Genomic DNA, 72,089 nt, shown 5'->3' with positions numbered 1-72,089 from the left:
GAAGGATTTTATATCATAATATACTGGCAGCCAGCTGCTGCTGTGGTCCTGAATACTTCTTATGGAGCAAAAGACCAAGGTGGTGGCAGAGCCCTGAGACACGTTCCCAGACCAGCAAGGAAGCTGGCCATGGAGAAGAGAATTCAGATACCAAAAATGCCAGGGTACTTTAATGTTTAAGAGAGGTAATACATACAATCTCACTCACTGTGAGCAAAAAACAGGATTACATTCACTGTCTGCCATTGACTAAGCAGCAAGCTATGATTGGAGTGAGGGTCACCATATGTCCTTGCATATAAAGTGACTTGCAACCACAATGACTGATATGATAAACATCTTGTCTTCAAACTACTGTAAGGTTGTGTTGTAAAGAGATTTTCATTTATCAGCATTGATTTTAGTTGGGGCTGAGGAGATATATCTCATTTGTCCATATTTTTCAGATTTTCTTTCCCCATTTTTTCTTTACTGAGAAGACATTTAGTCCATGTGAAAGAAAGCTTTATATAAAAGTTGAGAGCATTTATCCAGTAACAAAGGGCATTGAAAAAAAAATATTTCCCAAAATTATTCATTTCCCAGCATTTTCTGTTTAATTACATGAAGGCTAAAAGCTGCACATGAACCAAATACAAATAAATTAAAAAATCAAGCTATATAAAAAGAAAAAGGAAAACCAAACCTGTAGGTGTGGAAAACTGGCTAGCTGCAGCGTGATTTATTTTCATTCTGCCACCCTTATTCACACTATGTCAAATTTTAGTTCAGAGTCCTGAAAATTGCCCAAGGCAGCTAAGTTTTCAGTGGAGGTCTGCCTGGAGCATTTTTCAGGATCACGGCCGGCCTCATCAGATGGTCCTACCAACATGAATTACACTAGTTCAAAGTACAATTCCAATACAAATTAATCACAGCACATACTCAAATATTTATCGAAACATTTCTTAACCTAGTGATTTCAGACTATAGAATTTTGAAATATGAAATAAATTAAATATTTTACCTTAGAAGCAGATTCCAGTCCTTTTTACTCTTCAAATGTAGGATTTAATATTGTTCCTAAGTGGAGACCATTCGTCTGCCAAGTGAATCTCACATAATGAGAGCGCTTCCTGCATTAGAAATGTATGGAAAGTTCTATCTCAGAATTCAATTACAAATATCAATACTTGCTATTCAGAGCAACAGCTCCAAAATGAAGCTCTTTAATTTCAGTTTATAATTGAAAGTGTAACCAAATTATTGTATATTCTGTTGCTTTTGGCACCACTGACAAATACAGGAACTAATCCTGTACCTGCTACTCACATTAACACTAATGCAAGTAATTCCATTCAAATTAAGAATGTGTAAATAAAGATTATTCACGTAAGCAAAAATTACAAGATAGGGTGGATAAATCCCCTGAAATTGAATGATACAATCCATTTAGTTTCTTTCTCTAAGGTATATGGTTTCACATGCCCAGTTGAAGCTAAAAGTACAACAGAGAATACAAGACCCTAAATAACAGATACTGCACAAAGTGCAGTCAGCAGCCCTGATATGAGTTGTTGAGCTTATGAAAAAAGCAGCACCCAAGACCTCCCTGCATCCCTCAGTTCATGATCTCCCACATGCTCCTAGAGTCCAGGAGGCTCTTGACTCGAGCATAGGGCTCAACCTTATGAACTGTTACTTAAGCAAGTATAGCCTACTGCTATGACCAGTCACATTAGAGGGAATGAGACAGAAACAAACATTTGCAGATACATAGAATTTTCCTCTCTGTTTTTCTGCCTCAGTTTTAGATCCTTACCTTACCACTACTCAGTTACATCACAGATAGCTTACCAAGAAATCGCATTATAACCAAGATAATAACATCAAAGAAGAATTTGAGTACGAAAAAGTTTAAAAAATCACATCAGCATTCTCCTTATAAATAGCTGAATAAAAATGCTATGGATAAAAACCAGTAAGACTTAGACTACAGTTTTCCAAGGTGCCTAGTACTTTCAAACATGTGCATGTTTAAAATCTTCTCATATACAGCTCCACAACCAGTACTGGACCATTCTAATCACACTTCTGCCACATAGCTGGGAATGTAAGGAGCACAGCTGAGCTGGTGAAGAGAGGAATTCACTTGTGTAGACCCAGAGCTTACTTCCCAGTCATTTTCCCATGATTTCCAGTCACCCCGAGCCATCAGTCATGCCTCGATCTGCCTCTGTGGCAGCTGCACTTCTCGCCAGCCCTTACTAACAGTCTAGTGTTACATGAAATTGTCAGTCCTTCAAATGGCAAGGTAAAGGCAATTAGTTTGTAAGGTTAAAAGTAGAGTTTGGTGGATTGATTCCCTAATCCATGCCATCACTCTCAGAAGGATAAGTATTTTTATACAATTTGTTTAAAAAATAAGCAAGCCATATCTAGATCAAGCACGTGTCTTCTGTGCAAGAGTAATAATCACATTTCACCAAAAATTGAATAAGTCTATCGTGTAAATGAAGGACTCCCTAAGCACACATTAGCAAGAGAGACCATAGCAATCTATCATTTCAATGATCCCTGAACAACAGGATCTCTAAGTAATTTTGATAGAACAGGGTATCATAACTTCATAGGAATTATTACAAGTTGCACAGGCAAAAATCTACAGAATAAAAGGGAACAAAATAGGTTGTAGGCTGTTGTATCAATTCACATACGATCAAGCATTGAAAGTAGCCTTGCTAAAATTGGTGAAAGGGTTCACTGGAATAAAAAGACACAGTGATGGTACAGGAGTGACTAAAGTGTCACGTATGAGATAACCATACTGAGAAAACCAAATGAAGATTTTGTTATTAAATGAAAATACAAATAAACAAAAAAGATTTCTTTTCACCTTTGAGAAAAAGCAAAACTAAGCACTGCACTCCTCATGGTATACAAAAACAGTATGCACATACGTATATTAGCTTGATGGGCCTCCCAGTCAACCTACCAGTCCTGCAAGTTAACTGTGTAAGAACAGAAAAGCCTGTTTGTTTGTTTTTACAGGAAGATAAGCCCAAGTTATTAATGCATGGCATATTCTGGTATAGGTGGACACAGGTGTATAGTCACAAGAAATTTGCCAATTAGGACAATGTTAGAAAACTTTACTAGCCTTCTCCTCGAGGAAGAATTCTGGGTTTAAGAAAATGTTTCTCTGTTTTATAGAACTCTCAAACAAGATACTTACAACGAAATACTTCAAAGACAGTGAGAGCAAATAGCAAAATATGGCACTCTCAGCCTCTCTGCAAAAGAACTAAGAAGTTGCTGCCTGTGGAAGTGAATGAGCAGGATTTCTCTGCCAACCCATACCTGTGAATAGTCAGAAAAGAAATAATTTCGAATAGTTCAGAAATGCTTGTCCATGGTAATTTATCCTTTCATGTCAACACTTCTTTTACTACTGACATTAGTGTATCTTGTCAACAGAAAGGTGTTTACATTTTGACAGTTTTGCATGGGTAAAAAAAACAACAGAAAGTTAAAAAGGATGAGCTGAAAGGAAGGAAAGTTAGTATGTCAATGCTCTAGCAAAAGGCCAGTTTTGTACTTACATTGTGCTGCCTAAATTTCAGCACCTTGTTGTTAAATAAATACTTCGTTTATATTTCCTCTCCTCTGCTCAGGGATGCCTCCATGTTAAATGAACAAAAGCAATTCAGATTGACACAGACCATTTCATCAGTACCTCATTGTGCTTGACAAAAGCTAGCAATTGAGCCTTCCTCTCCCTCCTGCTAAGTTCAGTGGGAGCTTTACCACAAAGTTCATGGGAGTTAGAGGTGTCTCAATTCCCAGCACTGTTGCGAGGTACAAGTACAGTTTACAACTGTAATGCATTACAGGAGACCTAGGCCACAAGATGGTGTTCTGAATGCACACTGGAAGCCAAAAACACCAGATCCCAACACACCCCGATAATGACTGATTTACCTAAATTGTAACACCTCTTTTCCACATTTTTTTGAAACTTTGATGTCCCTCAGTGTTATTATTCACCAACGTCAAACAACTTTTGTAAGTAAAGCAAACTAAAAAAGAAGAAAGGCTTATAACTTAGTAAAATACGATAATAATAAAAGAACATGATACATTGCATACAACAGTTGCCTCTACAGAAAGAGCTCTATGGAAACTTTACAGCATTTGTATTTACTAACCTGCTGTAACCCAGTGGGCTGTGTTTACTTTCCTGTGTTTGCCTTCCAATGCCCATGAAACTCTTCCCTCATGGACTGAAATTCTTCACTGAACACCTTTCCTCTCTGACTACCAATCATTATTTTCTCCAGCTGAAAAGGTCAGTAGCTGGTGTGAAAAGCTTTAGGGAACACCAGAAGCGTTTGAGACATCAAAGTTTCTTCTGTCTTCTTTCACCAATAAAGTGTTTAATTTTGGTGACTTCAGCAAAAGTGACTTCAGTCACTGTCAGTAGCTTCATTCATGTGCCACTAACACTGGAAGAGGTCTTCTCTTTTTTTACTTAAGAAATAGGTGTGTTTGCTAAAAAAGGCATATTGAGACAACCCAAAAATAACTGCCCACTTAGTGAAGAGTTTGGGCTAGCTACAAAATTTTAGCTTTGATGCTATTTGTAAAATAGCATTAGTGTTGGCAACCTACTTCTTGTACCTTCTATTATTTAAAACCAGGGCACTCAGCCAGGAATTTGCAGACATTTGAAGTAATATATTTGTCCCATACTTAACCCCTTCAGAGAATGCCCTCTCTGAGAATCTTTCCCCCACTCTCTCCCTGGGATTTCAGGTGGGAGATTTCAATAAATTAGTTGTCCTTTGATAACTTTTCTTCCATTAAGCTATCAAAACTTAAAATTCATTTTCCTAATTCAAGCAGTCCCCAGCACATTTACAAAATTTAAATCTAATAGGAATTAAAAAAAAAAAAAAAGGAAAAAAAAAGGCAAGTGCTATAGAACGCAAACCTGATAATGTAGTGACTTTATCCTGCTGAAGAGAGGATTACCTGGCACCAGGTCACAAGCTCAGTGCAGACACAAAAGTGACCACAGCAGTTAGGGTCAGACTCAAGAATTTAAGTCTTCACTGAAACACCTTCACTGAAAATCCAGCTGTGTTTGATTTCCAGATACAAGTTCTGCTCTCTGCTTCAGTGCAGTCAAATGCAAGTCAGCTTTGGTCCAAAAACCCCATATTGTCACAGGGTATATTAGCTCAGGAAAAAGGCAGCACTAAAACAGCTGTGGAGCTTTTGGACTAAAGTTGCCTTGTGTCTGTTAAAATCAGTCTACACAGGCAGAGAAGGCTTGACTCACTAGCTTATAGTTAAATAATGTTCTTTTCTGATAAGTTTGAAATCGATTTCACTGTACTAAAGCTACTTTTTGAAAACAATAGCAACAATATGATTATAGGACAATTTTGATTAATTAATTTTCAACTGCTGCAAACAGTTTCAAAAGCAGAGTCTTTCTCCCCAATAACTGCTAATTACAGCCATAACATCCTGGCTTTCCTTGTCTCAACTGAACATACACACTGTTTTTCTGACAATTCATGCAGCAATAGGCTGTACTATGTTCTTATCTAACTGCTTTTTTTTAAATATAAGAAAAATTTGTATTTAATTTTGTATACAGATTAAATATTTAAATTGATTACATTACCCCAATATACAGCTACATTTCAAAAATTTCATTAAACTGAGAAAATACCAATGCAGAAGCAAAGTCCTACTGTTTAACAGCTTCCCCCTTTTCTAGGGCTCTGAGGAATTGTCATCTTTTAAGTATAAGAAGCTTTCTTAAAACTTCTGTATACATACACTTTTTTGGACATTTTTCCACTCCTTCTTCTAGGTCTATTTTGAAAATCTCTGCATAAGCTCATTTCAATTTCTAAAAATATATATAATTATTCCCATAAGTTTGAAATCTTACACTTCTATATTTTAAAATATACGATTCCAGTTAATCATATAGCTGTGCAATATCAGCCTGTGATAGTAATAATATCCCTGTAAAATAAACAAGTAAAAATTTTTTGCTCTTTAGAGCTTGATGTATAATATTTAATACCCATTTTGTTCTAAAAGTGCATGAAATACATAAAAACATATAAATCTCGACAGAAAAACTGACCAGAGGTGCACGTTTTACTATGACAGTCAGGGCACATACTTAGTGGTATCAAGGAGATCTGTGGTAGAGTCAGCTGAATAAATGAAACATATTTCTAGAGCAGGAAGGGAGGCAGAAGCAGCAGCATTTGAGTTGTTGAGGAGGATCTCTTGTATGAAAAATACACAGGTTGGCATCAACCTGAAAGTATTTTCTTTCATTCTGAAGATTTGTATCCTCCTCCTTTTTCCAAATAAATGAAAAATGCCATGCCAAAGGAAAAAAAAAAAAAAGCAGAAACCTTTTTGGTTTTAATTTCTCAAAACAGAGCAATTCATCTTTAAAAAAAAAAAACCCCGTGGCCAAATACTCAATATCAGATATTTTGGCTTTTTTAAAAATTTGCTTCCCTTTTTTCCTGACAAAAAATGTTTGCCAATGTTGAGCAAAAGTTAGAAATGGTTTGAATTCTTTTTTAATCCTTTTTATGATGAGTACATTATGAACAGTAAAAAACATCATCCTACCCTTAGAGCTATCTTTTCCTCAACATCGAGCAAGATGTAGTAAATATTTACATCCTCATGCTTCAGTCTACTCCCCGGTATAATGATATGCTGCCATACCTACACTGTCTTTAGCTAAAGTCTGATTCATTAATGATTGTAAGGCACACTGAGAGGCTCACTTAAAAGCATAATATCAGAAACAGCTTTTGCGAAGAGCATCATAAATGAAGTGTTGTTATAATAAAATTCAACTTTTCTATAAGAAAAGGTACAATTACATTCACGTGTATTTCTTAAACACTAGAATGATATTGAAAGTTTTTAATCAAAAAATGCAATGCTATCCATGTTTAAGAACAGAAGAGATCATTCAGTAATGATTCTATTTTTCACATCTTATATTTGTGATCTGGAAGCCAAGTATAAGAATAGGCTTAAGCTGATCCTTACCAGACACCAGACAATGGAGGGTTAAAATCTGCATCTCTGCTTTGTTCCTGCTCTCCTATGCCAAGGTGCAACAAAGAGGCCTAGGTCCAGGTGATTCGATGTGCCATATGTGCTGCATTTCCTGCACACCCTAGGAGTTGAGAACAGCATTTCCAGGTTTACAGCTAGTCCGATTTTCTTGCTTTTTGTCAGTTTAAGCCTGCCCCCTCCTGTTGTTTATACATTTTATTTAATTTGTACCTTTCTTCTTTTATTTTTATACCAAGGACAATTAAAAACATAAAACAAAAAGGCATAGAAAGGGAAAACTGAAGTATTCCCTGAAAGACTTACAGCCAAATTCAGCCATTTGGAGAATCTGCTCACAGAAGCATGAAATTTTCACAGATGTCTGAGTAGTGCAAGGGTAGCATGACTGACATGTTCTGCTGCCCTTGCTATTCAGAATATTTTTGTGGGTGGCTCTGGTTGTGGGAGGGGCTTCTCTTTCACAGCATTTCAAAACACAAATCAGCATATCCACTTTCAAAAGGGGAAGACATACTAAAAATGCTGACCCATATGCTGAGCTTTAGTCTCCCTGAGTGGTCCTGCTGACTTTGAAGGGGCCATTCATATGTGAAAGGTACAGCATTGGGCATGGGCTCAGTTGTATGGTCAGATTTTAGGAGGTACGCCAGCTTTGCTGAGACACCTCAGACTGATTAACCGGTTCTGAGCTCTGCCTTGGAGGGGCAACAACGAACACAGGAGGGAGAGACACTGTGGGTCATGCTGCAGCTGTGCTCTACAGAGCTTCAACAGCAGTGCTGCTGGTATGGGAAGGAAAAGAACAGGCAAACAAGGCCATTCAGACTACAGTTTTGAGGCTATTATTATAGCTGCCATGCAGCATATCTTCTACTACAAGATCACCCTACATGAAAAGGGTAGTTCCTCACACACATTCTCCATGGAGCAAGCATATTCACTCAGGTTTGCAGAGGCAGTAAGATGGGAATCACTGGCAGTAATTGTCCTCCAGCCACCACTTCCCCTTGGGATTTGGCATGATGATGGTCTAAGCACTGCCAGAAACAACAGAACAATGAGATAAGTCCAACGTTACAGACTAATCACTTCTCAGATTAATTTGGAAACTAAAGTCTACTAAAGCAACCAGCACTGGTAAACATTTTGCATTTGTTACAAGTATTGTGAACCAGATTTCTCTCTCTCCAAGTAACTCTGTCCAAATTTCCCCAAAAAAAGACCAGAACATTTTTAAATAAATTCCATGCATAAGTCTATTTTTAGCAACCAAGTTATGTGTCTACAAGAACAGTGCTCAGGGTCAACAGTGCTAATCCAAAAAACACTGCTTGCAACAAAACAATATACTTTACATCACAATCCTATTCTATTTCCATATTCTGGTCAGTAAGACTGTTTTCAGAATGAAGACCACATTCAAGTAATTAAATAACTGAATCTCTTATTAAATACAAGGCCTGATTCTCATCTCACAGGAATTGATGGCAAAGTCGCTAGCTGAAGTTTGGAACTGATCACACTATTTGTATCTAACATATATAACATGCTACTTTTTTGGTTTTGGTGGTTTTTTGTTTGGGTTGGTTTTTTTTTTTGCCCCAGAGGAAAACGGTCTGGCAGCATACATCTGTTTCACAGTAAAAACAAGATACTAATATTACCCAGTAATTCAGGTGCTTCCCAGCCTTTGGGCAAACTTTGGTGAAGTGAGCAGACTCCCGGTTTTCGTAGTTGTTAATTCTGCCAGTTTCCTCTTGAGGAATTTACATGAGAATATGTTCATTTTCATGCAAGTTAGAGTCTGATGTTCGTGGGGTTTTTTTTCCAAACAGCTTTCCAGAGTAATAAATATCATCTGGTTGTAAAGCTACACCCTGCACTAGGAGTTAGGTGCTGAGGGTCTGTTTAGTAAAGAAAATATAGTAAACTAATATCATAATTGCACAAAATGGAATCCAGATACAATTCCAGCAGATTACATTGAATGCCGATCACTGGGGGGGGGATCTTTCAGATAGTGTATTAATAACTCACAACAACATTGGAAAAAATAATAAACTGTAAATTGCTTTTTGTACTGAACGCATTCACCACCAAAAGAGGAGGAAGAACTTTCCTATTATAGAAACTTACACTGGTGTAGGAAATATATCTTCTGGAATTCCAGCTGAAAAACAGAAAATGAATGATATTTTTTATTCCTCCCAGGAGACCTCTTTAAATTATCAAGGTAGAGACTCAGTAGGAAGCTATTTAACATATGAGTTTTATTGATCATATCTGCCTTTGGAGTGAAATTATTGTCCTCAGCTGCCTCAATTTCAGCCACTCCCAGCTCTCCTTTTGCCACTTACCAACCATTCTTTTAAAGTATCAGCACAGGTCAAAAGATGAACACGGGCTTACATACACTACTCCCACAATTCCAGTTCAGAACAGGCTAAGCAAATGCAACATTTGTACTGCCAGGGCATTGGAACAGGGCCTTTGTGTAAATGAAATGCAAGTCTTCAAGTTATGGCCTAGGGAAGACTTAAACAGTGATGACACTTTTGAGTTACCCTCCATGTGTATCCTCAAACCATTGACTGAACTCCCCATGTCTTGTCTCAGCACACACAGGATTCTGAGTTAACCCTGGAGCTGGCTGCCTGAGAAGACAGTTGTTTCAAGCTCTTAGTCAAGAATTTGGAAGTGACTGACCCAGTGACTGATCCTGAGAACCAAAGGTTCACTCTTTCATTTGAATGGAAGAAATTGCTTCTTAAAACCAGGACTACAGATAAGCTAAAAGTCTCTCTCAAAGGAAAAAAAAAAGAGAGTAGTGTTCTCCCTAAAACATGAGAGTGCACACAATAGCAAAAAAAAAAAAAAGTGAAAGATTGTGTGTGAGATATTCTGAGATACACGGAGTTAATATTCGACAAGAAATTCTATCACTTTCAGAGATGATCTACATAGTTCAGAGTATAATGTAATATGCTTCTCTTAAAGGAAGTTGTCAGTGTCTGATGAGTTTTTATTACAATTGCTCACTATAAAACGCACTATTTAATTACTAGCATGAAAGTGATTCTAGCATAAAGGAAGAAGGCGAAATGAGACCTCTCCACCTTTTCAACAGTTAATGCACTTGTGCACGTAAAAATACAATGCTTTTTCATATGTATTTTTAATGATGCATTGCATTTTCTTAGATCTATGGGATGTAATTTCTCTGTTGATGTCCTTAGATATGATGCAATATCTAAAGCAACATATGACCACAATATATAATTTAAATAAATCTAAATTTCTTAAAATATTGGTCAAGAAAAGATTAGTGATTTTGTGCCCAACTTGACAGTCCATTAAATGGCACATGGCTAAGTGCTCAGCTTCTAAACCATGCTATCTTTCCTAAGACATTTCATGTTGAACTTCTAAGATAAGACAACCATTTCCAAAATGTTGAATTAACAGTTCTGCAATGCTGTGTGTAATCTGGAACTTGGCATTTTTTTAACCAGCCAACCAGATTTCAAAACATCCATTCTTGAAGATTATACAGATCCTGTAATAAAGTAATTGTCAAAATAAACGAAGATTGAACATAATGACAGAAAACATCAATATTTTTAACAGTGAACACCAGGTTTTCAACAGCACAGAGCGCAAGTCAGTTTCTGACAAACAGAGTTTTTTGGTGCATCTTTTGGTGCATCTTAGAATCTACAAACTGTAAGTGTACATGGCCATTCAATATTTATATGCACTATCAAAGAAACAACTGAACATAACGTGGATTTTCCTTACCCTGACTGACAGTTCTTGAACCAGGACAACCATATCCATTGGGAAAGCAGTATTATTTGGAAAGAGGCCAGATGAGACAGATGGCAGAGAAAAGGGGATCAGTGAAATGTTCAGTGTTGGAAAGTTGCAGTAGCAATGTAACATTTGAAAAGACAAAGAAATTGGTTGGTCTCTTCAGCTCTGATATTACTAAAAACAAAGACAGGTATGGCATAAACAAAATACATTTTTCTAAATTAAACCAAATAAATATAAACACTTGTGTTTTTGAGAAAAATATCTGAAATATTAGTGAAACAAGGTATCATAATGTACACCTTCTCTTCATCTATAATCCAAAATATTTTCCTGTGTTTTCCAAATGAGTATACACTGTATAAAAAAAGTCATGCCTCTGCTTCTTAATTTTTAAGATAAATTTTTGAAACTAGAATAATTTGATTCTTATTATTTTAAGATCTGTATGACTGTCTGTAATTTCCAACTTTTTAACTATGATAAAAACATGACAGATTCTGTTCAGGTGTGTGATCAATAGGCTACGCAGTTCAAGTCACTGCTTTTTATTTGATGTAGTGCTGCTCACAAAAACCTGAGATAAACTGACACCGTCTGTTTTCATGTTTCATGCACTGAGTTTATGGATGCCCAGTGAAACCCTAAAGTAAAGATTTAACCAGATCTAAGCAAGCTACCAAACAATGATTCAAGCAGATCTGTTTCTGTTGCCAACAACACAAAATGTTGATGTGTCTCCATCATCCAGCCACTTTTACTCTCCACCCGAGTGACTCCAAGAGACGGATACATTTGGGAATGAAGCTCTGACTCATAGAACTGCATCCATAGTGCTCAGGGAGATAGGTGGCAGTTAATAATGCAACAAGCATCTGCTGAGACTTCGGGGGGAATCCTGGCAAACTACAGTGAAACCAGTTATCTTTTGCAGACCCTCTGAACTGTTCAGGGGAAATATTTTAGACAGGCACACTATCAGGGCTCCTGCAAGCATTTTCATGTTAAACCCAAGTCATGTATATGTACATACTATCTGTATTGGCTCCTATCCAGCTCAAACACATGGGCAATATGGATCCCACTGCGCCAGTCATCACACTATACAATTATTTTCGTTTGTGCTGCCACAAATAAAGAATTAAAGATAAAAGTGGTACCTCTGGATGAAATCTAGCTTTTGTTGTTAAGATTATTTCCTTGCCCAGTGACATAAAAGTGATCAGCATGCCATCATGTGGATAAAACAATTAAAAAGTTTATCAGAACTAACTCTGTCATCCTGGACAGCAAAATTACTGCTGCAAGGAGCCATCAGCACATTTGTTTTCATTATAACCAAATGCACCATCCTCATCAAAATGATAATTTGACAGGGTTTTTTTTGTTCAACTCATGACAATTTATCCCTGTCAGTGTTTATTATTTTACTGTCATGAAAGCTCCTATGCAGACTGCCAGTTCATTATCTATACATGAGTTTCAAGCAGTATTTTGCTTGATCAGAAATGTCAAGCAACTTATCATTTTGCATTTGCCAAGATTATTTTGTAACAGGTCACTGTTTTTTTTTCTTAGAAAGAAATCTGTACCGAATCTTTCTTAAGATATTGGATAGCCAATGCATCTACTGGATTAGTATAGTTTCCTTGGTGTACAGTGCCATAGTTTCAATGGAATGTATCTTGGAACAAAAATTCTGGCTAGTTGTAATGAAAATAACTATCAATTCTTAACCATATTTTCTATTAAACACTTTTATAAACTCCGAGATGTCAGTTCTTTTGTCCACTTACAAGAATATAAAGCCAGAAAAAGCCTGGGTTTAATATTCTTTTATCTTTTCTGCCTGAAATTTTTCTGAGGTACACCAGCCCCTGACTCACTCAGCCTCAACAGTCAGCAACACTCTTCTTGATGCCCCGTTCTTTCTTGACTTGAGGTTTAACATTTTCTTTTACTTCTCATATCTGCTTGCCTTTGCAGGGGCTCTATGGAGAAATCCCTAATTGTGCCCTCCAGCTTGCCAGCTCTCTGTCAGGTATTCTGTTTCCTTGTGCTTCCCTGTCTGCATCTGAAGTCTCTAATCTTACACCTACACTGTAACTTTTTCAGGCCTCTGTCCTTGGTTAGTCTTCCCAACCCGCCACTCCCCCCATACATTACCTCTTTTGACTTCAAACACAAATCCCTCTGGTGCACACATGCCAGCACAAACTACCTCAGTTCCTGAACACCTGTATCTTTCTGTACATACATTCTCATCCACTCTCTGGCAGCTCACTCTGGAACATTAGCTGAAATGGAGCTGTTACTCTCCCCACCCTTCTCTCTCTCCAAGTAAACATTGCACAAGGTCTCCTGTCATAGCCACAGTGGATAACACTGCCATCCTGCCCATTGCTCAAACACCTAATCCAGACATCATCTTCAACTTAGACCTCTATAGGTCCTCTCTACTACCTATATACAACTATTACAGAGCCTTGCTGCTTAGTGCGCGAGGCAAAGTTTTCCCACCCATCCATATAGATAAAAGTCTTCTCCAAGCTCTCATCATCTCACATCTTGGTTATTCCATTATTGTTTCTTCCAATCCTGCCAAATGCCACATTGTTAGATTGTCAGATAAGAACTACACTTTATCCTACACTGCCCTTCACACTTGGGAGGAGCTTTTCCGAAATAGCTGTTCAGGATCCTGTTATCTTCAAATCCTTCCTTCAAACTCTTCTACCACCATGCCAATTAAATGCTGAGATAACTGCTGTGTTATGCTCCCAGACCCACACTGTCATTAGGTCCTTCTGCTTCCCACCTGCTGTCATCTCTCATTTTACACCTACATTGCAAGGTCTTTGGGCTAGGAACAGCCTCTTGGGTTTGTATAGTGCCACCCAGAGCAAAGCCCACTTTATGACTAGGACTTTTGGAGAACACAGGCCAGTACTGCAAACCACAGCAAAGCATCACTGTGGTAAGAGCAGCTGTCTCTGTCAGCATAGCTTTCCTTACTGCAGAAGGGAGAGAAACCCCAGCAGATCTTTCTTCCCACACTTGCCTGCTTGCAGTTTCTATTAACAAAACAGTGTCTGCTTGACTTAGAGGCAGTCTTCTCTCCAAGGAATACATCAGTGTCTCACACTTTGAAGCCTGACTAGCAGTCAACCAGCCCTCCTTCCCTCATCCAAGAAAGAATAAGATAAAGCTTTAAGAGATACAGCAAAAAAAAACAGTGTCAAAACAAGAAAGGCCAGATCCAGAACCTATTATATTTAAAGGAAATGCTAAATTTACGTTAATGGGCTTTGACAAAAGTCTGCTGTTATAAAGAAAAACAGGCTTTTGCTGAAATTGGTCAAGTCATCACAGTAAGAGGCAGAGGTCTCTTCCAGTCCCACCACTGAGTTATTCAGCCATTCCCAGCCACCTGCTGGCAGTTCATACTCCCTTTCCGGGCTGCCTTCCTGTAAAACTAACATATTCCAGCTGTTCTGTGGTCCCAGGCCTTAACCCTTGCCTCCCCTTACTAAGTACTTACTGTCTTCCTCTGTGTCTTCCTTTTTCCAAAGCAACTTTGTGTCACGCTCTTTATGCAACTCTATGATGAGGCCTAAGAGAAAGGTGAACCGTTTAGATTGCAGAGTAAAACAAACAATCAACCAATCAAGACCCAAATCGTGACCTTCATCCTTTGAATTCAAGCATGGGAATTCTGGAGGGGTGAACAAGATAAAAATAATGATCTGTTCTGGATCTGAATATTTTGCAACCACTTGGTATTTAATTCTAATGAGAACAAAAAAAATAAATAATAAACAGGTCTTTAGCATTGCCATTTCAAATCTATATCTTAGGAAACAAAATTAGTCCTTCCCACCCAAGTTTTATATGTATACTCTATATATACTTTTCATATATATATGTATATACACTTCCTTATTCTAGTTCTAGAGGAAAATTGCTGCCTTGGTATATTTATAATATGATATTATAGCAGACACAGCTTTAGTACTGTTGCCATGTGTTACTGGTCATCATGAGAACAAAGTCAAGGAAAAAACCCTACAGTTTCTTTATGAAAAGCAAAAAAAGTCTTATTTTGATTTCACTAAACTAAACAAAGAGTATTATAAAAATTTCATATGTGTCTTGCCATCTACTTCTGTTCCCAGACACTGTGGTTTATACTGATAATCAGATACAGCACACAGAATGAGTACTTACTCTTCAGCTCCATTCATGGTTCCCACCTGTTAGGGGAAGGGTAAGTAAGCTCTTGCTGCCATTAATTCTTCAAGAAGATTGCTTTACAATATACATTTTCACATCCTCAGGTGCTGCGTGTGGCCAGCCATCGTAAATGTTTCAGTTGGAAAGAACATCATGTAGAGTCTGTCAATAAGTCAAACGCAGGGAAATAACTGAGGTTCTAAAATGTGAATCTGGGAGATGGCGGGGGGAGAATACTTACACTTCTGAAAGAAACCTCTCAGCAATGAGAAGTCTACAATGACTGTACAGAGACCAAGATAACATGGTAGCATACATTTAAACACCCACTTGCATTCCAGCTGTTCGCATATGAAGAGTCAATTTCTATTTTGTATGTTCTGTCTGTTTTGTGACAGGACATACACAGTTCATATTACAAAGTCATTAGCTGGTATACCTTATTGCAGGACTAATGTACTCTGTCAAATTCCTACACATGGAAGCACTTGGGACTGAAAGTAAAATATCCATGAGTGAGAACATTGACTTGCACCTTATTGGAGGTATTTACATATGGCAGGCCAGCTGTTAAAAGCAGAAAGCTGATTCAGTGTTCTCCATAAAGACTTAAGGCAGTTTGAGAAACGGCCTCAGTTATTAGGAACAACAAGATTTTGGTGATCATCAAACATACTAACAGGAGGCTAAAGAGCACCTGGGCCTACATCTGAACTTTCATGTAGTTCAGAGTCCTATCAATAAAGGAGAAAGAATTGGAATAGCATTTTTTACTATAGAGAAATAGAGTAACAAATAAAATTCATTCCAATTTTGAATTTTTTACTTGTATACAGTGATACATATCTACATTCTCAATCTTTAAAAACAGTTTTTAAATTCTATATTACTTTGGATTGAGAGCAGCCCTGAGGAGAAGGACTTGGGGGCGATGGTTGACAAGAAGCTCAACATGAGCCGGCAATGTGCACGTGCAGCCCAGAAAGCCAACCGCATCCTAGGCTGCATCAAAAGAAGCTGACCAGTCTTTAAAAACATAGTGATTGCTATTACAGGTTGCTAAGTAAGGTGTTTAGAAGTATTTAAAAGACCTGATCTCTGGGCTAGCTGGCATTTTTCTGAAGATATTTTCTAATTTTTTTCTTATTCAGATGGTTTCAAATGGTGATTTGGGCAGCTGGAACCTGGGGGCATACTTGCTTCATTACATACATTATTTTGTCAGCTGGAGCTGATTTTTTGTTAATATACAGATGGACACAGAAAACCTTCAAAGACCTTACAAATATATTTTGTTTTAAATGTAAATACCACCCTGGTATCATTATTAGCCAAGCTAGATTGTTTCTCTTAGCATGCTACGCCTTATATGCCAATAATCTCAGGGCTTTATTTTGCCTGACATAAATTTTCATTAAGCCTGAGGAGGGTTCTTTCAGTCTTTCCTGACTGATTCAGGTTTAATTGGCCTCTAAGGATAGTAAGCTGCTTGAGGCTTCTTTCAGAATCTGTGTTCCTCTTCTTCTTTGCCAAGTATTTGTTTTTATTTCATCTAGCAATTTGTTTCTATCTGCTCCTTTTCCCCATTTTTCCCTGCCAGAGACAAAGCTGCTACGTTTTTTCCCTCATTATATTTTATAAGTATCAGTGTTCTCAGAAGAAACACTGTTTTTCAGGTAGCTCCACCTTTTCTTTCAAAGTCTATTCTGATATGTCCTAAAAAAGGTTTAGTCAGAAGATTTTTGCTATTTGTCTCCACTCCAGTCTAACTGAATCTCCACAATAGATGTGTGGGCTGACCATGCCATTTAACCTCTTTCCAGCAAGGCCAAACCAAGTGTAAGGAAGTCAGAATATAATTGAATCTAAGATAGTGACAGCGTGAAGGGGAAAAAAAAAAAAAAAAAAAAAAGAAAACCCAAAAAACCCTCTTATATAAGGAATTCAAAATTATACAGAAAAGTACTTTCCTTTCAACTTTCTTTCTCTTTCTTAATAATTGTATAGAATTCTTGCAGCTTTTTTTTCCTTCTTTCTATCAGGGAAGACTAGGATTTTTATATGATTTCCTTTAAACTGAATTAAAAGTTTTGCTATCATCGTGCATTTTCCTGATTTTTAATTCTCTTCTGTGTGGGTACAGAAGCCTCCATTTCAGCAATATATTATTTCCATAAGTAGTACTGAATCTATTATTTGCTTGCCATACCTGTAATTGTGCTTTCAGGGTTTCAGAAATAGCCCCATTCTGCAACAGTAGTTAGCAGATTTCCAAGTTGGCAGCACACAGTTTGCTTTTTCGGACTGCCTTTGTAGCCAGTACTCCTCTGTTCCTCTATGCAGCTTTATTTATTTAACAAATTTCCAACCATAAAGTTTTGTGGCAGTCAAAGCCATCTCTCTTTTCATAGATGATCACAACGTTCAAATTAATGGCCTTTTCATATGGCTGAGTACTTGGAGAGCCAGGCTTAGCCTGAGATAGATTCTGATCTCTCACAGATGATACTTGGGTTTTCAGTAGTGTAAACTACAAATTTTGAACAATGACATTCTCAAATATGCTCTCATATTCATGTCATATTCTGAGGTTCAAGAGCCTTTAAAAATTGAAGGGACAACTATTCCAGAATTTGGTGATGTTCTGGATAGTGACAGCAGGAATTGTATCAAGAGTCATCTAGCAAAAGTCAGTAATTTACTGTACAACATTTTTTACGTCGAAGAACTAAAAATGGCACAGAAAGGCTAAAAATGTATACTTTGTACTTTCTATAACAGGGAGAGAGGAGAGAGGAAAGACTTCAGAGAGATAAAAAGAATGTGAGAGAAATAATAGGGAGGGAATAGAGAAACAAAATGTTGCGACAGAGAGATGACGGATAGAAGCAGTCTGCTTCTGACCCAAACGTGGCGGATGCTTCCCATTAAAGCAGCTGTCTTAAGTTAACACCTTGAATGAAATTCTGCATCCACTGAACATCAAGGGAAACAAGACTCCATCGCAATCTTTGAGATAAAACCAAATAACGGGATAGATGTTTAAGACTGCCATTAGAACACTTTCTGTAGTCTCTCTTGAAATGAAAAGAATGAGAGAGAAGAGCATGGAAGTAAATAGCTAAACAGTTTCATGCAAGTATTTATGCTTACCTGGTTGAAGAGAAGCAGGAAAGCGTGTTCTCCTAGCTCAGATGCTTGCTTGTAACTAGTCTTGGACCCTTTCACTACCTTTCTCTTCCTCAGAACGTGCAGAATTTTCATGCTCCAAGAAATAGAAATCTAAGATAACAAGCAATAATATTTCTTTGCCTTAATAAGTTTACATATACAAAGGATATATATCAAAGGATACAATATCTCTTTTATAAACAGTGAAGCCCCACATTACCCAATAAGCATCAAATACTGTACCTGTATCTCAGCCTGTTTTTGAAGTCTTGGAGTTGCAGGACCACGTTTTACTTGTCTGCTATGCACAAATCTTCTGCACTCAGTAAATTGACTGATCACGAACTGTACTGCCAAACATAGAAAATAAACAAGAAAAGAGTAGAAAACTTTTGGCTTCTGTGCTTTTTCCAGTTATTGCTATTTCAAGTGTTCCTTAGATTAAGCACAGTTTAAAATATACTCAAACAGAAATGTCATTTTAAATTGCAGGGATCACTAATATGTACTCAACAGTGCACTTGAAAAACAAATCACATTTTGCATGTACACACCAGTCTTTAAACATTCAGGTTGCAAACCGTTTATATTTGACATGTCAAATGTGTGGGGGTTTTGGTGCTGTTTTTTTTTTAAATTTACATAAATTTATTAATTTTTTAAAAAATGTTGTAATCTTTTACAGCTGTTTACACACTTTGGTCCTGAAATCTGTAATCTTCTTACAGTATCTGGTACTGAATTTCAAAACTAGCCTATTTCTAAAGTATGAAAAAAGTCATGAACATTGGGAGAAAGTTTATAGCCCTTAGTCAAAATAATAGATGTGTTTCACTTGACTCATTTTTTTGTAGCCTAACACTGAACCGAGCTTTACTGTGGCAATCCCTCACTTTTGTCATAAAAGTAGATGCGAGCCTTACCAAAACAAAAGCATAACACTTGTTTGTAAGCAATAAATTATTTATGAATTTGTATATTTAATTATATTTTTTAAATAAAAGTGAGAATGAGGGTATTTCTCTAATTGGGTAGGCTTTATTGTATGAAATTATATAGATGGGCTAATAAAATCTCGCATACATTTTAAAACCTATGTGATGACTGGACAACGTGCATTCACAAATAGCTCTTTTACCTTATTTTTAACATTCACAGATGTAAAGTTCCCTCGCAGTGACACCAGGCCACAGATAGGAAACATCGGTTGCTTTTGTTCGAAGAGGCAGGAGGAGAAAAGGGGCTTCTAAGAAATTTGGAGAGCTGAAGAAGAGGCACGTGTCAGGTGAGGCTGAAAACGAAGGCAGCGAGAGGATTAATGCTGGGAGGTGACAGTTCACCTCCCTTACTCTGCTGCTGAAGTCGGAGCTTATCCGTGATTGCTCTGTATTGCCATTCACTAGTGTTTGGTATCGTAAATGTACTGAGATGGAAAACTGTAAAATATACCAGATCTCCCAATCCTCCCACATTTGAAATATTTTCTCATAGCTATTCCTTCCTCTGAGGACTGCTAAGACTTCCAGGGAAGCTAGAAAACACCTCCTGCTCCAAATCTCAGATGAGAAAACACATAAAAAAGCTAATTAGCATAAGTGAAAATAGTACTATTTTAATTCTTCAGGTAAATACTGATTGGGGGAGTCATTTATTTTAAGGAAATGGAAGAGAAGCCCCAAAAAGACATAAAGTATTGATATAATCCTTTAAAGTGTGTTATTTACAGAAAAGACTTGAATAGCTCCTTTGGAAGCATTTCAAGCTGTTAAATAATTATGTATTTAGGACACATTACGTTTAGTAAAAACATCTACAAACATACATGGAAAAATTACGACTAAATCCTGTTATCTCAGATGGCAGCTTTGGCACAAATCACCCCAGACGGAATTATGGATTTAAGCCAAGAACACAAGGCACTGGCCTGCATATGACACCCCCTCACAAGCACAGTGACCCTCCTCACCGGCATGGCAGCACGCTCACCAAACGCCACTTAAAAATGAAGCCCAACACTGACCAAACGTCCCTTAAAAACGAAGCCCAATGCCACATGCTCACACCCTTGGCCCACACCCCCGTCAGGCCCACGCCACCCTCAGCCCCACACGCCACTCGTGCCGCCTCATAACGGTGAAGGTGCGGGGGGGAACTTGGGGCCGTAATTCCCGCCCTACCTCCAGGCTGTGGATCCCCCACTGCAAGCAGGACCCGGGCCAGCCCTTTGGTCTCCAAATTAAATAATGTTACTTGATCTGCGCTCTGTGTGTGTGTGTGTGTGCGCACGCCTGTGGAGGCGGGCGCAGCGGAGTCGTGGCCGGGGAGCTGCAGGGCTGTGAGGGTGCGTGGAGGTCTGTGGGTCCTCCGCTGGCACGAGCGTCCCCACAGGGCCTGGGCCTGTGCTGCCATCACAGGCCGGCTGCAGCCTTCTTGTACAGCAAGAGTGGCGTAGACGAGCTCTAACCGCATCAGGCAAACAAAATAACCTTTATTTCAGACAATAAATAAAGCCAACATGAAAAAGAGTCATGGAGGTGAAGAGGCAAACAAGCTTGATTTTGCTAGAGGACCAAGCCTCCCCCTCTACTTAATTTCCAGTCCAGTTCTTAAACCATGGTATCCCCGTATTTAAAATTAATTCAGCCAAGACACTGCTAAAGCAGCAGTCCACGGTTCAATCTTCAATGCATATCTATTTTTCTCCACCATAAATTGCCTTCAATAGTGCATATTGCCAGATAGAAGCTTTAGCAGTCCTCAAGCAATAATGCCTATCTGTGGCAAACCTCAGCCTAGCACGTGTTCTCTTGCTGGTTTTACGGTATCTGGTGACCTGGCAGAATTACCACAGGAAAGAGGTGCACAATGCAGTAAAGAACCAAAAGGCAGCAAGGACTCTGTGAAAGCATCATGAATGCCAGAAAGCTTTATGCAGCACTCAAATTTTGCCTTCTAGCCCCCTTTCCTCACTTTATCACATCCTGTTTGATCCATCTACAGCCCCCTTGAATGGCTGCATTCACACCTGTCTGGAACCTGGACCCCAGAAAGTTTTTTGGGGGACACACTGAGGATTAGGACCCATAAATTGCATCAGCTCTTACTGTTATGCGTCTCCACTGCCTTCTGCAGCCCTGCTCCAAGTCACTTGTCCAACCCATCTGTTCCTCTTTCCCGCCATCCTCACTTCATTCTCTTGTTCACAAGTCTTCCTACCAGCCCATAAGCTGTGCCACAAGAGCACTCTTCTACTAACTGCTTGCTCAGTGTCTGGTACTAACAAGATGCTTGTTATCAGCTCACTTACCTCAGCTCTTCTTACCCACTCCCCAGTGCTGCTCATGAAAAATATGGTGAAGTGCTGCCATACAGCCCTGTATCTGCTCCAACCACACTTGAGCATTATACGTTTCTTTTTATGTAAGGCTGTAGCAGAGGTCCCAACAGGGATCCAAGGCTTACACTGCAAGGGATACAGCTGTGCCAGATTAGCTTGTGCTCAACACCTCAACAGTCTTTCTCTGCCAGGTGATTAGAGAAGAGCTGTGTATTATTACTTTGCAGACTTTATGTTTTCCTTAATTTCGAAATATGCAAACCTTAAACTTTCTTTGTATGGGCAATTGTAGGTCCCAATGACCACCAAACTATGGGATTTACTATACATAGTTTGTAGCTAGATATGACTGTCAGAGATAGCAGAGACTTGCCACTGAAGTGAAGGACTGGTTTTCACTGGTGGGAATGTTTCTGGCTTCTGGGTGAAAATGAAGAATCGTCAAATAACATATTACCTCCCTACACACATATATACAGAAAAATGTACGTAGATCTTATATACAACACAGTACATCATGTATTGTGTACCTAAAAATTATGTACACATTTTATAAATAGTTATTTTCCAAGCACAAAGGCTAAGACACTGCAAAAAAGGCATGCAGCACAATTCTAAGCAAAGGGACAACTTGAACTTTGGACTGCTGCAAAACCCCAAAATCACACTGAAAAGCTTTTTACGCTTACCTTTTTTTTTTTTTTCTGCCTGTGGCCTCTTGGACGTCTCGGGAATTGGGAAGGGCTGACGTATCTAGACAAGAGAGGTGGAAGGCTCCCACAGACCACTGTTTCACTGCCAGGAAGAGGTGTGGTCACAGGTTCTTGTGCTAAATTACTGATCCCATTTGGAGCAATACTTGAGGTTGCATAAAGCACCTACACATCTGACTAAGATTCTAGCAGACATCCTACAGACACGGACTATAGGAAAGGTGTACCAGAATACACTGAAGCAGTAATGAACAGCAATTCTGGAGCATCAAATGGAGATAGTCTTTTCACAGAAAATATCATCTGCCAGGTAAGATCCGAGTCAGCCATGTCAGCTTCTTCTGCCCTGTTCTACGTGCATGCTCCGCACTTCTAGTGGTTAATGGTGGTGGTGAAAAGCTGGAGGAAAGACAGCACCTGCTCATTAGTTCTTTACTTAAAAGAACTAAGAACCACTAGACAGGCGACTATTAGCTCCATTCACTCATTCCCTGACACTCAGAACAACTTGTTAGAGAACACATCTGAGCTTTCCTGAAGCCATTGGGAAGGCTTATCTTACTGATTCCAGCATGTCAAAATGCCTCAAACCAAAGCCTGATAACTCTTGTTCAGACAAGCTGAAAGAAGAGCTCTGTGGAGTCCCTTCCCAGAGTGAAATCTGAATCTTCAAACCAGAAATCCTGCTCCTCACAAGTGTTTCAGTGATTATATCGTTCTCCTTAGTCACCCTGCCCCTTGGCCTGGTAAGCAGCAATGATTAAAACCTCTTATTCTCTGCAAGAATTGGTAGTTGTTTGGGACTCACAAGGATCAAACCATTAGTTCATTCAGGAATGAGCCAAAGAATACTTAGATTATAGCAAGTACATACGCACAGGCCTTATACTTAATGAAAATAAGTACCCTGACTGTTGAAATTGATAACATGGGCTGCTCTCAAGCTCATGTTCTCTTGCAGAACCAGTTTTAAGGTCGTCTTAATTAGTGATTACATCAGACTGCAAGAGATACAAATCATCCAAGGATTTAAAGGCTACCGTACCAAGAAACTATACAAGCGAGGAAGCCTGACATGAAAATAAATATGTAAAATGCTACAGATTGTACCAATAAGCAGCAAGAAGCACACCAAGCTACCATCATCAGGAAACCATGAAGAATTCAGATAAACTCAGAAAGCCTGCTACAGAGTGCACAGATTTGTCTTGGCATCAAATGAGTTGCTAGAGTGACCACGAAAGCAAGCCATGAGGTAGCAACAATCCTAGATATACCAAAGACCTTACACTTGGGATCATGAACCTTTGCCCCGGAGGCAAGCAGAGATCTTTCAAAAATCACCATCATGCAACATGCGAACACATGCAGCAGCATTCTCAAATAACACAAACACCACGGCTGTGAGCCATTAGGCAGACAGCCCTTAGAACTGCAGGCTTTCTATCACACTTCTTCCTACACATTTCCAGTTACTTCCATCCAAAACTTCTACCTTCCAAAGCCTCTTAACAACAAAATATCCTTTTGAAAAATTGTGCCACCTAAACATTAAAGTAACCACTTGATGTACTGAGCATTAAAGTTCTGAGAAATAAAGCAATCTCATCTTCAGCAATGAGGCATCAAAACCCTTGGCACCAGAACACCTTCATCCACAGATGCACATCAGCGAAATTGTCATGCCGTAAAACTTCTGTATTGAAAAGCAGTTTCATTAAGAAAATAACCTTCTTCCTTCCCTCTTAAAATAATGCACTAATATAGCTACAAATGGCTGGAGAGATGAGAAACAGAACCTAAGTATTACAAATGTGTAAAGGAATTTACACAAACATACCCTGTGAACTAAACCAGCTTTTGGAAACCGTGCCCCTTCACCTGTCTAAAGGAAGTGCATTCAGAGCATGCTAAAACATTGGCAACATCCATGGAACGGTGCAAGTCCAAGCAGAACCATCTTCTCTCCTAAGCTGCTGCTCTTGTGCCTTCCCAACCAATTTCACTCTCTCACTAAACAGAAGATTAAGCTGATGGCAAATTAACTCCCTTTTCTCTATACCTGCCAGTTCCTGTTGCTCTGAATCTCAACAGGTTTGCATTACATTTTTTTCCATTAAACTGCAAATGCAGAAAAAAAAATCTTCCCTTCATGACTTTTTCCAGTTCTCTTTTCTAGGCTGAACTCTGCCTGGTTTATCCTGAATTATCCTGGTCTGTCTTCTGGCCGTTTGATACTCCAAGACTTTAGACTTCACAAATACAAATTTCTCTTTCATTACAGCATCATATACAACCATCACTCTTCTTTAATCTCACAGTTCTCACTGGCCTTTCTTACTCCATTTAAAACCACCACTCCACTCTTCCAGTCATATTTTCTAAGCTCACAGCTTTTTTCCCCCTTGTACTCAATTATATCTCCCTATGCTTTAAGCAAAAGGCCATTATCACTTTTAGCCACTGTTCCCTATCAAGACTGTCTGTATTGTAGCATGTAAGTGTCAGAGGACTTACAATACAACTTCATTTTCATATTCTATAGGATACATTTCCTCTGCTTCCTTCGTGTCCTGCTCAGCATAAGGTCAAAAAAGTTATCGCTACACCAACATAGTATATAGTACATGCACACTCGTGCACATATAGATGGGGGTTTTTTTTGAGAGCGAGGAGGTGGTGTATTACTATCTCCTTGCCCATACGGAAAGGAAACACCATTTCTACTTCCCATCATCTAGCACAAAATAATAAAGCATCTGTCTTTGTTTAGCCCACACCCAGGGCTAAACAATACCCAGTTGTTCTATCACCCAGTGTCTCTTCCCCAACCAAGAAAGGGAATTGGGAAAAGGAGGGAGACTCGTGGGTTGAAATTTAAACATTTAATTAAGAAAGAAAACCAATATCAATGCTAATACAAAACACACAGAACTATACTTAGCCCACAGAGCGGTGGCAAGTTGCTCCGGGGATAGCAATTGTTGAGAAGGAAGAGGGACGGGAGAAGAGAGGAGAGCAAAAAGAGCCCCACCCCTCCCCAGCAGCTTTCCCTTTTATAGTGAACATGACATTAATGTTACAGAATACACCTGTGGGCCAGCCTGGGTCAGCTGCCCTGGATTTAACTGCTAATGGCCTTGATCATCCTACCACAGCTGGCCACAAACTGAAACAAAATGTAACAGAAACTTGATTCTATAAATTTTATCCCCACAAAACCAGGACAGCATCTCACGCTATCAAGACGTATTATGAAATTACACATTGTTAGTTAACAAGAAGTACAGTAAAATCAAGTCAAAAGAAAAAAAAATAGTGTTTTATTAACTACCACACTGTTATAATACACTTTAAACGTACAATAAGGTAGCCTTTAAATTTGAGGTGGTTTTAAGAATAATAAATGAACAGATTTCCAAATGTTTGTAAATAGGTGAACTGCAGTAATTATTGTTGTACATTTTTTGAAAATGGTATAGCACTTACAGACTGGCTATATAACTTCATTTTGTACATTTTTCTATACTTGAAAATATAAACAGTAATTAAAAAATAAAAAGAAAATTCAGCATAATAAAAAACATATATGTTTATCAGTTAAATGTACTGGATACATACAATTTTTAAGGGAAGAAGCAAAAAAGGAAAGATGGCTGATATTTAAATGCAGATTGACTAACCAAAACTAAACAACAAACAAATAAAAACCTCAGAAAACCCCTAGTTCACTATGACTATATCCATATGTTCGGGAGTACTGTCAATATGGAAGTGATTTTTCTGTTGTATTTGCATATGTCACATTTTACTGGTAATTTACATGATGGCTTTTAAGGCCCTGGCAGACAGATGTTTTTTGGAAAAAGATTTGATAAAAATCACTGCTGAGACGCAATACACCTTATTTTTGGTCCTCCAATGTTCAAAAGAAGGGATATACTTCACTATTAACATTTGCCTTACCATCCAAATGCCTCAACCTATACATTTTTTTTTTTTTTTTTAACATTTTAAGCTTTTTAAACATTGGTTATATTGCCCACCTTGGTTATTGAAAGAATATTAACAAGACATCATTTTGGCAAATTAAATCTTAAACATGGCTTTTCAATAGGATTTAAAAGGTGACTATCCCTAGAGTTCCATGTTAAAATGTAGTTTTCAAAATCTTACAAGAGTAATGCTTAAAATATTGTACATAGTTAACCTAATTAAAATAATTAGCTTCAAAATGACAAGTTGATGAGCTAAGTAAAGCCTAGACTATGTAACATTTGCTTGGAAATTTGATTTGTCAGTTATGCATAATAAAAATTCCAGTCATCAAGAAAATTACAAAATTTCTTTTATCATAACATGATTTCTTTTCACCCATCAACTTCTTTTATCTTACAATAGATAAATACCAACATGTTCTCATTTTTTTTACACTAAACCACACAGGATTGATGCATTTGGTTAGACTACCATTTCCATCATTAAATTCTTTTTTTTTTTTTTTAATATAACTTGGTAAAATTTCATCTCTTCTAGATTCCAAAAGTACCTACAAAACCCATGCAATTTTACCATTTTAATATACTATGGAATATCATACAAAGTAAGGCATTTCAGTGTCATGTATAACCAAGTTACTGTCAATCCAAAAATTTTTGCACATCAATAAAAAGATATCTAAGAACTTAGGAACAATATTCTTCTCACTACTGTATAAAAATAACCACAATTAATAGGTATCTCGTGTAATATTTACTCCATTGTCTCGTTTCCCGAAACTGTGACAAGCTGTAAAGGTATTTCAGTGTTGGTAAGAATATCCTGATTGCTGGTGCCAGATGTATTAACAGTTCCTATTCCTGAAACAGAACCTTGTTGAATATTTGCAAGGATAAGTGTTGTTCCTCCTGCAGTAATCAAAGTATCATCAGGTGTTGCTTCTACTGATGCCAGCACTGTACTGCTAGAGTGAATACCTTTTTTATTCTGATGTGTTTTAATGTGTTTGGCAAGGTGGTCACTTCTCATAAAGCGTTTTGAACATTCTGGACAGACAAATTTCTTCTCACCTGTCACAGAAGATAAGAAAAAAAATGTTTTCAGTAACATTAAAAATATCACATATACACCAAACCCTGAGATAACTTACTGCCTTTAAGAATCAGAATTCTAACAACACCTATACTGAAGAAAAAAGCAATCCAACACGATAAACTTGTGTGTTAAATTTCCAGTCACCTACACAAAACCTTTAAAAGAACTGATTTATTTTTCTGTGTCTCACTGAGTTTGGGGAGATCTTTCAAGCAAGCTAAAGACTATTGCCATCTCATATCCTCAGGCTGCTAAGTTTCACTTCAATTATTACCAATAAATAGCTTCTAAGAGGAGAAGAAAACCAGCCAAATGATGGACAGAGAAGACCACATGAGCTCCTGCAGACTCACACTTGAGACCGACAGACAAGATCATAGGGTAATTCAAGTTTGAAGGGACCTCTGGAGGTCTCCAGTCTGATCTCTAAGCAGGGTCAGCTATGAGGTCAGAGATGGTTGCTCAGGAATTTATCCGGTTTGGTCTTGAAAACCTTTAAGGATGGAGACTGCAGAAACTTTCTGGGCATCCTGTTTCAGCGCCTGGCTGTCCTCACAATGAAAAAGTTTTTATTTCTATCTGGTCTGAACCTCTCTTCTTCCAACTTACGTCTGTTGTCTCTGATCCTACCACCAATGCATCACCATGAAAAGTCTGCCTTTGTCATCTTAATGGTGGCTCCCCCCTGCCCTTACTCTTCTCTTTGTGCAGCTGAATAAGCCCAGTTCCTACAGCCTCTCCTCATAAGGCAAATGCTCCAGGTTCCTGATCATCTTGGTCACCCTGTAGTGAACTCAGTCCTGTTGATCAATGTCTTTCTTATATTGGGGGCTGAAAACTAGATACAGTATTCTAGATGCAGTCTAACCAGTGCTGAGAAGAAGGGGATAATCACTTCCCTAGAAGTAGGGTCTCTGCTTCTGTTGATACAGCCCCAGCCATCTTTGCTGCTGGCTCTTGCTCATCTTCGTGCTGTCTGTCAAGACTTCCAGGTACCTTTCAGTAGAGCTGCTTCCGAACTAGTCAGCCCTTAGCCTGTCTTGCTGCATGGGTTAATTCCATTCCAGGTGCAGTACTTTGTGTTTATCCCTGATGAATTTCATACAGTTCCTGTCAGTCCATTCCTTCAGCCTGAGTCCCTCTGAACAGCAGCCTTGCCCTCAAATGCATTGACCGGTCACCCCAGGTTGGTGTCATTCACAGACCTAAGAGTGCACTCTGTTGCCTCCTCCAGGTCAGTGATAAAGATGTTAAAACAGTTCAAAGGATAGATCCCTGCAGTTCTCTACTCTTCCTTGGTGTGCCAGTATACTAGGAGCCATTAACCATACTCTCTGAGCTGGGTCATTCAACTGGCCTGGTTTTTTTTTAAACCCATCTGGCTGTCCATCCAGACAGACAGCAACATTCAGCTTGGGTTCAAGCATTCAACATGTCTAACAAAAGCACACCGTTAGGTACAAAACACAAAGTATTTTTCATAGACATTGCAAAGACAGTTTTCTAAGCAATGTAAATGCTGACAGGCACATAGATTATGTATCTATTGTCATTGGGTATTTCAAATAGTCTAATTTTAAAAGGTAAGCATCCTGTAGTTTGAACATTCTAGAAGGTAATCACAGGAAAATAGGTAATAGAGACAATAGATTTGAAACAAACTGCTCCTTGAAAAGGTGGAAGATCTAGACTAATTTCTTTTCTTTGTATTAGACAAAAGGAGAAATGTGAATCTACAGTACCTAATAGATGGTCTAACCATGAAACTAGATGATGTAGAACGATGCACCACCACATGCTCTTCCTTGATTTTGTGAATGACATCTAATCTCTTGGACATCTAGCCCTCTCTTTTTGTTTTTCCTTTTTAAAATGAGAGAAAATTATTAAAGTTTTAAGCTGGAGCAACAGTTCTAATTTTGTTCAAACAAATGGAATGCATTGCTGATCCTGAGTCAAAGTATTCTGATTAAGCTATATTAAATATTAGCTTAAATGTCAGTTCTGAAACAAAAAAGGTCTCTCTCTTTCTTCCTCAGACCTACTAAGAAACCAAAGTGTATACATAGCTTTAAGTATTAGCTGATTTTAGAAAAGTCACACTACATTAAAATCAACCCAACACAAATATCTGTTCTCCTCTTAAAAGTTATTTATCCAAGCCCTCTCCATGACACTCCTTTAATTAAATGCACCAGAATCAAAGACTGAAAACCTGTGTGCGTTCTTCGGTGTCGCTGAAGCTCATCGCTGCGAGTGAACCTTTTGCCACAGAACATCCAAGTACAAACAAATGGACGCTCTCCAGAATGCCAGCGGAGATGAGCTCTCAAATGTGAGGTTTTCCCATATACTTTGCCACAGCCTGGTATGTGACAAATGTGTTGCTTCTTTTTTCCCAAGCTGGAGCCTCTGTTAAAAAAAAAGAGAAGTTATTCATTCAAATACATTCCTCTTAAATACTGGTCATACATATAAGTGGGGTTACATAAACCAATAGATCTGCAAACAAACCTGAGCAGCTTCCCATTTTTGTTTCAAATACAATCAGAGTCCAGTACACTCCATAAGAAGCTGGAACTAAATTCTAGAATGCTATCCCAATTCTGCAACAAACTATAAATTCAACAGCATGTGAGATTTAAGTGACAGAAGTGTAATCCTTAGCAAGCATACGTGTATATTAAGTTGGAAATACAGCCATTACAGCAGTTTGTACTACTTTGATGCTGAAGTGCTCATATTTTAAATTTCTCCCAGTTATCAGTTTTCACCATACCAAAGTCAGTTTTGGCAAAGAAAAACACAAATGACTGCAATTGCCAAAACGGAAACTGGAGATTTTGGCAACTGGGAAGAGAACAGATGGGACTTTTGGCATCTTGGGGAAACCTGAGAAGCAGTTTGGGGCTGGAGAACAAGCATACTAACCTGAATATTTCTACTAAAAGGAGTGGCAGTGAAACAGCTGATCTTGCTGACATTTAAATTAATTCCTTGGTATTTCAGGAAAAAGAATTCATCAAAATGAACACATAATTCACACGTAGTATAATCCAGACTACTGAGCTTGATGCCTACTTTAAGATGCTTCCTCACTGAAATGGTAGGTGATTGAGTCAGGGAAAGCACCTAACACAAAAGCCTAACTTTTTTTTTAATAAAATCACCAGAGAAAGATAAGAGCCTCTGAAGACCCAAAGAAAGAGATCAGTCTGGCCAGCGCAGGGCATCATGATTGATTTTAGCCAATTTAAGTGTTTGCTGCTGCTGAAAGGGGCACTCCAGGGAACAGATCTGGCTGACAATGCAGCTATATGAATGGTAAATGCTGGTACAAGGGAGGAGATCGGAAAATGCAGCCAAGCATCAGGCCACCTTATTCATCAGCAATGTTAACTTAGAACAGCTTAAGTGGATTCTGGAATCAGAGTCTGGGGCACTCCATTCTCCATGACTGATTATACAATTTTCAGTTGCCTCCCCAGGGCAATTTGTTTCCTTAAATTCAGGGCTCAACAGTCCAGTGGCCGAAGGATTTGCCAAGCAACTGTTAGACTTAGATTCTCATCCCCGCATTCAGAACAATTCTGGTTTATATCTAATGAGGGTTCAGGGTAAAATGCATACACGCTTCAAGGAGCCAGCACTTGGAGCAAGCATTTCTGAACAGGCACAGAAATTAACTCACTCTAAAACTCACAGCATCTAAAGGGAATTCCAGCCTAAGCACATATGCACCTAGAACATTCCAGACAGTCCAGAAAAGTATGGAGATAAAATCCAATTAAGTCCTAGAAAATGTTTCTAAGAAGTCTCAATAGAGCGATCTTCACAGCGCTTCATTAGTCATTTTGTCTCAGAAGAAAAAACTATCACTTTTACATACTAATTATTTGTCATGACAATGTAGGTTTTGACTTCAGAACAAATTCAACAGCAGCAGAAGTAGAGAGTCCAGAAGGCTTTTGACCCTGCTGTGGTAGCAGTAGACTCATATGAGCCTATGGATATGTTGACAGAAGACATCCTGCTTACCTACCTACTTTTTTTTTTATTGCCCCCTCTCAATCCTTAGCATCACAAAAAGTTCACCTGCCTGTTTCATCCAGCTTGTTTATAAGTTTCATGCAAAAAATCCTCTGACATCTGACCTGACATCTTAAGCTCTTCCATCACTATTAGTCTTGGCAAGAATACTTTCGACTTAATTTTCCTTTTTCAAATGTCCCAAAAGAAGATCACTTCTCTGGACCAGGACAAACATTGCCTTTGTTATATTTCCTACCTCAGCTGAAATGTCCATTTTTGGAAACTTTTGCTACATCTAAACTGTCAGGTTTGCACTCTTCTGTGGCCTCTCCTCAAGCCAAGATTAAAAAGCAAAATTAACTGTAATGGCAGGCATTTAACTCTGTACTATGCCACATACCCAAAAGCTCAATATTCACAAGCTGTGAACATTCAGCCAATCGTAAAGGCATTTAGCAAAACGTCTTTAGATTTTCCCCCTTTCTTTTCTAGTTTCTCAGCCTCTGCAGATGTCTAGGCCACCACACACAACTCACTGTACCTGTAACAGTTCCAGTGGCATTTATCTATCAGCTCTAAACACCCAGCTCCTGAACTCCAAGGAAGAAATTTTCTGTGTTCCTCCTTCTGCCTTACTGCAACCAGCTCCACAGTTCTCAGGCTCTACGTTCACCTTCATCTAATGATTCAGTTCTAGACAGCTCTTCTTCAGGTCCTCTTGTTTGGTGGCTCAAGGGATCCAGCAATTGCAGTGTAAGGCAAAGGAACACGCATGGCTCTTCTCCATTATACAGTATTGGTAACTTAAAGAATTCTCCACAGGATCCCACTATCCTGTGTCTTTAATTGCCCGTCCAACCCCATGTAACCCTAAGAAGTGCTCAGCCTGTGCTTATTATAACAAAACGTATTTCTGCATTTGAGAATGTATTTCTGTATATAGAATATTTTTTTGTATTTGGTATTTCATCCTCACATCTTCTCCAAATATACTAGTCTTCCCCTCCACAATAATCAGTACAAATATTTTGTAACTCTGCATGATACAGTACATAAATGTGACACAAACAATATGAAATCAAAATTTCCTTAGAATAATTTTAAGATTCGTAAGTCAATCATTTGAAGTTGCTTAATTGCACCTTTAGTCTAGACTGAAGGAAACCAAGGTTCAACTCATGGTCAGCTTAGTGTGCGTAGGTGGTGTAGCATACGTAATTCTAAGCACTTTACCTGATTGGTGCCAGAATTCCTTAGTGGACTCCAAAGTTCAAAGTGAGGGGAAAGTTAGGGATTCACAGCATGAAATCCGCAAGACTACTGTGAATGAGTAACTAAGTGTATTTATTCTACACAGTTTCATATAGGCATCTCCATGTTTGCCTCATGTGTGCTCTAAACTGACTGGATATGAGCCAAATTCTATCTGGACACTTTGCAGCTGTGACAGTCTGGCACTATGCCCTAACACGTCACGCTAAGAGGCCTTTCTTGCTGCACTGGCCAATAACCATTATCACTGAGCAAAAGGATATGACTCAGGCCTACTCTTCAACTGGAATCTTCAAATCAATTAATATTTAAGTATTTTCATAGTACGTTTTAGCTTTATAAAGATTGGAAACGTTTCTCAGTAACCATGCAGAATGCAATGGTTTCAGCAGGAGATACCTTCACCCACTGAGAAACTGGACTTTCAGTCCAGCAGTACTTCTAGAAGGAAATAAGTATTTCAAGGGTAAAACATAAACTTATTAGTTATTTTAAGAATGTGTATTTTAGAGTTACGTACCTGAAGTGGTACTCAGAAGCACTGTTCCTCTATAGTTCCAGACAGTAGTAGTTACATCTCAATGTAATTCCACATGTAACTGAGAGGAGGGTGAAATCTCCAGATGTAACTGAGAGGAGGGTGAACTTTCCACCTAACTTCAGACACCCTAACTCAGAGCCTAATACAGTCTGTCTGGGATCAGAGTCATCCTTTGAGGTACATCTCTCTCTCTCTCCCCCCACCCCCCCCCCCCCCCTTGCTTATCCCCCATTTACTATATAAGCTTGAAGCTGTAATGTTTTAATTTACACAACTAGTACATCATCCTGTTCCTTTCCTACCTTCCCTCCTGCGAAGTAAGGTAAACGTAATAGTGGCTTCCTAATTCACATGACTGGTACAAATAGAAATCCTTTGAAGACTGCAATGTAGTCTAATTCTGTATCGAGAGTCAAAAAAACCCAACAAAAAACAACAACAAAAACCAGAAAGAGCCCCTCAACTCCCCTCTGCATCCAGAAAAGACAAGAAATGCCAAAACTAAGGCCACACAAAAGATGAAATTATGATTAAGTCTGCATACGTGAACCTTTTCCTACCCCATTCAGTGCACAGGAGGGACTGTACTCATTGAGTGAAATGCCATTCAGCTTTTTCATACTGATTTAATGCGCTTTTCTTGTCTCACTAGTTACATGTTACTTAAGTACTATCTTAAATACAGAATTAGTAATTTCCCCAGGGTTTATTTTCCTCATCATGGGCATTCACAACACTCACAGTGTCTAAGCAATTCACAAACACTAATGAATTTATCACATTGCAACACTCCTGTGTAGTGAACTTGAACTAGTACAATCATTTCATACATCCAAATATGAGGTAGAAAGAGATTAAGGCCAAAATTGTCAAACACCCACCAGCTTGAGGTGTCAAGTTCAATATAGCAGAAGCATATTTCCTTAGAGTACTGTAGATGCTCACAATTCAGCTCAATCAACTTCCCGACAGGAATGAACTCAGTACTTCTGCAGTGGAAAAGGTGGGGCAGATAGACAAACACCTCCAAAACTTCAGAGCCCTGTTGCTGCAGCCCTGTATCTTATGCCCTGAATGCCTTCCAATTTCTGCAACAAGTGAAGCAGGTGCTAATCATTACACAGCCCTGATTCACTCCCTGTGCATCATCCAACCCATCCACTGAATGGCACCGTGGTCAAAAAATAATATGTAGTCATGTAATTAGAAACCAAATGATAATGCATATGCACAAGGGCTTAAATTGAAGTCGCCTAGGATATCTTAACTTTGGCATCTGCCAACTTCCAACTTTTCAATTTTGTAACCTTAACATCATTTTAAGAATTGTGAACGCTAAGTGAAGAAATTTACAAAGCAAATGTCCTATGATCTGAAACTCTGCAAGTCATCAGCAGAGTTGAAAGACAGATCAAAACTCAGAATTACAGCACTAGAGAAAAACAGTAACTGTAGCAGCTATGGAACATGATCAACATGTATCAGAGGAAGGAGGAAAATATTCCTCCAAGTGGGGTTACTCCTTTTTGCTAGACTCTGAAGGAATTCTACATTCTGGTGGGAAAGTTGCTCTAGCAACTGTAGGCACTTTCACTCTTTTTCTGTTTCCCCACCATTGTCTCCTTCATTATCCTGTTTCTATTCCAGTCCTAATTCTTCTCACGTCCTGACTTCCTGTCCTACTTTTCCTACTTTGTACATTTGATGTGTCCAGTCCTTTCTTTACAGTGGATTTCAGATTCTCACCTACCTAAACTCTGTCCTAGCTCTTACCACGTCTCCTTCTCAAATTCCCATATCTGAGTTTCAGTTGGACTTCTCCAGACTTCATCAAAACCATCTCTCAAAAAGATTCTCTCTTGGGCTTCAACTTTAAAATTTGGTGTTATAGCAACTCCACTTAGGAGGAAGAGGATTTTAAAGTAAAGATGTCTCTAAATTAAAGCAACTGTAGTTTGGAATAGAGCACAAGGAAGATGCAACATGTAAGATCTCTATGTTTCCTAAGAGTACGGAGTGCAAATCACATTTGCAGTTTTCTCCCAGACTGAAGCAAATCTCAACCGAGGGTGTACTTTGGGCAGATCTTCATGGCAGAGCCAAGGTTCACCAAGAACTTAGAAATGTCTGTGCCAGGTTTCAGTGAACTACACACAGGAATTTAACAAGAGGAAGCTGATGGACAAAGATGCTATATAACTTTAACGGCAGATATTATCACTAGCTTAATTTGTAATGCAAATGTATGAAATTGTTTCTGTCTTAAACACTTAATATTCACTCGGCATGGCTGCCTAAGATATTACCTCTTCATGCTTGCAGAGAAGGTATCTAGAATATACAGCTAAAAACCACAAGAGTGGTTGTGACAATAAACATATTCAGTCAGTACTCTTGGAGCTCTCAGAGCCATAGGACACTGACAGGTTCTTTAAACAGAACTCAATAATTTACACTATAGTTCTCACATAAATAAGACCTCCATTACAGAGAAGAAGCTATTATCAAAATGGACAAATTTTAATGGGCTGGAAAGAATGCCCTGCACAATTATATCAAGCACAAACACACCTAAATATTTTCACTTGCAAAGGGCAGCCTATTATCCCTACTTCCTCTCTTATATCCATAATCAAGATGTTTAAGAGGAAGTGTTCTGGAATAGAATAAATTTGTTACAATAACAAAAAGCTGAAGAATACTTTTCTGACACGTAAAATAATAAAACATGGCTTCCTATGCAGCCCTGAAGTTCTATACAAATTGGAACTTAGTACCAGTTTGTCAGCCAAATCTCCACTTTGACTGAGAACAGTCAGTCAATTCAAAATTTGGTATTTAGAGTTGTTATACAAACCTTGTTTTTCTTAGGAAACCAGTGAATAAGAAAACCAGGATAACTGTATTTTTGTAACACTCTAAAGCAATCAAAAAAATGCTCAATGGGAAAAAAATGCTCAATCAGTGAGGAAATGAAGGAACACAGCCTTTAATCAAGTCCTTGACATATGATAGGAAGCCAATCACGGATGTGCATAGTCCAAAATATTTCATTTTCATATTATTTAGGGCAATGTTCTATCCCCCTCACTTGTACTAGGTGGCATGTAACTCCATATTTTTCCAATTAATCTCAACAGAGTAACTCAGAGAGGATGGAATAAGCTGCCTGTCCACCTGCAAACCCAGAAATAAAAGTGGCAGTCCTTTATTGCAGAAAGCTCTTTTGCATAAGCCTATAGTCTTCTCTCACTGCAGACAACTGCTCTTAACTGAGGCTCCTTTTTTCCTCACTCATTATTTGTTTTCATCATTACGTGCATTATATGACACTGAATGTCACGTACCTTCCACCACCCTCTTTGCAGTTGGGACACGTGCAAGCTACTCGTCGCAGTCTTTTCCCCTCTTGATGTGGTTGGTCCCCTTCCTCATCTACCACCTGTACTCTCAAATGTGTTAGATCATTCGTATTCAGTGTAGAATCACCACTGAGCTGCCACTCTTCCGGATCAGGCTCCTCTTCTTTAATCCTAATATCTGAGGAAAAGAACAAACACAGATCCATAAGCAGCCCATTAAATAGAGAGAAGGAAACCATAATGATCAAATCTTTTTGCTGTTGAGAGCACTGTGTCAGTCAAAAGCCAACATCCTTTAGTGCATACTGACATTGCTTCTATGCCCTTGCAACCCGTAACATATTTAAAAAGTTTATCTTACTATACATTTCAAAGTTGAAGACAAGCTATAACAAAGTATTAAAGTTTGAACTGTTCTTGGTAGTGAATGTTGTCACCAGAAGGATTTTGCTTGCTTGAAACTTGGGAAAAACTGAGGAACAGGAGGCTGGACAGAGGTTGAAAAAAATGTAAACGTATGTTTCAAATGATCCTGAGTAGCCGTTCTTGTTTCCACAGGATTTCTCAATTAGTGGTAGTAGAAATAGCCTTTCTTGATACATCTTCAGAAGTTTTCAGTATGCACAGAGATATATGAAGTAATATGAGAAATCAATTAAATAAAAGATTTTGACCTAAGAAAGGACAAGATATCTAAGGAAAAAAAAAAAAAATTCACTCCCTTATTCCATTTTCCCCTTCTCACCTCAAATTTATGCCTTTTCCACTATACATAGAGAAGAAAAGATTTAGGGCAGAATGTTATTCAGCATTAGAGAGAGGTAAGCAACACACAAACCACTTTAATGTTTTGATGAGCTAGTAGTCAAAATAGGTTTTTGCAGTTTCATGGATGCAAAAAAGCCTCTTAAGTTATCCCCATGGGATGGACACTTTCAAGCATGCGTACCCTCTCCCTACAGAGCATTCTTTCAATCTAATCCAAGAACTAACTACAGCGTCACAGTACACTGTGAAACAACCAGTATTTTAACAAATTTACATTTTAATAGGAACATTTTTCCCCTTAAACACTATTTTGGATTCCTGAAGAGCTGAAAGCCTGTAAGTCTGGATTTCCAAAAAAAGACAGTTTCTATATATCGTCTCAGAAAGCTGAACTCCAGCCCCTTCTTTAGTTCAGCAGAGTAGTTGACTTTGTATTTCTTTCAGAGAAATTATTAGCCACTAGCACAAACTAATAAGCAAACCATCACTTTTTTTTTTTTTTTTCTTTTGTTGAACCTTCAAACTAAAAGCTGTGTGTCTTTCTGGATGTATTTAAGAGACTCCTTTCTCTCCAGAACAAACTCAGTTATCATGCAGGTTTTTATCCTTAACTCAAACCCCACTCAAACACTGAAACCGTAACAGAGCACTGTGGCCATTCTAAATTCTTTCTGGGACTCAGTGCATCGGCCATCATCTGTATGTTGATGAAAAATTAAGACAAAGCTGGACAGATTGCATGATAAAACTTAAGAAAAACTGTTCTGGCTCAGATCATAAACAGCATCCTATGCCAGTAAAGATCAGGAAATAAATTAATGATAAAACATGTAAAAAGTAATAGTTACCTGACCTACCTTCCAAATCATCTCCAGCATTCCTCTGTTTAGAGACAAACGATGTAGCTACACATAAAAATTTGCTCGGTGCTAATAAAATCTCAGTCCAGTCTTTCCCAACACCACAATTTGCTTTCCTTTTAGTTGCACATGTATAACCACTTGCAGGACTGTGCTGTAAACTACACCACTGATGTAACTAAAGTTAAAATAGTTCTCTAGGAAACCACTGCATCAGGAAGAGAATTCCAGGTCAGAAACAGGGAAGTCTAGAATATTTATCTGGTTTGGCTGCAAAAGTCAATGCTAGAAATTAAGTTTGCATGAATATGACAGGCTCTGAGCTGTGGGAATCCAGGAGCTAGCACACTCACTTTTGCTGACTCCTTATGCGTGTGGTAACATCCAGCACAACCACTGTGGGAAGCTTTTGCACTGTCCAAAGTCACCTGCACACTGAGCTTCACACTGTTACCACAAGAAGTTCACAATTTCAGACGCAACATAACAAGTATTTTTCATGTGAAGACCTAGAAAACCTCTGTGGCGAGTTCTAGTCTTCTGCATTAGCCAACAAACTACCTTTCCTACCAAATTAAGTCATTTTCTGAGACTCACCTATGAAATAATTTTATTATATATAATAATTTCTATATACATGTTATATATAAAACTCATTTTACATAGGCAAAGCTTAAAACACTATACAACATACAAAGAGTTTATAGAATTGATCTTTCATATTGGATACTATTAAGTATACTAATAACATTCACTTACAGCAACTTTAGAAAAAAAGGCAAAAGCCTGATTTACTCTCATGCAACTGGGCGCATAACAGGAATCTGAATACAGCAAAGCAGCAAGGCTACCAGCACAGGCCAATTCAAGCCTCCAAGCAGTTCTTTAGGACTGGATATGTTACGCACCATACTCAAAATTCTTTAACCAATCAAATGTTCCACAAAACGTACATTGTAAAAACTCTCATTCTATTTAAAATAAGAATTAAAGTAATGTTAATGAAATAAAACACTGTATGAAGAAGATAATTTCATTATGATCTTACTAACATTAGACACTGGCACATAGTGAGTTTGTAAAATCACTAGCTGAATCCAGTTAGCACTGCATACACATACTTCAAAAGAGGTATCAACATGTTCTAGCAAAGATGAATGGATCAAATTAAGTTATGGATCTGTGCTTCCAAGACCCAACTCCACTACTGAAGTCAAACATTCCATGTAACATATGATTTCTCCTGTTATATTGACACCTCAAAGTCATACTCTAATAACAGAGATACACCTAATAATAGAAACACGTCCAGAATATCTACTACTGCACACCAGTATCCAGGACTTTCTACCTTCCACTCATGCAATGTTTGTTCCACTTCGCAAACGTTCATCATGAGTTCCTTGCACTTTTTTCATCAGTGTCTCTCTATTCCCAGCCCCTCCCAATCACCACCACTATTGCAGCAGCACAAAGGTTCATAATAGTTTTATAATGGTGGAGGCATAAATGAGAAAATTATTTGGACAAAAAAAAGAGGGACAGACAAAACACTCCTAAGAGTTGAGGATACTGAAGAAAATAATAATTTGCATGGACATACAATAGTTTATATTATTATTACTAAAAAAAATGCAAAACTGAAATGAAGTCAAAGTAGTACTGTGTTTGTAATTTTGTGCTGTGTTTCAAGGTTATATTGGTAAGGCAGAAAGTGTAGCTATTGCTTTAGGTATTCTTCTGAAGGACCATCTTCTACTCTAGGCACACAGTACAACGTAAACTGGCAATTTACACACAGGACTTTTTAATACCTAATTCTACTTTAAATATATAAGATTATACTTTAAATAAAACAAAATTAAAGGAAATATCAAAAGATGAAGCGTTTATCCAGCCTCTCCAGGATGCTGTATAGCGGAGAATGGGTTGTAGCAAATCTCATAGTGAATATGATTGCCTTAACAAGGTCCTTAGAGCCAATGAGGCTGTTGCCCTCTAAGTAGGTTTTACATTATTGCAAGAGATGAGGGAAAATTCCATCTCTATTTTTGGGGGGAGGAGGGGATGCCACTGTAATTTAGACAATAGTAAGAAAATGAAGAAGTAGAAAGGGCAAACCATGGAGAAGAGCAAAAGATAAGTGGCTTCTCCAATGCAATGGAACTGGAGATTACGCAAATTCATATAGATAGCAACGACTCCACATTTCTCCCTTGGTGTTCCTCTGGAAGTGCTCCATTCTAATTCAGTCTCAACTGACACAATATTAGGTTTTAGACATGCTCTGCAAAAAACTGGGCCTAAAAGAAAATTACATAATCCCTAAGGTCATGACAAGCCGATGTAAACGCTGGTAAATTTGAGTCAACTTCTGTTTTCTACCAATTAAACACAGGCTAAATGAAGGTTACATTTTCTTTACTACTGTTTTATTTCCATGCTTTCAAATTTCTATATGCTCTTACCTCTTCATTACGCTCAAGACCTAGTACTAGGTAAGTATGAAATGGAAATTCAGACAAAGATAGTGTTTCAAACTGCCTACAGATTCTAAAAACCATATATTCTGTTCAAGTTCTTCTTGGTATCTAGTGAGCTAGATTTGTATTAGGTTTTGCTGTCCTCTAAAGGACAGAAACTGGGACCTTGGTGTACAATTTTGTTCCAAAGGTAGTATTTCACAGTTACAGAAAGGCCAGAGCTGGCTACAATACGGAGCAAGTTTAAGTGTATTTGGCAAATAAAAACAATAACTAAGAGATTTGTTTAAAGCGCTTCAGAGAAGAGTAACTAAACTAATAGGATGAAACTATGCAGATGTAAATGCAGCTTAAACTATTCTTGAGTACATTTCAACTGTAGTGTAGAGATAATTACTGCTGCCCACTGATACAGCCAGGTCATTTACCTACTTCACCATGTATCAGATGAATGCATCAGTTAAGCTTCATGTTCTATCTTGGTCTGTTTCAACTAAGACTTTAAGAAAATGCCATTTTCTTTATCTATGAGAAAATGTATTAGTTTACCCAACAGCCATAGAAACAGGGATAAACTGAGAAGGAAGAGGATGCAGTGCAAAAATGCTTCACTTGAGGACTACGCCACCACATTAATTTGATCTATCTGCCTCTGCAGAATGTCACATAACGGCACTCTCAGCATTACCTTCTAACTGCCTCCAAACTGCAGGCTTCTAGTTTAGCTGCTTTTCCTAGATGCTGAAAGCCACTCTGCCTTTTTACTCAGCTAAGCTTTACAAGTTCCTGATCTGAAAAGCAAAGATATGGTCTTTCAACTGAAAACAGATTTGCAGAAGCACTGCACATACCTTCACACCAATTTCCTCACAGAATCACAAATTCTGTGTCTGCAGGTTCAACGTCTTGTAATCAGTCATGCCTATTAATTTATTTTTTCCAAATAGATGCTTCCCTTCCCATCCCTCCCAAGAAAACAGATGTGAATTCCCATCTCCTTTCCATCTTCTCTTGTTAATTTGGTTTTCAGTTTTCTCTAAAGTGCAACCCACATTCCCTCAGTATCTTGACTCATCTTGCCTTAATCTCTGGATGTGAGGAAGCTTTAATAAAGATGTTTAAATTTCTTAGACACTTTCCTTGTTCATTCCCATCTAAACTAAACTTCCTAAACTAAGCTATCTAAATTAAACTCTCCCTACTCATCGGCCAGCTGTGCAAGCCTTTCAGACAGGAAACTCAACAAAGTTAATGATTACTACTATGATTTGCCCCCAAAACTTAAGTGTGAATTTAGGCATTTTCATTATGTAACAAATTACAAGGAAACAAAAGATACACTACAGAATGTCATCTTGAAATACATGTGAAGGTCAACTCAGAAAAAAAACCTAGTCATCTGGTTTCAATAGCCCTACATCAGATTTTAAGTTTCTAAGGAAAACAACTGTTGTGTACAAGTCTAAGAGCGCAACCTCACAGTGCTGCATATTTAAGCAGTCCCAGCAAAATGTTTAAAAATAGAGCTATGTTTTTCTTGCAAGAAATGCCACATACTGTATTTCCAAGTGATCCTATGCATTATTTTAAGCCAATTATTTAAAAATTTGAATCATGAAAGTACTTAAGTCAGTCCTACCACAACACGCATTATGCATCAAAGAACAGTTACTTACCCTATGGTAACTGTAGTTCTTTGAGATGTGCTGTCTTACAGATTCTCAAGATTTTGGATCCTTATGGACTGTAATGCCTGCCGCAGCATGCCCTTATTTTTTCCTTTTTTCCCATAGTTGAAAATATAAGAGGGGACAACTAGAAAGGTGTACGAAGAGTTGATCACGCTCGAAATAGAAGCGGCCAGGAACAGCAGAAATAGGTAATGAAAGCAGGAGGACACAGAGAATTCTGTGACCAGTGGGGTTAAGTATTCCTACATAAAAGAGTATTAGACTCCTGCTAGGGTCAAACAACAGAATTGTCAACAGTGATTCAGGAAGGCAGAACTGTTCAATAAGTATTTCTGTTCTGTATTTAGGTAAAACCAAATAATGGTCCTATCACTAGATGAGAATGAAAAGCTTCCCCACTGACAGTAAGTCACGAAGATGTAAAAACAGCTACCAAAACAAACAATAAATAAACAGATTAGGATAATTTTCACTCAGTAATTTTAGGAGAAGGCTGAAGAGCTCTCTGCAATTTTAATGCTGCAAGCCTTGGACCATGCGAATGCTCCAGTGGGTTAGAAAAAAGCTAGCACTGTCATAATATTGAAAAAGGGTAAACAAAGACTCAAAGGTAGGGAAAGAATTAATGCCACTAATAATAGGATTATGGGAACAATTATATTCAAAAGTAATTTTTTTTTAAACCAATGATGACACCATTGTTGATATAACATACTTGAGAGTTCTGCACAGCAAGTGACTTATTGGGATACAGTAAAACATTTTGATTAAGAAAAATGAAGTACAAAACATATGTGGAATATATGGATTAAAAACCAGTATGAAGTTTAAAGCAGACTGAGAACGATCATTTCTGTATGATAAATAATGAGGACATGTCACTGACAATGTGCATTTCCCCCCCTTTTGTCCTTAAAAATTACCACCATTTGAAAAAATGTGTGTTCTACAAGCAGTGAAAGACAACCCATCTACAACCCAGCCTTATCTTCAAGAGGGCAATCACAACTAGGACCTGGTGAGCATTCCTGGTGAGTCATTATGAAAAGACTGCCATTGTCCTTGGTAGAAACTTCAGATGCTTTTTATGAGCCAGATGCACTGACAAGTTAGCTTGAGAGATAAGAACCAAAGTATGTGATCCTGCCTGGAGGTTCAAAAGGCAAGAAAACTGCACAGAATCTGAAACAATGGACCTGAAGTGCTGAAACTACAAAAAGACAGAAGATGAGTTTCCAGCCTTCTTTTCAAGTTGAAGCAGTACTGGAAATAAAATCCCTTGCCTCTTTTACTTCATGGATACTTGCCATACATCCCCACAGGTGTAATAGAGTCTTCCTTTTGCTTCAGGAGTATCTTGTAAAAAGGGTATTTGAAAAATGAAAAAGGAATGAGTACCAGAAACTGAGTAATATATTCTTTTGTGAACATCCTGAGGATATCTGAGCCTAAGATAACTTAGGCTAACCTCCTTGACCTTGTAAGTTACATCACCAGACACTCAGCATACATGACAGATCATTCACTTAAGAGTAACATACATACAACGAAGTTTCACCTCACCACCATGGGCTGCAAGAAAATGAATTAGACTCTGAGCTGTTTTGGAACACAGAGCAGAAAAGCACACGAAGTACAGACACAGAGGAAGGATACCACAATTCAGTCTTTTAAAGAACTTGAAGAAAAAACGCAAATCTACTCCACAGCAGTAGATACTGCATTAAAAAAATAATCAGACTAAAGTTATGCAAACTTCCTTACACTTGAAGTGAGATAATTTACTACATGCTGTTATAAGTAAGAGTGTGAAACACATACAAGCATGATCGCCTAATTCTGCCACAATTTATTAATTTCCTTTGAAAACAATGAGAAAATAAGGAATGTAATTTAAGCATGTTGAAAATAAACTATTTTCACAAGATCGGTACATAAATAGCTCTAATTCCTGCACTAACTTCAATTTGTCAGAGTTCCCAAATTGATTTTTCATATAAAAAATAAAACAGTGGAGGAATTGTTTTTAACTATTCTGATTTTCACAGTATGCAAACTAAATGCCTCAAATGTAAATGGGATAGCCCAAAACAGATGTCAGATGAAAATACTTACTTAACATCATTGCTTCAGTTTACTTCATGCATTTTCTACGACCTTTTTAAATAATTAGATTCAATTTCATAACAACACCATGTCCTTCTCTCAAAAGCTTGGTATAAAGAATGCATTAGAAGGAAAAACTGCGTAACTGAAAGCAAAATTAATAAGGTTAAAAACTGGAAATTAAAAAGAAAGATAAAAAACTAAGTCGTGTAATACTGAAAACCAGCCAAAACCTTTTAATAAAGTTCTAGATGCCAGAAGAAAACTATGTTTTAAACATCATTCTGCACTAGTTCACCAGAAGCATTAAAACACTGAAACAACCATCTCTACAAGTAAAACTATAAATACTCCATTTTTAATTTTGTTTGGGGGTTTAGACTGTTTTACCTAACAGATGATAGACCAAAACCTCATAAGATACCAGCAGATGAAAGATAAGTTGTCACTTGGGCAACTATTACCTTGAAAACTGTCTGCCAATTTTTTGGCCAAATTTAGAATAGCTAAATTATTTCAGCATGATAAAGACTTCAGGTTCTGGCAGGAATGGAATGAAGTCCTCACCACAAATAGCCAACCACTCCCACTCTCTATCAGCTGGTATAAGCTGATCAACAGGCATGACTGTAAGCTTCAACGGCTGCAAGCAGATGAGTCCATATGCAGCTGTGTATACTCCTGCAGAGGAGGAGCTGGGAAGAAAGATGTAGAAATGAAGACCTCAGTTTTGCAGTGGCACTTTGAGTCAACTCTTGAAAGGAATCCCTTTGACTTTATTCCAACTGTAGACCAACCTGGAAAACTGTTTGTAGGGTTTTTTTTTTATTTTTAAATAAATGAACCTTCCAGCTGAGTGAGTCTGGGTTGATAAGCAGCAAAGTCCCTTCACAAGCCAATGCTACTCTCTTTCAAGTCACAGAATCACAGAATGTTAGGGATTGGAAGGGACCTCGAAAGATCATCTAGTCCAATCCCCCTGCCGGAGCAGGATTACCTAGACCATATCACACAGGAACGCGTCCAGGCGGGTTTTGAATGTCTCCAGAGAAGGAGACTCCACAACCTCTCTGGGCAGCCTGTTCCAGTGTTTGGTCACCCTCACTGTAAAGAAGTTTTTCCTCATATTTATGTGGAACCTCCTGTGTTCCAGCTTGCACCCATTGCCCCTTGTCCTGTCAAGGGATGTCACTGAGAAGAGCCTGGCTCCATCCTCATGACACTTGCCCTTTACATATTTAGAAACATTAATGAGGTCACCCCTCGGTCTCCTCTTCTCCAAGCTAAAGAGACCCAGCTCCCTCAGCCTCTCCTCATAAGGGAGATGTTCCACTCCCTTAATCATCTTCGTGGCTCTGCGCTGGACTCTCTCTAGCAGTTCCCTGTCCTTCTTGAACTGAGGGGCCCAGAACTGGACACAATACTCCAGATGCGGCCTCACCAGGGCAGAGTAGAGGGGGAGGAGAACCTCTCTCGACCTGCTAACCACACCCCTTCTAATACACCCCAGGATGCCATTGGCCTTCTTGGCCACAAGGGCACACTGCTGGCTCATGGTCATCCTGTTGTCCACTAGGACCCCCAGGTCCCTTTCCCCTGCGCTGGTCTCCAACAGGTCTGCCCCCAACTTGTACTCATACATGGGGTTGTTCTTGCCCAGATGCAGGACTCTACACTTGCCCTTGTTATATTTCATTAAATTTCTCCCCGCCCAACTCTCCAGCCTGTCCAGGTCTCTCTGAATGGCTGCGCAGCCTTCCGGTGTGTCAGCCACTCCTCCCAGTTTTGTGTCATCAGCGAACTTGCTGACAGTGCACTCTATTCCCTCATCCAAGTCATTAATGAATATATTAAATAGGACTGGTCCCAGTACCGACCCTTGAGGGACTCCGCTAGACACAGGCCTCCAACTGGACTCTGTCCCGCTGACCACTACTCTCTGGCTTCTTTCCTTCAGCCAGTTCACAATCCACCTCACTACCCGATCATCCAGACCACACTTCCCCAGTTTAGCTGCGAGGATGCTGTGGGAGACCGTGTCAAACGCTTTACTGAAATCGAGATAGACCACATCCACAGCTTTACCATCATCTATCCACCGGGTTATGTCCTCATAAAAGGCTATCAAGTTGGTTGAGCAAGACTTCCCGTTGGTGAAGCCATGCTGAGTGCCCCTAATGATCCCCCTATCCTTGATGTGCCTAGAGACAGCACCAAGAACAAGTTGCTCCATCACCTTTCCAGGGATGGAGGTGAGGCTGACCGGTCTATAGTTACCCGGGTCCTCCTTCTTGCCCTTTTTGAAGACTGGAGTGACATTCGCTTTCCTCCAGTCCTCAGGCACCTCTCCTGTTGCCCATGACTTAGCAAAGATGATGGAGAGTGGCCTAGCAATGACTTCCGCCAGCTCCCTCAGCACCCGCGGGTGCATCCCATCAGGGCCCATGGATTTATGGATGTCCAGATTGCTTAATTGGTCCCTGACCCAGCCCTCATCAACCAAAACAGATTCCTCCTCTATCCTGACTTCTTCTGGGGACGCAGGGGTCCGGGGCTCCTCAGGACAGCCTCCAGCAGTATAGACAGAGGCAAAGAAGGCATTCAGTAACTCCGCCTTCTTTTTATCCTCTGTCTCCAGGGCCCCCACCTCATTCATCAGCGGGCCTACATTGCCTCTAGTGTTGGCTTTACCTGCAATGTATTTGAAGAAGCCCTTTCTGTTGTCCTTGACCTCTCTTGCAAGGTTTAATTCCAAGGAGGCCTTAGCTTTCCTAGTTGCCTCCCTACATCCTCTGACAACAGACTTATATTCCTCCCAAGTGGCCAGCCCCTCCTTCCATGATCTGTACACCCTCTTCTTCCACTTGAGTTTGCTCAGCAGTTCCCTGTTTAACCACGCAGGTCTCCTGGTACCCTTCCTTGACTTCCTACCTGCTGGGATGCTCTGATCTTGAGCTCGGAAGAAGCAGTCCTTGAATGCTAACCAACCATCTTGGGCCCCCTTACCTTCTAGTACCCTGTCCCATGGGATTTCCCCTAGCAACTGCTTGGAAAGGCCAAAGTTGGCCCTCCTGAAGTCCAGGGTTGTGATTCTGCTAGCTATTCTGTTCCTGCCACATGAGATCCTGAACTCTACCATCTCATGGTCACTACAACCAAGGCTGCCCTCAACCTTCACCTCTTCAACCAGACCCTCCTTCTTAGTAAGGATAAGATCCAGCAGCACTCCTCTCCTAGTTGGCTCATCCACCACTTGCTAGTTTCTTCAGATGCTACTGGAACAGTCAAAAGGGGTATCAAAAAAATGCATCCAGCATCCTACAAAAGTTAAGCAACCTAGGTAAGACCTGGTAAAATTGCCTTTTTTCAGGAAATAACCAATCCAAAACTGTGATTCAGTACCTTAATAAATTAGCTGAGACACTATTACAATTAGATTTTGATTAACACTGTTAAGTCTCCTTTGTCTGGACAATGGTTTAGGAAAAAAAAAATTCAGTAACTTAAGTCCTTTCAAACTGACAAAACTTACGGGATCAGAAACATGAAAACCAAGCTGGTACATTTCAGTACCCTGTATTTTTCCAAAAGGAATGTTACTTTATTTGAAATGTTTGAAGAAGAGATCTATAAACATGCTAATAAAATAAATACCTTTCTTGAACAGGTAAGTTGCTCAAGAGTAACGTGAACTGTGCACGTAATGGCTCTTTTTGTTACACACAATGCAGTGTTATATCACAAACTGCCAACAAAAGGAGTAGACTACTAGAGAGCTTTCTCAGGTTTAACTTCCTCTCAAGACCAGAAGACTGAAGCCAGAACACAGGTGAAAAAGATATCTCTTTGCCAGTGTTTAACATGGAGATACTATTTGATATAGCTTTTTGTTTTGAAAAGCAATGCTGAAGAACATTTCAGCTATGACTAACCAATACCCTTCCCTTCTCCACCTCAAGACAACACTAAGCACAATGAGGATGAATATGAACTCTAATAAACATTCCAAGAGAAAACAAGGTCAGCCAAGACTCTTCAGAATAATACAGTGCAATGGAAGTCTCTGTGTATGTACAGCTGGTAAAGTGGACATTTTGGTAGAAGCATAATTACTGGACAGTTTTCAAAGAAAAGGGTACATTTACTGGACAAAGCTATTAGCTTTGTATTAGGGTTGTGATTACTTTGCATTATGTAAACAAAATGTAGGACCCAGGCAAAGACATTTTTTCCTCTCACACACTCATGAGAACAGTAAAGATGTCCTCTGCTGCTCACCTGGGAAGCGAGGCTTGGAAGAACACCTGTCACACAATGGGCTGTAGCTCCAAAATCTAAAACCTAACCCGCAGTTTCACAGCGAACAGAGCAATCTATGTTATTTGGACATCAGATAATTACCAACCATCCAAGACTAGGAATATGTTCTTTTTTCCTCAGGTAGAAAAGTTTTGCTAAATGAAAACAGAAAATACAGCCTGACTGTATTTGTTATGGAAGGAAATGCATTATCCAGGCTGGGGGGAGAAAGTACAGGGAAACTCTTCTTACCTTGCTTCAAAGCTTGTTAGTAGTTTGCAGAAAAGAGGAATCAAGTAGCCTCTCACCCTTTAGCTTAAACTTCTCTCATTTTGCTGTCCCTTCCACATACCTTCCTCTTTCAGTTTAAAACTAAACTGGTTTTCCTCATTTGCAGATCAGAAGAGCAATATATTTTTGACTGAAAAATTTTTTTTTATAATTTCACTGTCTGCTTCTAATTGCATATTTATTCTTCAACCTGAAGAAAGGGTGCCATACGATATTGTAAGGGGTTGTAAATAAGAAAGGGAGGAACACCACTGAAAAAGATTATCTCAGACAACTTCGATATAGACAAAATACCACATGCATACGGAAAAGACACTGAAGGTCAATCAAGATAATTCAGTCTGATTCTGTTAGTTAGAAGCAGTTTCACATTGATCGTTACTTTGGAAAAGTGAGTTTCTTGTAACATAAAGAAGGGACCAATTAAATTCTCTCCAAATTTAGGGGATGGCAGTTTTAATACCTTCCAGTCCATTTACTATGCCTAGACATGTAGGAAAAATGTCACCATAAATCTCCACCCTATCTTTACTATAACCAGGTGTTTATGGCTATTCACTTCAGGCAATAGTTTCTGCTATTCATCTACTGCTTCTGCCTATTTAATCACATTTCATATATTCCATTTGCTCTCTTCCCTTCCCATGTGAAATTCCTCACAGGAAAATACAGCTTGATGGAACTCCCTTGCATTTTATTATGAACCACCATTAAAACACTCTCAAGGACCGTAAACAGACAAACTAATACACGCACCAGGCTCAACTTATTTTTCACGTGTCTTTTCTTTTGGTTCCTCTCTCCTTTTCCTTTCTGTATTTCTCCTTAAGTTTCTGCTATGTTACTCCACAAGCAACATTAGCTACCTGATCCTATACCAAATAAAGAAGTAAAAAAAAAATAAAGAAGTTCTCATCCTCCTTGTATTTCATATCAGCCACAGGGCCCTTTTTCTAAGAGTCAGATTCTGACATCTGAGTTTAGCTATATTATCATGCACAATACACGCTTGTTGTTACTGACATCTATACCCACTGTCCTCATAGGTAACAAGGTGGGATGGAGACAAACCAAGACTCTCTGTGGTCACTGGAAATAGAAAATTTAAGAATCAATATTACCCAGCTGAGCAAATGCTGTGAGCAGCGCTCATCTGTTTGGTGCTGTTGCCTACAAGCCAATGAAGAGCAGGCTTATCTAGGTCTGGGTAACTTCGCCTTGGTAAGTCCGTAATATAGAAGCCATTTCCAAAACAAAAAAAAAGAAATAGAAAAACATCCCAGCTGATTATTTTAAATTCAAATTTTAGATCCTAAAGGGAAAGCAAGCTTCCTGACATAGAATATAACATTATCAATAACTACATAAGTATTATAATCAGTAGGCTTTTGAAACAAGCCCAGTTCAGCAGCTCCTCTAGGCATTTTTCACTTAACATTGCATTCTTCTCACATGCTTAAATATGCATACAATACAAAACGTTTATGTTTTACTTAAACATTTATGCTTCAGTATCTTAATGAACCAGAGCCTTGGATCACATGATTATAGCAAAACAGCAATTCCCAAGCTACTTTGTGCAAGTTCCCTCCCAAATTACCTCTACTGCTCATTCTGCCCCTCATAACTAGCCTGGGTACAGCCCCGCAATGATGAGATTAAATGGCTTCTGGTACAGCAAAATGTCTTGAACCTCAGTCATCTCTGATTCTTTCTTTTAGGTAGCTACGCCCTGAAATTTGGAATGCACTGTATCAAATTTACCAAAAATAAACAGGCATGTTTATTTTTTCTCACATTAAGAAATACCTATTTCAAGAAAATTACCTTTTTTCTCTGCCCACAGAGACAAAACATTGCAAAATTTATCATTAACAATTGTACATTCTGAAACAATACAAATAAGTAGCACTGAAAATTCACATATGTTCTTAAGCACAGCCTCCATTTTGATATTTACATGCTTGTTTCAGTTCTGCTTAACACTGATATTAAATCAGTAGAAAACTAATATAACAAAACACCAGATCAATAACAGCACCTCAGGGGTGTGAAAATTTTCAGGGGAAAAAAATTGTATCAATATAAATATTTGGATTTTCCATGAAATCTTCATCTATTCAGGACCAGGAAGAATGGGGTACACTAATGACACTGCTGTCTTAGAAGAGTGGTAGCTGATAGTCAGATTCCCCCCTCCACAATTTAGTATGCAGATCTTCTGCACGGTTAAGACTTAGAAGCACCAATAAACGTTGTATTAGAAGTGCTGTTAACTAATATGACCAGCAGTTTGGAGTTACAGGAGCTTATACTAGAAGTAGTGAGGTGGGACTATGTTCTATCATTACAGCGGTTTCTAATGGAACAGTAGTTTCAAATAAAATCTATCATCACTATGTTTAACCCACTGCATTTTGTAGGCTTCCGCAGCAAGACAATAATGGTACGATTATCACCATTCAAACCAATCACACGCAATAATAAAAAGCAATTTTCTGCGAAAAGAGTAAAATAAATACCTGCAGGACTGCCAGCATTTTCTCCTTGATGCAGCTGAATACCAGCAGAATCTATAGAGTTTACTGTAACTGTCTGTAGATTTGGCAACTGAGCAGTGCTTAGACTAACTGGAGTTGACGTCAACGCCCCACCCGCTGCAACTTGACCAAGAGTGAGAGTCTGCACAGGGGTTAGAGTTATTTGTTGACCAGGTGCATTCTGAATTTGCAAGTTCTGCAAGTTCTGAACTCCTTGCACTTGAAATGTCTGCCAGGTTATCTGCCCAGAAGGGGTCACTGTTTGTGCCTGAATTAAAAAAGTTCCAGGATTCAGCTGCAGTTGAAGATTTTGAAGAGCCTGTTGAGATATACTTTGACTTGCTTGCACACCATGGATTGTCTGTTGCGCAATACCTTGTACAATCTGGGCTTGACTGGTTGGCTGCTGAGACTCTTGAAGCTGTATGTGTTGTACAATTGGCTGTGCTGTGGAGACCTGAATATTCTGAGCCTGTGTGTCATCAGAGACTGATGCCTGGATGTAATTTCCCTGAAGATCAGAACTGTGAACTTGACCACTAGTTGTGGTCAAGTTGTTTGCGTTTTGTTCCAATATACTTGAACTGTCTATGGTAACGGGCAATTGTGATGAAGATGATGTTGGCACAAATAAGTCATTATCAGTGGCAGTTTCTGTAATTTCAGGAGAAACTTGCTCACCAGTCCTTTCAGAAGTATCTGAACTATCCATGGCCTGTCCAGTATTTATCAAGTGCCCATCTGCATTAATGCCTGCTGTCATGGCTTGAGAACCACTGCCAAGTCCCAGAGAATCTAGATCAACACTATTGATGGGTACAAAAGTAATATTTCCTGGCAGACCAAGAGGGACGTTAGCAACTACTTGTGCTTGGCCAGGAAAAGACGAACCACCAATTGCAACTCCCTGAACCTGGACTTGACCAGACTGTGATAAGATATTCTGAATATTAGCTGAAGGTGTTCCAGAGGCAATGATGGTTTGATTAGAGCCAGGAATGATCTGAATTTGACCAGTTTCTTGATTTATACTGCCATTATCAGAAGAGGCTGCAAAGCCAAGTTGAACCTGCTGACCATCCGCCGTCTGGATCTGGGGTATTACTTGGTATTGTACATTAGACACTGTACCATTCGACGAATCTGATCCTGGTGCAACAGAAAAGATTTGTTGATTTTGCAAACTCTGAATAGGAAGGACATACTGCCCACTTGAAGTTACTGTGGCAGCACCTGGAATCTGTACTATATTACCAGCTTCATCCTTTATAGCGGCAGGAGCAGCAGACAAGACCTCCCATCTATTTGGAGTTCCTGTTAATTGCACAGAAGCCAAATCCCCTGTCTGAATAAAAAGAAAAAAGAAAAGACAAAGTTAAAACAAGAGACACACAGACTATATGCTAGAACAGTCATGCAATTCAACACTGGAGACTGACACACTACTGGAAAACATGCAGTGTAGCCCATATGAACACCAGCAACTGGATTAGAACTACAAAATACATTTTTATAAGTGAGCTAATGCCTAAGCCAGGGTAACCAACCTGTGGTTCGTGAGCTGCATGTGGCTCGCGAGCAGGTCGAATGCAGCTCCTGTGCCATGGCTACGTCAGGTGACCAGCAGCAGGGTTATTCTGGTGTGGGGGCTGCTGGGTAATCCAAATCCCTGGCTAGCTGGCAGAAGCTGCTGGAGCTGTCATCACCAGGTTACCCTGGGACTCAGCTATGCTCTTTACCTAGCCCAGCACCTACTGCATAGAAGTGGGGGAATCGCTGTGAAGCCTGTATCTCCTGGAGCTCCACTCCCTTTTGACTCTGTGTTATATATGGTATAGATGTGCATGTTGTGACTCTCAGCAGTATGGAGAGTGTTAAGAAGTGACTAAGTCATAGGGCTGGGAAGATTGGATAGCCTCAGTTTAAGCTACACATAATACAAAGTCCTAGTGTTTATAAGCTTGTATGAGTTACTGTTTCACTAGGGAAGAATGCCTCTAAACTAAGGCCTTTTACACTGAAATCACAGTTGGATTAGCCATATGCATCTGTTGGGGGGGGGAAATCTATCTTCATTAAGTTGGAACAATAGAAAAGGTCAATGTTTCAGAACAGACCCCCAGATGGTTAAAGATTAAAGAACCTAAGGACTGATGTAGTATGCTTTTATTTCTTATTCAGTAAAGAAAAGGTAAATTGCACTTACCTCTCTTTACCAAAGCAAGCTTTTTCAGAATAGAGTATTAAGAAATAGATTTAACATCCTGCAATGCTTAGCACAGATTTGTGTAGTCAACCAACTTGGTATTGTAAACAACCATCAATCTAAAAAAGATGTAGTTAAGTTTCTCCTTATCTATTTCACGGCACTACAGTAAACCAATGGAATAACTTAATATTTAGTAACAAGTAAGTAACTTCTCTTACAACTCATTCAGCTCTGTGAAACAAATTCTGTCTCTTTGGCAGAGTTCACAGGACATAGAAAGAAAAGCTCTAGTTTGTCCTTCTGCACTGATCCTGTGATTGCTCCTGGTAGGGAAGTTACCGGAGCATATCACAGCTTTCTTCTGATGCTGCACTCTGACTTCCTTTAGAATAAAACATGGATATGCAATTTACAGCACACAGCTTATTCTTCTCTAACACGGCATTGAGACTTAGCCAGCCTGAATGAATCCTGCGGCATGCACCCGAGTGAATTTAGTCCACAGTGTAGGCTGGTACTTTGCTAGTTTCACTTTCTTATCCTATTCCGAGCTGCGTCACTAAAATGTTTCCATGTACAAGAAAAATACTCTATTTAAGTCTGAGTACTTATTAAAAAAATAGTTTTACTGTGCTTGGCAAGCTTCATTTCCAATAAGGAAACACACATCTTGGTTCTAAATTCTTCTCAAGAGCTGTACAAATAATAATTGCAAATAAAAAAGAATGCTAGCCTTCTTTTGCTCTCTAAGATATATATCTTTCGGGTAGTTTATTATACATACAGCATCACTAGAACAAAACTAATTTTATGGCCTTAATGCTTCAAGGCTCAGAAAGAGAAAACGGAGTAATGGTAATTCCATTTTATTATTTTATTTTCCTCTCATACTGATTAGCCTTTCATTTAAAGAACATATTTAAATCCTTAAGTCTTTCAAGCTTATAATTTATGAGATTAGAAAAAATTATGCAATATTTCATATCACACCATCTTATCTAGAATAAGGCAAAAAAATCCATTTTCCTCTGCTACCACAGTAGCTTTACACACTTGTGTTTAACGTTGTTTACACATAGGTACTGGTTGCTGAAATGCTGCTAAGAAAGTTCATAATTACTCAATTCACTAGTATACTTTTACAAAGTATCAAAAGACCCATAAAAATCATAGGTAAAGATCAGTCAGAAAATACCAAAAGCAAAAATATGACTGTTATATGTTTAATATGTGTCATTACAAAATAAATGTATAATATAATGTGCTGATACTATCTGTTAGAACAAGAAAGAAAAAGTAATAGGAACCATTAGAAGCGTGATCTAATTTCTCACTGATTTAAGACTATGTACCAGCAAATGTTGAATGTAGGCTATAACTGGACTGACCTAATACGCAATAGTATGTCTATATTTACTCATAGGTAATACCTATGAGTATCCTCCACAGAAACAGTTCAAAGGGAACATGTCTCCTTCATGATATGGAATTGATCTGTTATCCTTCTCCTCCCCAAACATATGTTGGCTTCCATATTGCCATTCAACGGTCTTTGTCCTTTTCATGTTCAGCACATATCTCTCCTCACCTTTTCATGATCTAGTGAAATCTTCCCTCAAATCGTGCTCTGTAAAGGTTTTAGCTCAACAGAGCCACTCTTTTAGTAGATGCACTTGTCAGTCCATAGAGAAGTTCAGGGTAGCCATGCATGTGGATATGAAGCTACTGCTACACATAGTATATGAAATGCCTGTTATTCACATGCTGCTCTTACAGCTGGCTATATCGGACACTACCAGATGAATCATGAGGAGGGAGGGGCAAAAAAAGGGTGAGGTTTTCAAGAAGCTATCTGGCAGCTATCAAAATTACTAGTATTAAAGCATGAAGAAAACCATATGGTAAAGAGTATTTGAGGATTATCTCTAACCTCAACTGGTCATCAACCTGTCATAACCAGCTTGACTGCTATACCCTTTCTCAAAGTCTGCTGAGTTAGTAGGACATTTTCTTGGACTCCTTTTCCTACTAAAACGAGCAGTAACCTTTCACTGCATCCTCAAGCAATTAAGCATTGTTGTAGTAACTCAAAGTTCTACCACCTATGTATGAGCAGCAACATCTACAGCCCACTCGCTTACTGATCTTTACAGCACAGTCCTAACAGACCAGAGTTTGAAAAATACCATGAAAAATACTTAAGACAGTAAAGATAAAGCAACTGTTTTCCTTATCAACTGATACTCAGACAGCAGTTATTTGGAAGCTGCTCCTTTAAGAGAAGGCTGGACGGTTGCAGTCCAAGGCTCTGTGTCAGAAGGAAGGGACAAAGATCTGAGGAAAGTTCAGCATTAGCACTACTCAGCCAAGGAGGAGAGAACAGGAAGCAACGGGGAGTTCACTGGAAGCAGTATCAGGAAGCAAGAGAAAGAGACAGGAACAGAGCAAAGAGAGTAGCTGGCACAAGGCACAGGAAGAATTAAAATCAAATGATACATCCACCTGAAGAAAGGTCAAGTACTACCAAAGAGTGGAAGTAACAACCGCTGTTCAGGCTGTCTTTTGATTCTTTAACAAGCCTTGTATAATTTCCAGCGGGTAAAATAAAGAGATCTTTCTAAGCAGAAATTCTCATCCCTGAAGAGTGAGGGGTCATGATAAATAAAAATCTAGTAATTGTCTTGTTCAATTTGTTTAGTGAAAATTAAAACCACATTTAGTCAAATGTGGAAGGAGACGAGAATCATATACAGAAGACAAAATACCTTTAAAAAGTTACCTAAACCATGTTGAGGGACAGGACTTGGGTTGAAAAAAAATAAAACATCCTTCACCAAATTAAAACTGGAAAGGGCAAAACCACCTCTACAAGAAGTGGTATATGTTGTAGGCACCTGCATTTCAACATATCAAATGTGATCAACTGGACACGTGCCATTAGCCTTCAGTATTTTATTGCTAAAGAACCACCAAACGTTCATCTGTGCCAGTCTATTGCGGACTGCTTTTTGCTGCACTTTTCAGAAAGTTACTTTTGCCCCATTTAGTCCTAGAGCAAAAGCATCAGCAAAATGAGCAGAGGTGGACAGATAATGAGTCATGAGCTCCTAAACATTTAAAAATCACATACCTAATGAACAAGATTGGCCACTGCCTCATCCAAATTGTTGTTTTATGAAAGAGTTAGGGCTCTAATGCATGTGTTTAATACCATGTGTTTACCAAGCTACAGTAAACTATCTGTGCATTCTTAGGTTATTACAAATATAAGATAAAACACACTTGCTTCAACTCTTTCATTAAGGTATGAGCTAATACATTCTATCTTGTATTTGCCATAGGTTAAAAACACGTTCAACATCAGTCACTGTGGTTCAGCTGACACAAAGGTACTTGTTAAGGCAAATTAATTCTGTTCCATGTTTCAGACCTCTGCCAATGAAGCCAACCAATTCAGAGAAATACATTTGCCCAAGTCAAAAATTTAAAGAATCAAAGAATGTTTCAGGGAAAAAGTATTATCTGGGGCTGCTTAAAATGTTATAAGACAATTCCAATGTGGTGAAACACATTTAACATTTAATTGTGTCTCATTTAAGGAACAGCTACATCTTTCTGCTTGAGATGGCCAACTGGACCCAAAACTTTAATAGCTTGTTTTTAATCAGCAGAAGTTCAGCACCTGTCTAAATTAAGACAATACAATATCCCTGACAGTAGTAGAAACAAGAAAGCTGCAGTATTAAAGGAACGAGACATGGAAACAAGGAGGCATTTTTAACCAGACTGTACATAACCTCATTTGTTTATTAATTATTAATCTATATATGTGTATTAATCTTTACATAACTGCATGCCAAACTAGAATTTTGTGTAGAAGTTTGTCTGAAATGGTTAATTTTACTCGTGCTTTCAACCCAGGTGCTGAAGGCTCTACCATATCATCCAGAAGTGCAAGAAAGAGGACCTGGGGCCTCAATTTTATCTTTGGGAAGGCAATGGAGCAAATAACCTTGAAAATAACCTTGAGGGGACAAAAAAAAAACCCCACACCTTCAAGAAAAAAAAAAGGTGATCAGAAGTAGTCAGCCTAGACTTAGGAAGGGGAAATGATGCTTAACTAACCATACAACTGACTATCAACTTTGTTGGACCTAAATTTTAGAATCTGTGTCCTCTTGTTTTCTCTGCTATGCACGGCTCTGCCACCTTCTGCTTTGCTTCTCCTTTTCACCTAATGCTAAAATCTTCACAGATGTTTAAACTGGAATTTATTACTAAATGAAAAAGAATCCTAAATCTGGAAGTTTGAAGTAGAATTATTAGTCAACGATAAACAGTGAAAAAGGAAGACCCAAACTAAAACTTCTCAGACTTTAAATTCCCAAGAGAGGGAAAGACATCCAGAGAGGTCAAAACATACAAGCTGTCGTTCTAGGTCAGGCAGTAGCACATACCATCCCAGCAAGGCTTTCATTCATACCAGCAGGAAGTAATATTCAAGGAGGAGTTTCCACGGCAAGCATTTGAACCAACCATGGATGCAGCAGTATGGCCACCAAGGGAAGATTCTCAGGTAAACAAGCCACAAACTCAAGGCCATCTACATTAAAACCAAACACCAGCAGGCAAAACACAAAGCACTGTGTTGGATGATCGCAGGTAGAATAAATCACGGTGTCAAAGCCTAAACTGAAAGACTGCAGTCTCCATCAACACACACAGATGAGATTAGCAGTAATGCCTGCTAGTATTTTGTCATCCAAAAGTATAGGTAAGCTCTAACCGGAATCCTGGGCCAAGCTGAAAACCTTGTGGCCTAGAGACGGCCTGCCCAGCTCACTGACAGGATGGAAGGGAGAAGAGGGTTGAGTTCTGTCAACTGTCTTCTTCACTTGCTTTCCATACCAAGCAGTTGCCACATTAGTCTTTTTATTTACACATTAATCCTTTCAGTGGCATAAAAGTGGCATCCACTCGAACAGCAGGCTTGGATTCAGATACCAACATAGAATCATAGAACAGTTTCAGTTGGAAAGGACCTCTGAAGGTCACTTGATCCAACCCTTGGGCTCAAAGCAGGGCCAACTAGATCACAGCAAACGCAATCGCATTTGCGCAGCTCTTCCCCAAATCCCAGACATGCAATACTCCCTGCATTCCTATGGGAGTTTTGTTGTTGCTGTTGCTTTTAAATCATACTCCTGGTCTCCTGGGGAGCAGCTGCAGCATACCATTTCAGCCAGGAAAGCAGTGTGCAGTAACTGGCTAGCCTAGAATACTGGCTCCAGCCCTGCCAGTCCCTACCAAGCAAATGTCAGTAAAGCATTAACAAAATAACCTCAAAACACAGCAAGGCTATCTTTATACATGCAAGGTCTTCCAAGTGCTTCTAAAAGGAAATGCCGAGTTTAATTCTACTATCCATTCCTATGGCTTGAGAGTTCTACCAGACATTCAGCAGTAGAACTGCAGTCCAGGTTTAGAAGATACTGGGAAAGGACTGCCTTCCCATTGCTATGCTAAGCGCCATCACTCATACACAGATATCAAACTGATTCATCTATACTCCTGGGAAAGGGATGAGCATCACAAACCCCAGGAAGACAATATGTCTGTGTCCATGCATACAGATTTCATTTTCCATATGAGTTATGAGGTACCTACAATTTAAGCCTTTTCAGCTCCTCCCTTCTTCTTCCACCCCCCAATAAGATACACTCAGGGGAACAGAAAAAAAAAAATCTTTATTGCACTAAACCACTTTTGGCATTCTGTTTTTCACAAGGAATATTTCAGGGACTTTAGTCCCTCCTCTCCCTTTATTAAGGTCATCTTAATTGACTCCAGTCCAGTGTCTAGTTCAGCTACTGTAGGTATCTCCTCCAATTTATATTTAGTTTCCACCCAAAATATTCTGAATCATTCAAGAGCTATGTTGCAGGAGTGTAAAAATTACCAGAACGCTATAACCTAAGTCACAGTGAATATGTAGGAGAGGCCTATCTGCATGTATGAGAAGTAGTGAGTGAGTTTATATTCATATTTAGTTTTAACTAATATTTTGGCTTCTCTTGAATTGCTTCTGCCCTGCCCTGAAAAGCCCCTTATACATTAAACACAACAGATTAATTTAAGAGGAATAAAGAAGTACTATTTCAAAACTGCTTTGCCCGTTTCGAACTATCAGGAACCATTTGTCCTGTACTAGCACTCTAGTGCCCTGTCAGACCTAGCACTGCTCATACTAAGCGATCAACCTGTCCTCAAAATGCACAATTCCAGCTTTAAAATGAGAACAACCGTAAGGTGGATATAGAAAAGCAAGCTATCATTTAAGCATCATTCATTTTTCAATGTATATGTTTATGCAAGAGACAGACCCAACATTCCACTTTTCAGCGCTGTATGCATCTGGTACTATGAAACAAATTTTAGAGGTATCAGGCACTTAATGTCTAGGAAGATTTTTAAAAGTGTACTGCTGAAGAAAACAAACAGGTTCAGCAGAAGACACTTGAAAGCGGGTCAGAATCTTAATATATTTTCGAGCTCTGTCATTAGTCTACAACCTGCTGCATGACCTCAGCCAACTATTTTGCTGCAGCTTCCCTTTATGTAAAGTAAGCCGAAATGTACAAATTAAAAGTATTTTGAAGCATAGCACTCGAGCATTTAGTAAACTTAATATTATCATTAACATTTTGACATTTGTTAAAAGCTTGCCAAAGCCACTTCATCCACCAGTACAACGCTTTGCAGTTTTCCTATTTGCAGAATCCTAAAAACATACTAGGCTGTTGTACAGTAAGTTTAAAAAACAAGACTTGCTTTAAAAAAGGAGCTTGTTTTAAAAGCCTTTTTGTAAAAAAAAAAAAAAAAAAAAGTAATATATGTGATTGCCCAAGGACTAAGGCCAAAAAATACTTCATCATCCCATTTTAAAAGGTATTTTGGAACTCCTTTTTAAGATACCGACATTTTTATGTATCAGGTATTTAGAAATGCCCAATCCCTTTTAACTTCACGAGCACATGTCAACAAGAGAGTTCAGCTAGACCAATTAAGGAACATAACGAGTTTCCATTAGGCTTTTGTTGTGGAGATGGTTAAACTAGCTTCTACAAGAATGCATTTCTAGTCTGCAAGATCCATCTCATCACACAAGGTCTCAAGGCCATCAAGGCTCCTTTCAGAGCCGTCAGCGCATGAGAGATAAGGACAGAAATCCAGTCTGCAATGCGAGGGACTGCACGATAACTGCACCTAGAAAAAACCGCGTCGATACAGGAAGCAGCTTTCCACCACCGCGTTCGCTTCTAAACAGCCATTTTACTTCTAACTACATCCTTTCCTACAGCCAGCCTTCATTTTGTGTCCCTGCCCGGGTGCGCGGCTCCGGGCGGACGGCTAAGCAGAGGATACCGGGGGTGCGCTCAGGTGGAGGTGAGATGCCTCCCAGCCTCGCCGGGTGCCGAGCGAGCCGCTCCGGTGCCAGGGCCGGGGGACGGAGGTTTCCCGCCTCCCCCCGTTTTTGAAAGTAAATGAAGGCGCCGCTCCCAATGGCGGGGGAGGGGGGAGCCAGGCTCCCTCCTCCTCCCGGGAGCCCGGCTCCTCCTGGAGAGGCAGGGGAGCCCGGGGACCCCTCTCCTGGCAGGTCGGCCCTGCTATCGTCCCTCCCCCCGGGCGGGCAGTGCCGTGTGTCCCGTCCCTCCCCCCGGGCGGGCGGGCTGGCTGTGCTGTCTCTCCCCCCGGCAGGCCGTGCGAGAGCGGCGGGGCGGGCACTCACCGCTCCGGCAGAGTGAGAGGCGGCGGCGGCGGCGGCGGCCTCATCCTCCTCCGGCGACGGCGGGCCGATCTTGCTGCAGGTGGCCGCCAGCAGAGCGAGCGGTGACGGCTGAGCGTCCTACCCACAATGGGCGGGTTCAGGGAGAGAAAGTGGGTGGCGGTTAGTGCGGGACAGCGACCGGGCTCCTCGCAGACGCGCACACAGGAAGCGGCGGCGGCGGCACCGGCTCCCGCACCCGCTCACAACGTGTCACCCGGGGGAGGGGGGGAAGGGGCCCGGCCGGGCCTGCGCTTACCTGCGGCGCGGCCGCCGCGGCGGAGGCCGAGGCGGCGCCGTTGCCGTGCTGGAGATACTCGCTGTGGCTGCTACTGTCCACGTCTAAGGCAGCCATTTCCTCTTGTTTCACGGGCTTCTCGGGAGCTGCGGGCACAGCGGGGAGGGGGAGGGGAGAGTCACTGACGGGAGCGATCACCCCCCTCCCTCTCCCTCCCTCCCTCTCCCCCCCCCCCTAACCCCAGCGCTCCCCCCGCCCTCCCGCACGGAGCCCTCCTCCTCCTCCTCCTCCTCCTCCCCGTGCTGCTGCCCCTGCCCCTCTTCTCCCTCCTCCCCCTGCTCCTCCTGCTGCTGCTCTCAGTGCCGCTTTCGCCTCGCTCGCACGCGGACGCTCGGGGGCCGGAGCGGGGAAGCGCAGGGCCGGAGCAGGAGCAGGGAGCCCCGCGGGGCGGCTCGGTCGGTGCGTACGTACCGGTCATGGTGTGAGTGCGAGCGGCCGGCTGGCTGGCTGGCTGGGCGGGAGGCAGGCAGGCTGGCTGGCTCGCACACAGGCCCTGCTGGCTGGGGCTAGGCGGCTGCCGCCGGGGACATGCTTATTGTGCTCACGGGCTGAAGCGGCGGCGGCGGCCCGAGCCTACTCCGGGGTTTTTTTTCCTATTTTGATTGACGGTGCGGGAAAGCCGAAAGGTGGGGCTTGCAGCGGGAGAGGGGGCCCGGCCGACACCGCCGCCCGCCCGCCCGCCTGCCAGCCCGGAACTCCCGCCTACGCCCGCGCGCGCGCGCTCATTGGCTGCGCCTCGCCGCCGCCGCCGCCCGCACTGGCCGCGCGGCCTGCCAGTCACCCGCCAGGGGCGGGGGGGGCGCCCCAAGCCGAGGCGGCTTCCTGTTTGCCCGGGCTGGTGCGAGGAACAATGAGCAGGACGCGCCGGGAGCCCGCGGCCTGCTCCGGCCCGGGCCCGGGCGGCTCCCGCGCCGCGGGGAGGCGACCCCGCCGCCGCGCTGCCGCCGCGCCGGGACGACGCGGCCCGCGGGGCCTGGCTGCCCGCCCGCGCCGCAGGGGTCAGCGCAGAGGCACAGCTGCGCGGCGGCGCTCTCCCTGTCCTCCCCCCCTCCCCCCAGCCGTGCAGGCGGTGCGGTGCGTGTGTGCCCGGGGGGCGCCGGGCTGGAGCCGCCCTCGTTTGAAATCTCCGTGGCGGGGGCGTCCCTCAGGGCTGGCGGCAGCCGCGGCCCGGGGGCGACGGCCGAGCTGCGCCTCGCCAGCAGCCAGCGCCGCCGCCGTGCTTTGTCCCCGCCGGCGATAAGATGTCGGCGCGGGGTCCCCAGGGGAGCCGGCCGGCGCGCCCGGGCAGGCCCTGCCTGGCGACGGCCCCCAGCCGCCGGGTGCCGAGCCCGCAGGGCAGGCCGCCCCTCCGGCGGGACGGAGGATCCGGGTCAGCGCTGGCCCCAGGCCGGCGGCGGCGCGGCCGCGGGAGCAGCAGCGCCATGGCCGGCCCCGCGGGCCGTTGCATAAGTCGTCTGGCCGTGGCGGGCTCGCACCTGGTTGGCCCGGGCGGGCTAAATCTAAAAAGCTCCTTTGCCTCTTCTCTAAAATAAAACCTATCGAGGATAAGGGCGCACGTAAGATTTTAACGCGACGCATCCTTCCGACAGGAGTGTCGCGGCAGAAACGTGCTCTGCTCTGGGCGAGGGAGCCAGCCCTTGGCACGAACCAAGGGTTTATGCCAGCAGGTTTTATTTTAGTCATGTTAAGGGGAATTACCATTCCCCTCGGCGTCAGTTTGCTGCTCTGTCCCTCACGTTATGCAACACAAAGGAAACCACCAGCTCCTGGATTGCTAAACTAGGGCAGGAAATATGTTTAAAGCATATAAGTATATGATGATACAGAAATGATTATTAGTGGGGCTTGTTTCTCTGTTACGCCATGTAGCTTGTGGAGGGTTCCGGTAAAGGGGAACAACTTTAGCTTGGCCTTTCCTCATGTCCAAATGCACGTGCAGGGTGACAGGACTGCGTAGGCTGAGGCAGTGATTTTTGACCCTTAGCTTGTAGACTCCCCTGATGAATGAGTTTGTCTTAGTTACCTTTCAAGTGGTGTTCTACGGAGTCCACGAATGAGGCTGAAAAGCACTGGACTGGAGAACTCAAACCTACTTTCCTGTTACAATATTTAATGTAATTATCACTGAGAATTGCCTAGGAGATACAGTGAGCATAGCATCATATGTCCATAGTTGTGCTGAGTATTTGAAGTCACAGGCTACCCAGATAAACCCGTGGAGAAGTTAGTAACTAGGAAATCCAGAAATACAGTGAGGATTTTGCACAGCCTCTCTGAGCAGAGAATGAACAGTGGTTTTTAATCAGTCCAGCACTATGACCTTGCGGTAACTGCCCAGGCTTAGCCTAGAAACTACTACAGAACAGGAAAAAATGCACTGAGAAAATGTGAATTTCATATCAGGAAGTTATGATGGAGGAAGACTGCAGTATCTTCCCTGTGAGTGGAAGGCTGCTCTTACTGTGTGATGTGTAGTTTTATTATTTTAAGCCCATTTACTTTTGCTGGTATTGTTGAGAGTGCCTTCAGGTGACTTTTAATAGTAAGTTGTAAATTAATCCCAAAGCTGTTTGTCACAATTTTTTCCAGAGTACCAAGAAAAACAAACCCCACTTCTGTTTTTAAAATGTCTGTATTTGCTTACACAGTCTCTTGTGATTCTACTTTAGAATCAGTTATTGGCAAGTTAAATAACATAACCGTAAAGGAGAGGAAGCTTTTTTTGCAATTCATATTTTTTTATTTCGATAACAGAACACTCTGAGAAGCAAAAACTGTGACTAGGAACAGAATTCACATTTATTTTGACATAATATTATAATGTCAGAAATAATTTTTAGTCAGTAAAAGCTAAAATACACAACCTTTAAAAATGAGTCAGTATATATACATAAGCAGATTTTAGGAGAAAAATGAAAATGCAAGATCCCATGAGCTACAAGACTACTGTAGTATCTAAAAAAAAGTCTTCTACAGCTGGTATAAAATCTGCAGTTTGTTTTGGAGTATCAGAAGTGGTTAGTGAAATAGATGATACCCTGTCGTCCTGGAACCAGAACTACTACAGGTGACTTTGGACTTCGGATAACCTAGGAAGTGGTTCATTTAAAGATTGATGTGCAAGAGAAATAGTTCCTGTTCATATGCTGGGAAGGTGGGAATGATATTGAAAAACTGGCCCTTGCTAATTAGCAAGGTATTGCCACACATTATCAGTGGTGTTTTGCTTTAGGAAGATTATGTTGTCTAGGACTTAGTTTTAAGTATGAAAGTTGGTCTTTCTTCAACAGCTGGATGTATGTGGAGAGCTCTGTGACTTCAATGAGATGTTGTCAATAGAGTAGTTCACCTGTGTGGATCTGATTGCAGGCTTGGGACATAATGGCAATGCTTTAGGACAGAAGGATTTGAAGTACAATAATGGGACTGGTTTTATATATTAAAGAGTTTTTCAGTGCAATAAAACTCGGATGTAAATAGGCTTTACAACACTAGTTGAGGACCAACTTTTTCTAGTCAAGTACCTAAAATTAGGGGGACACTGTGATGGTAATATTAAATTCAGATAAAAAAAGCAAAATATAATAAAATATTAATAGACTATTAAAATAATAGACTATTAAAAAATAAATTACAAGAAAGTTGCAAAAAAGGTATGCTGTTATGAAAAAGAGATGTAAAGAAGAGACTTAGTCAGAAATGTTAAAAAGAAACTGGTAATAAAAATAAAGTGTGTTTATTTACCACTTCCCAGCAGAGATTAAGAACATGAGAAGCAGAAAAAAATTCAATGAAAAAAGGAAATGAGAAAAGACATTATTTGTAGCTTTTTGCTTATCAATATAGTAACATTAAGACGTTCGCTAGAAAAATCCTGTATGCATCGGGGAGGTTATTGTATCTGTACTGGATGGAAGTTCTGTTAGGTGGTGGTCTTCCTGCTGAGTTAGCACTGTGCCGGTATCCCCACAGAGACTGAGCTCCATGCCCAATTAGAGGAGCCATTGTTTCCTCTTTCTTGAGATTACTCACCAGATGTGCTGTATCAGTATGTGATCTGAATAAACTACCCATGACCAGTTTATTATTGAAGAGCTTTGTCTCTTTAAGCCCTTGCCTCCTGCTTCTAGGCTGCTTGTGGTAAACTGCAGGTCCTGGGATGTATTCTCAAGCCATTTGCTGAAAATGGTGTGTTGTAATTTGAGCTGTGTAGATGCAGAGACAGCGACACTGGTCTATACAAAATGAGAATACCTCCACCAGATACCAAAATGCAGCTATGTCAGAACCGAGATGCAGCCTCTGCGGTAAGCAGCAGTAGAGTTCAGGAGAGGAAGTGATGCCTACCAGCTTCTGATGAAACTTCAGGGAAGGTTTTGAAAGATCAAACAAGATGCAAATTGGAAAGAACGCTAGAACTCACATCTACCCTGTAGTTTGGTTGTAAGCTCAGTGCTGCATTTGACCACTGTAACTTATATCTCATTGGCTTAAGTCTTGGAGCTCAGTCTCTGTGAGGCTATCAGTTAGCTACAAGCTCAGAAGGAAGTGCACCACCTAACGCAACTACCATCCAGTACAGGGCTGGCTATAATTGGAAATGTCTTTTCTGTCTGTATACTCCTTTGAAACTTTGGAGTTACGACATATTATTTTTGTCTTTAGTAGTTCCTTCTGTTGGTGACCCTGCATTTATTTAAAGGAATGTATTATTTAAGGTTTGTTGGTATGTGGTCCAGTTCAGTTTTTCCACCTGTGTTACTCCGTTCCTCTGTAAAAGTGGTGTTTTGGCCATGCTGAAGCCTAGAATGCGACTGGACAAGATGGGCAGGACCACATTCTGCTGTGGTGTGTTCTGTACCACTGGGAAAACTCAGACTTGGGTCACTCTAGTTTGAAAGGGTGGGTTTAAAACGACATTGAAGAATCAGTAGGGATTCAGTTCAACAGGCTACCTTAAAACGCAGCCTTTACTGAAGGGACAACAGGCAGAATTATCTGTAGATCTCATACCTGAAAAAGTAACTAGGACACAAAACCCAACAATTCAGAGGAGGTATCCTTTTGAATTTGAGGTACCTTCTTTTACTTTAGTCATCTGTTTAAAATTTCAGTAGAATCTGGAGGGCCATATGTTTTGGTTTCTAAGTGCCAAACATTTTCTTGGTACTACAAAAAACCAAGATAATTACAAGGTTCTGAATCAGACCTGTTAAACTTACTAGAATTCAACTTCATTCTGAATTTGGCCTTCCTTTCCATTTTGTTTTAAGTCTTCACAAACAGGAAAAAGAATCTAGCTGCTAGTCCTAGACATCACACTCTTAATTTCTGCATCACATATGGGCCCATTTGTTTAAGAGCATTGGGAGATCTTTACATAGGGCCGCAGGCAGGGCTGACCAGAGGTTCACTTGTGAGGTTTCTTGAGTCAGCACATAGTAGTTGGAGATAGTTGCATGACTTAAGTTCGTGCCTTTAGAAAACAACAGAGAAATGAGTCCTTGCCTGGTGTAAAATCACCAGTGGTCAGAGAAAAGTGTTGGCTGGCATCGTGTCGCCAGCCCCCAGAAAGCACCTCCCTAGTCTGAGATGAGTGGCTACAAGAGCACAAATTTTGCAAGGCAGGAGCAGCCTTGAGCAGTAGGTGTGGTTTGACCAGAAGAAGCTGAGCCAACCTAATAGCTCATTGACCTCACCATAATTTAATCAACTTACACAACTGCCAGAAAACAAACCCTGCGAAAATACTGCTCCCCACATGGCAAGCTAAATTGAGTCAAACCAGACACAGTGGGGTACAGGGCTCCATGGATGGGAGCAGATGAGGAGAGGTAGGACTCCCTTCAGCAGCAACAAGTAGATTAATGTAGGGTGTCAAGCTTGCTAGATTGCACAGGAACTTGCTTTTGGCTGTGTTTGTGTAAAGTGCCCGTCAGTAGGCCAGGATTTCTAGCCTCTAGAGGAGCACAAACAGTACTTGAGAGCATCTGAAACATCAAGGCATTTGTATAGTCCGCTGCACAACTGTGATGGTATCCAAGTGTGACCATATAAAAGACAAATATTTATTAAAGTGAAAATGGATTTTAGAAGAGCATTTTTTCTGTTTTAAATGGGAAAGCAATTCTAAAAATACTGGTTTCTGTGTGAAACAACTCCATTAAAGAAAGGTGGGAGAGGAATCTGTGGTACCTGGATCCAGCTGTTAGCAGGGGAGATGTTTGATTCCACTGCTCTGCTCATGTCCAGTGGAAGCTGTTGACGGGATAAAGAAAGCCCTAGCAAACAAATAGCACAGCACTCACAGCAGGAACATGCCAGCTCCAAACACTTTCTGCACTTGACTGGAGGTCTGAGACAGGCAACCTAGCCACAGTAAGAGGGAGAACCTGTGAACAGGTTCTGTGAACAGAACAACCCAGTCTGTGCACAAACCTAAAGGCTCTGACTCTTCACCAACACAGATGACAGATCTTCAAAGAATGGGGCCAACAGAAAGTCTGTCCAGGCTCTACACATGCCAATGTGTGAGGACAGTCCTCTGGAACATTGTTTCTAGCCTAGTCATTGCATTTATGAATTTTTTAAAGCAATTAGGACAAAATAAGTCATGTTCCCTTTTAGTCAGAAATTCTTCCTTGTTTGTTACAGCTGCAGCACTCCCTGGGTGATAAATTTTTGTATATTTTACAAATTGTCACATTCCATGGGGACATCTACTATTTGACTGGTAAACAGGCTCTGTCCTTAATAACATGTTAGAGAAAACTAATACTGCTGTTTTTTTTCTTTCTCGTGTTAAAACTATGTGAGTAAGCCAAGAGAAGAATTTCAGTGTACTTGCATGAGGGGTTTTTTTCCCATTAATTGTACTGTCTTGGTTTTAGTTGTGTATACAAATAAATAAAGAGTATATTAGTTATATCTCCTCTGTAAAATTTGATTGGTTTTTATTCAATTGTCAGCTTATTCCATCTAAGAACTCTTTTAATGAACAACATTTGTTTCTTACAAAGAGGAAACATTCACCTAATCTCTCTCCCATTTGGAGGGAGGTGTCAGAAAAAAGCAGATAGGTACATAGGTGAAAACTTGCCCTTTAGCAGGTAAATCACTGTAGACAACTCTCTCACTTCACCTTGCTTAAATGAGAAATAGATATCTCTTTTTTTCGAGCTTCCTGAAAGTGACTGCCTTTGGGCCCCATCATTATCCTGTTTGTTTATACTTAATTCCTACCCTTCAAGGTCATCACAATAGATACAATTTAATTATAGAAATGATTGGAAAAAAATCATAGATCCTTTAGGTAAGGTTAGAAAAACTGTTCAGAGGAAGAAGTCCATAACGATGACTTGCAGAATCGGTAATATGACATCTAAGGATCCTTCTCCGTAGCCCATCACAAAACTGGAATGGAAATAAATGGATACACAGATAAATTCACCTGAAAGAAAAAAAAATGTGTCTTGTTATGTACTTCTTGTCTAGCGTGATTCTGCCTTTCTCCCAGTTTGGCATTTCACTTTTAATAGTACTGATAGAAAAGTAGGCCATTGTGGAAATGAAAGACTGGCAAATTATATACACAGACGTATGTTTACTGAAAAACTGGAAACTTAATAGCAGGAGTTATATACTCTGAAAGGAAATATTTTTAGAGGGATGAAGTGACATATTTTTTAGGAATCTCAGTCTGAGTTCCCATTCCCAGAGCAAGAGCAAGCAGGACTCTGGCTCCCTCGAGAAGGAAGTCTGGGGCTACAGTCCAAACCACATCCCGTTTTCGCTCTGGTGAGTCTCAGGGTGTCGGTGAGCAGCCCCAGTTCCAGCAGCCTAACGGCCCCGGGGTTAAGGTGGTCTGAACAGTGAGGGATCAAGTGAGTGTCCATTTTTGTATGTAAAGGAGGTTCATAAACCTGGATAACAGCTCTAAGCTTTTACATATCTTTAGGTGAGGGAGGCGTTTTTGTTTCTTAAAAAAAACCCACGACGATCCTTGACAGGATCTTTGAAAGAGGAGTTGTGGGCAGCGACTTCCAGAAGAGGGCTGGGGGCCATGTATGGCAGGAGAACCTTCCCCAGGAGCTGTCTGATGCAGGACCGACCTGACCTCGCTGCAGTTCTCGGCATTTTGTTTTAGCTGGCAGTAGGGGACTGTGCACAGCCCATGCCATCTCTAGGCTGGCTGGCTTGGGTGCCCCCACGGTGCCTGATCCCCTCACACTCCCCTGTGAGGAACCCCAGTTGTTGAACAGAGTTCTGGCATGTCCACGGTGGCATAGAAAGGCTTTGTGGTTTTTCATACAAGCATAACTTCATTAAAGTAGGCATAAGCATTAAGAGCAACAGGACAAATTAGGTTTGTGCCTTTCTACTTATTAACTTTGAAAAAGGAGGTGGAAAGTTCCAGGGGTCATTTCAGGTTTTCTTGTGTCTACTTTGCAAAGAAGTCAAAATTTAAAATTTGGACAAGACCATGATAACAGATCTGTTCACCCTACCTTCCTGCAACACCACAGAGAAGTGGAACTGCATCACAAATACCAAGGAAGGAAAAGCTGAGTAAGATTTGAAATTCCAGTCCTGGTCATAGAAAAAACTGTTTTCAGGGAAAAAAGATACTAATTAAAATTTATCGAAGAAATGCCTCAGTAAAAGAATCATCAATCTGTTTCAGCTTAAGTCTGAAAGAGGCACATTTGAGGCTTGAAAATTACAATAATTAACACACTGATGGTGCTGACATAAAACACCAATAGACATTTTTTAACTGCTAATTATCCTCTGGCTTCTATAGCTGTCTTTAAAAAATGCACATCTTCATCACCTTTTTTGTAACTCACTAGTAACCACATAGCTCACGCTACTTCTCAGACCATGCTGCAGATCACTCTTGGTCCTTTTGACCTGTTTTAGTTTCAGAATTACTTCACAGCCTTCCCAATCTAATGAGACTTGCAAACGTCCTGCACCTTGCTGCAGGTGTCCTTATTTCTAAAAATTAATTAACGAAAGTTAATTATTTTTTAATGTATTGTTTCTCTCTCATGTCAATTAGTGTCTGAATTATTGAAGTGGATCATTGCTATTAGTTTGTTTTCACAAAGTTGGAAAAACTCAGAACTCCACTGTCATCTTAATTACTTACAAATGAAGGGTAAAATGCCTTTGTTCCTGTGGCAAAACTCCAGAAGTTGTACTGGAGACAGGATCTCTGCGGCAAGCCTGCGCTCCCTGTGCCTTCCTCCAGCCTCAGCAGGACCGCTCAGGCACCGGAGGCAAAGCACACGTGCCGTGCATAAGCACAAGCATGCAGTTCCAGGACAAGGATCCCACTACATCTTTTACTTTACAATAGCAATACCAGATTTTCAGCAATGTTATGTTTAAACAGAGTGGTAATAGAACATTCTGTCTGCTGCATAGAAAAAAAAATTAGTTCTTCTTCCTTTTCCTCTCCCAAGGAAAAAGCATTACAGTACATTTTTTCCTAGCCTGGATTCCTACAGAAATTAGAAGGGGTTTTGAGATCACTAGCTCTTCATATGTATAATAAATCTCTGTGTGTGTGCATGTGTGCACACATATGTGCATGTGCATACTTGCACGTTGTGCAAGAGAAAGAGAGGGAACAAGAACAACAGTAGCCAATTTGAACCACGTTTGACGGAGCAATAAAGGCTAAAAATGTTACATTCCTATACATTGCATGAAAACAGGCTGCTAAGTAAAAGAGAGACCCGCTGCAGCTTCAGTTAAACCCTTATGAAACACCAAGAAAGCTGCAAAGACCAAAGCTGTTATGAATACTCACCCACAGGAAAAGCTGCTGTCGGAGCTGCCAGCTGTGTGCACCTAGGAGAATCCAAACAAGAGATCACCCAAGGGAAACCGAGCCCCATCAGATCCATAGCTCACGGGACTAATGGTTTGTGCTGGATTTCTCTTCCATTGCTGCCCAGCTCTGAAGATGATGTGCTTGATTTTTGACCTTTGACTCTGGGAAAGAAAAGATTGTTATTATTTTTC

At 40.2% G+C, this 72,089-nt stretch overlaps 1 protein-coding gene across 2 annotated transcripts; it reads right to left on the bottom strand.

The window, feature by feature from the left end:
• Positions 1-25,683: 25,683 nt before the first annotated feature.
• SP3 (Sp3 transcription factor) lies at positions 25,684-62,734 on the bottom strand. 2 transcript variants are annotated; one of them, XM_068408212.1, is made up of 8 exons: positions 62,466-62,734; positions 62,016-62,140; positions 61,721-61,837; positions 52,977-53,067; positions 51,705-52,871; positions 36,670-36,862; positions 29,693-29,889; positions 25,684-27,452 (listed from the first exon to the last, which is right to left on the bottom strand). In XM_068408212.1, exons 1-8 carry the CDS (start codon positions 62,470-62,472, stop codon positions 27,136-27,138), a joined length of 2,214 nt encoding a protein of 737 aa, XP_068264313.1. In that variant the 5' UTR covers positions 62,473-62,734; the 3' UTR covers positions 25,684-27,135. The 2 variants fall into 2 exon arrangements, with proteins under 2 accessions (XP_068264313.1, XP_068264312.1); XM_068408211.1 differs by having other exon boundaries at positions 51,705-53,067.
• Positions 62,735-72,089: the final 9,355 nt, after the last annotated feature.

The sequence above is a fragment of the Nyctibius grandis genome, chromosome 9 (assembly GCF_013368605.1).
Source record: "Nyctibius grandis isolate bNycGra1 chromosome 9, bNycGra1.pri, whole genome shotgun sequence".
In the NCBI taxonomy this organism is placed as follows: Eukaryota; Metazoa; Chordata; class Aves; order Nyctibiiformes; family Nyctibiidae; genus Nyctibius; species Nyctibius grandis.
Note: the sequence above shows the minus strand (reverse complement) of the source record. Positions and strands in the feature narration are given on the sequence as shown.

What these genes read in the sequence shown, in the direction of transcription:
- SP3 (XM_068408211.1), bottom strand. An exon ending in CCGCGGCGGCCGCGCCGCAG is followed by an intron (nt 61,838 to 62,015) that starts GTAAGCGCAGGC and finishes CATTGTGGGTAG; the next exon opens with GACGCTCAGCCGTCACCGCT. An exon ending in ACACCGAAGAACGCACACAG is followed by an intron (nt 27,453 to 29,692) that starts GTTTTCAGTCTT and finishes CTTCTGTGACAG; the next exon opens with GTGAGAAGAAATTTGTCTGT.